This window comes from Pimephales promelas, chromosome 20 (genome assembly GCF_988280905.1).
Source record: "Pimephales promelas chromosome 20, fPimPro1.hap1.1, whole genome shotgun sequence".
Lineage (NCBI taxonomy): Eukaryota > Metazoa > Chordata > Actinopteri > Cypriniformes > Leuciscidae > Pimephales > Pimephales promelas.
This window is the reverse complement of record NC_142788.1, coordinates 14,593,472-14,655,211: the sequence shown is the minus strand read 5'-3', so window position 1 is coordinate 14,655,211 and position 61,740 is coordinate 14,593,472. Positions and strand designations below refer to the sequence as shown.

Genomic DNA, 61,740 nt, shown 5'->3' with positions numbered 1-61,740 from the left:
GGAGGAACACCATTTTAAGAGATATTAAATAAAACAAACATGACAGAGATGAGAGAATGCCATTGTCTTAATTAGACTGGTCACTCACGTATTAAAAAGAGTTTTTTAATGTTATTTATTTTGTTAAACTGTGACCTGATTTGGTTTTCTTGATGAAAGAAAAATGAAAGAAAACCTGGAACATATACGCCATACCGAGCAAACTGTTAGTGGTAAGTGCTCAATCAATCGCGCTGTTTCTCTGTGTTCAAGCGAGTGGTTGAGTGTGTGAAAATCACTGTCTCTCTGGCGCCTCCTGAAAAGCAGTTCAGGTACTGCAGTTCGCTTCAGTTCTGCGGAGCTGTTTCTCAATGTTTCTGCCTTTTCTTCAGTCGGAAAGGCAAAAGCAGATGCTCTTAGTCAACATAAAATCGAAAATAACTTTATTTAACTACTTTAATTAGTCAGTGCACAGTATTCCACAGCAAATAGTTTGTCTTGGTAAATGTAAAAAGTTGTTCTGCCTCTAAAACAACTTTCTAAAATGATGGCAAAATTAAATGCAGTTTTTTAATCCCCAATTTATGTCATTGTAATGAAAGCTCATAAATAATATAATAAGTTGTTAAAATAATAGCGAATAACGCATTTGTTTGTCGCCCACTTTGTCTGTTTTTCACACAATGTACATTTTAAGGAGAATCTTTCTTATGTGTCAGAACAAGAAAAAGTATTTTATAGTATTGTACAGAAACCTTTTAAAAAAAGAAGCCATTCGCTGCTGTAAAATCCATTTTAAAATGTTCTCGATTCCTCATTGATTTCACTGGTCCAGTACACTTCATTTATTCACGTTTAATGCTCAGTGTTGCATCTGCAATTGTACTTAAACTCATTTCTTTTACAGATGCCTTCAACAGCCTCTGAAGCCACTTGATATTAAAGGATAGTTCACCCAAAAATGAAATTTCGTTCATCACTTAGGCTACTCACCCTCATGCCGTTCCAAACCCATAGCACTTTCGTTCATCATCTGTTTAATGAAATCTGAGAGAGATTTCTGTCCCTCCATTGACGGCTGCACAACTACCACTTTGACGCTTTAAAAAGTTCATAAAGAGATGGGAAAACTAAAATAATACGAATTGAGGGGTTTAGACCACATTTTCTTAAGATACAATATTTATTTCTTAATATGTTAAACAGATTTAAATGAATTTAGACTTTTGTTCACATTTAAACTGATCAGTGAACATGAACAGAAGCTCAACCGAACGTGCTTGATGCAATGAAGCTTCTTAACACACGAGAATGAACCTCACTTCTCTCAACATCATAGCGAACATTCTCGAGCTTCCGTTTATGATAACTGATGTGTGAGTTGATGAATGTTTATATGTGAATAAAAGCCAAAATTAAATCTGTTCAGTGTATGAAGTAATGGCATCTCATCAAAATATTTGGACCACACTTCTCAATGCATATCGATTAGTTTTACAACGCGTCAGTTGCGTAGCTGTCAATAGAGAGACAGAAAGCTCTCGGATTCTTCATTTGTGTCCCGAAGATGAACGAGACTCTTAAGGGTTTGGAACGACATGAGGCTGAGTAAGGACAGACTTTAATTTTTGGGTGAACTAACCCTTTAAGAAAATAGCTATCGGAGAGTAACCGATTTGATGGATGTTAACACTGTGAGCTGTGATACCACTCCAAACGTATGCATCATTAAATATTTCATAATGTGAATATGAAACCAACCAGTACTGTGCGAGTGGGTCCACAATAATAGAGTTTTGTTATAGAGTTGGTCTTTTTATATCAGCACTGATCTGAAAATTTCCCCTGTTCTTTTGGTTTGAGCAAATAAGTCTTAATATGAGATCTTTCATTTCACATTGAAATGAGGTAATTCATCCACATCCGCCTGGTACTTTCAGGATTCAGATCTTTGTAAATATATACTTACAGAAAATAAATGTATATTGAATTAAGGACTCTAGTGGTGATATTTCAAGAGTCATGTGTAAATTTAGAGGAACTTATTGTACTGTAGTACCAAAAAAAAAAAAAAAATTAACTGATGCCTTTTATTTCTTCCATCAGTTGTGCATGAAGATGTACATTTTGGAATATGTGTGTAAAATATGTGTGTATATGGTTATAAATGAACATATATATATTATTATTATTGCTCTTATTGTCCGACATGATGTGACCAGTCTAACTTAAGCCAGAGAGAGTGAGTGTGTGTGTGTGTGTGTATGTGGTAAAAGTTAACTTAAGACAATAGGAGAAGAGATGTCAATGTCATTGCGGCCTTTGACAGCGAACACTCAATAACACAGGGATATTCAGTTACACAAAGCTCTTTAAAGACACGCTCAATGAGGGAAGCTTACTGGTGGACCTCTTAAAATTTCACATCACTTGCACTTTGCGTTCACACTGAAAGCGGTTTAGAGGTCACTTTGCTGTACTGTATCTAGCTGATCAAATGAGCACCACTGTTCGCTCCTGGTTGTCACTGTTCATTTTTGCATAATGTTAAACTGTCACTCACGTCAACTCAAATTGCCAAGTCACGTTGAAAGTTAATTCAGATTGCTTTGCAAATCGCTTTCAGTGTGAACACTTTGTAACCAATGCGATGCAACAGATTTAAACGTTACCATGGCTGATATTAAAATTCCATACTATATCAAAATAAAAAATATAATATAGTATAAAATTTATTTATGGATATTTGATCATTGGTGCCAAAGATAACATTTAATCAGTGATATTATTAGTATTTTTAAAGGTGAATCTACACTCAAAAAAGGGCATACTTTTAATATTTTGTAATTGAATTGCATTTAAAATTTTCATCCATTTGGATTAGACATTTTCTAAATAAAAAACTAAATAAAAAATAATGACTGTGATGCATATTTGTCAGTTATACATACAGTAAATGTAACAGGAATGGTTTCTGCACTCGAAAATAATTTCATAATTTATTTGAGCTGTTTGCATCCATTTCATTTAATTTAAATAATCTTTTTCAAAATGCATTTATTTAGATTGCTTGTAATCTGTATACGTTTGTTTATTGTGAAACCAATTACATTTATTCCATTAAAACTATGAACATTGTTATGGATAGCTGTGGAACAAGCAATATTAAATTAGTTCAAATGCATCAGATTGAAACAAACTGGATTTATTGACTATAAATGTGTAAACCTGGTCATTGTGTTTTTAAATCACATTCACTTTTATTACTATTACAGATGTATTACCTGTTTAATTTATGACTGAGAAATATGCATCACATCTAACAAGTTTGATAGTTTATGTTAAAACTGTGTTGACCGAATGGATGTACATTTTACGTGCAATTAATGCAAATTCAGGCCTAAATATTTTTTTGTCTGTACATGTAAAAATAGGAGAAGCGAACATCACAATATAAATATAAATTCTCTAATATCTGCCCATGACCAATATGGTTCCCATATTCCATGCGCAAAATGAATGCATCTCAACATGGAGTGTTTGAATCTGTTGTATCGCTCACTAGCAATTGTCCTCGTGTTCTTTTGAACAGACAGACTTTCACATACTTGTATTTGATTGGAGACAGAGACTGTGACCTAGAGCTGCTTATGTTTACATAAATTTCTTTAAGGTGCCAAAATTAACCTAGCCTTCTAACAGTCTCAAACTAGGACATTTGTGTGGAGGAGTGAGTCTGTCAATAACCGATGCGTTTGTTTCCATCATCTGCATTACGTCCTCAAGTGGTCACTTTGTTATAATATGTTTTGGTTTTGTTGTCACCTCACACGCTAGTCTTGGCATCTCATTGGGCCTTCCCTCACACTTTCTTACGTTCTCTCCGGTCACTCTGTGAGGTTTTCTCTTTGGCGTGTATTCTCACGAGATTTGCAGTGCCATGACATAAAGCAGTGGGGTCGGTCCCTGACTCATGGACTTCAATGGACACTTATTTATTGACATTATCATTATATTTTGTATTAAAATAAATCAAGTTTTAAAGAGTATGTTTATGGATTTCTGGACCAATTAGTTTGTTTCCCAAAGTCTGTGACCATTACTGTGTAACCTCCCCTCGCCCTTGGGAGGCGTAGTAGGACGCCCTCTTCAGGTTGTGGTTGGGGCAGAATTGAGGTCCCTTTTTATCCCAGGCCAGCTCATTGCCAGAGATGATTTAATCAAGAGCCCGTCTAATATTTCATAACTTTTGACTTGGTTGCAGATTTTTTTTAATGTTTTTTTTTTTTTTTTTTAAAGAGAGGATATGACTATACTGTTAATAATAAATATGTTTGTGTTATTAATTTACAGCTTGCCAAGAGATTTAATTTTACTGCAGCCTCCAGAAGGGCTTTTCAATCTGTACTGAACCCTTAACTGCTTAAAGTCACTATACAAATCTAAACTGATGATTTCTTTTTTTTTTTTTTTCAGAATATTGCAGTATTTATTATAAATCATTGATCAGTGCATATCATTTTTTTATTTTTTTTATTTACTTGTAATCTTTAATCAAAACAACTTCCTGTAATCTGTTCTCTGATGATGCGTTTACTGGTTTGAGGGTGGGACAACATGTTGCTCACATGACATCACAGCAATAGAAAACCACAATGATCCAATCAAAATCAAGTCCAAATTATACGTATATTCACTAACCTAGTCTATGGCAAGCCATTTTAGCTTTAATTGTATCCAACCTTACTTGTCATAATTGCATTTTTACCAGTAAGAATTCAATTAGAGAGCTTTACAATTTAATTCCTACTAGTAGCAATTACAATTATAGAGCTCTCTAATTAAATTCTTACTAATAACAATTATGATCAGAGAGCTCTCTAATTCGATTTTTACTAGTACGAATGTAATTGCAGAGCTCTTTAATTGAATTGCAGAGCTCTGCAAATGCATTCTTACTAGTAAGAATTCAATTAGAGAGCTCTCAAATCAGTTTTTTTATAGTAAGAATTACAATTAGAGAGCTTTTTAATGCAATTATTACTAGTAAAAACTGATTTAGAGAGCTCTCTAATTCAATTCTTACTAGTAAGAATGCAATTGCAGAGCTCTGCAATTCAATTAGAGAGCTCTTTAATGCAATTGCTACTAGTAAAAATTCAATTAGAGAGCTCTACAATTCAATTCTTACTAGTAACAATTATATTTGTAGAGCTCTCTCAGTTTTTACTTGTAAGAATGCAATTACAGAGCTCTTTAATTAAATTACAGAGCTCCGCAATTATACATCTTTAATTTTTTTTTTTACTAGTAAAAATTTAATTAGAGAGCTCTAATTCTTACTAATTCTTAGCTAACAATTCAATTAAGCTCTCTTATTAAAAATGAATGGAAGTCAATGGAGATATGACTAGTAAAAATTAATTTGTAGAACTCTCTAATTGCAATTGTTACTAAGAATTGAATTAGAGAGCTCTGTAATTGTAATTCTTACTAGTAATAATTGAATTAGAGAGCTCTCTAATTGTAATTCTTAGTAAGAATTTAATTGTAGAGCTCTCTAATTGTAATTGTTATGAATTGAATTGCAGAGCTCTCTATTGAATTGTTACTAGTAAAAATGCAATTACAACGAGTAAGGCTTGGTACAATTTAAGCTAGTGGCTTGCCATACTCAAGACTAGAGTAACCCAGGCTGCAGAATCACTTCTGCTTAATTTTAAACGTGAAACGACCATATAAAGTAATATGATCTACTGTATCCCTCTAAATAGTATACTTAACTTGACCCCCTTCTGCACATCTGGTTTTACTTTAAGGAGGTTGACTGGGATGTTTGTGATTTTTTTGTAGGCTATAGCATTAAGAGCTCTAGACTGTCTTCCTCGTGTTACTGTCAGTTAGTTACACGTCACACGTCTCATAATTGTGTTGACTTATCCTTTCAACTCTGTGACCGCATATCGAAACCAGTGTGAAATGCCAAGTATCCTTAAATGCTCGTGGATTTTCTCAGGCTTTATCGTTCTCGCTGCCATCGCTGACCATATGGAAATGTTATATTGCCAAAACAAACACGGATATCAGTCAAGCGGCTCTAACATACACACTCGCTTCTGCCGTGTAAGTGACCGCTGACTGAAACAGTTAATGTGCCTCTTGCACATATATCAGCACTGTTCAAACATCTGTGTCGGATAAAGTTTGCATGTATTTTAGTAGGGAAAAAATGGCTAAAAATGCGAGACGGAAATACCAACAGAGACATTTTTCCCTCCCCCTTCAAGCTCCACAAACATTCTTTCTGGAGTTGAACATGAGGCTTAGTTCACACTGCCTTTCCAACATGAATCTGCCGGTGATAGTGACCCGTCATCTGGACAGAGATGAGTAGCCTACTCTTCAGGAAACACTCATTAAAACAGATAGGCTAAGTTACATAAAAGGTGGTGTAACAGACCGTTTATAGACCGATACGTGAAACTCGCTCTGTAGCCTGTTTGAAGTTGACACGAAATATATTTTAAATATGTTTTGTTAATTCATAGTATTTAAATAAGGCTATTGTAAACAATCCATGTGTTTCTTTTCTTTTTTTAAATGCCCCTATGCTATTTTTAAAGGATCCTAGTTTTGTTTTTAGAGGTCTCCTAGGTTTACATGAATCAAAATCAAAAATCACTTATATTTTCTCATAAAATACATTGAAGCATCACCTCATATATATATATATATATATATATATATATATATATATATATATATATCTTAGTTGAAAAACGTATACCTTATACTTACTTAAACCTATAAACTGAAGTTTAGCTGCAGTGTGTAGATTTTAGCGGCATCTAGCGGTTTGGTTGCACTAAGGGCTCAGCCCACTGCTCACCCCTCCCTTTCCCTACAGTGGCTAAAACGGGACAAACATATCGTTGTCTGAGACAGCAGAGACTAGCCAGATTAACCCAAGTTTCTGTACCACGGTCCATAAACCACATCATGGATAAAGTTTACAAAGCCATAGTCAGGTGAGGATCAAGCTATTTAATATAATAATCAGTTGATTGTCTCTGTCTCACAAACGTAACCAGCACATTTCTCCCCACATAGCAAACCCATAATACATCGAGGGAGAAGAACCATGAACTATCCAACTATATATATTGGTTCTGGTTTTGAAAACTCTTCGCGCTCGACTTGAAATGCTTCGAAGATCGACTTGTCGACCGTGATCAACAGGTTGGTAATTCCTGTAACGTTACTGTTTTACAGTCAATAGTACTAATCAGCTGTCTCAATAACCAGCACATTTATCCTCACATAACAAAGCCATAACACAGCGAAGGAGAAGAACTAAGTTACATGAAACAGTCCAACTACATATTTTACACCACTGACAAGGCAAAAGTACATACTCATGGTGTCTATGGCTAGCTTCTAGCTTTTTGCGGCTTCTCTTTCAAGGTTTTAACGAAACGCACTCTGTAATGTTTGTTCATTGTCGGCTACGGTAAAAACGTTACGTCACAATATGTCGACCTTTATAGAAGGGGGTGCAAGCGGTTAATATGTAGATATAAGTCTCATTCTAAGGTAATAAAAAATAATGGTCCATTGAGGAAGGTCTTTATACACCACTGAACACATAGTCATGGATCTTATATTGCATTTCTGTCAATAGATCCTCATAAATATTACAAAATGCACCTTTAAAACTGATATAAAAATAAATAAAATGCATAGCAATGATAAAATGACAAAAACATATCACTTAAAAAAAATTAACAAGAAAACTAAAGGTATAAAAATAAAAGACTTTCCGTCTGAACAGCTTTATTAAAGCATTGCACATTACTCATTTTTGATGAGAACAAATATATATATATATATATATATATATATATATATATATATATATATATATATGTGTGTGTGTGTGTGTGTGTATTTAGAAAGGAGGATTGTAACATTAAGACTATGTTAAAATCCTCCTTTCTTCTTCACCTGAGGCCATAGATGGGCTATATTCATGGTTTACTACTCCCTTGAAAGGCCTGGAAACTTCCTCCAAACACTTTGCATTCTAAATAACCCAGCCATTCATTTGAAATCAGCAGATCTAAATGCTTGCTTAGTGACCCTTTAATTCCCTCATGACTGGTGGCTATTTTGTCCCTCGAACACCCCTCTGTGGAGACAGTTGCTCGGGAGATTCTCACCCAATTCTCCAGCCCATCACACATTCAAAGATTTGTTTCCTTAATGATCTGGCAGGTACTAACCCCATATGTGACGTTATTTTGGAAGACCTTCCATGATCCCTTCCATTTAAAACCAGGATCAATGACATCAAACACTGGATTAAAGCATCATATTCTTGTTAATACATCACATGGATGATGTCAGTGGAACACAGTTGTTGAGTGTTTGCTCTGAGTATTGTCTGACGGCTCCCTCTAGTGGAAAACATCAGAAGCACAATAAAAAGCAGCAGACTAATATATAATACCTTCAAATTCATGTTTTTCAAATGTCACCATTTGATTATCGTTTTCTCTCTGGAAAATATTTCATAGTGTCTTCTAGTGGATATTGAGCTCCAAAATGTGTCCCATGCAAGTGATACCACGATGTAAGTAGTTCAACAATACATCAACATCAAAACAATATCAAACAACATCATTGGTTCCAATCGGCATTGATTTCAAACCTGCTGTGATGTGTCCTAGCACCATATTTGACACCCCACCGTGCAAAAGATTGGGGTCAGTAAGGAGTTTAATATATTTAATACTTTTTAGCAAGAACGCATGAAATCAAAATGGATTTTTCGAATCATAATTAACCGAAATCTTTTCACAAAACTGGAATTTCAAATCAGTTTTCAACATGGATAATATGATATTACTGAAAAACACCAGAGTAATGGCTACTGAAAATTTAGCTTTGCCTACATTTTAAAAAAATTGTTTAAAGATATTTCAATCGTGACAACTCTCTGAATAGTTTTAGTATATGTTTAGTTATTTTTATGTTATGTTATATTATTTTTAGTATTTATTTATTTTTAGTTATTGAATATTGCAATGTTAATGTATTTGGTCTTGGTAGACTAGATCGCTGCTGCTTCAGAGCAAGTATTGATAAACAGACGCGCTGCTGTGAGTATGTAAGATATGTTGCTGCTGCATAAATAGACATACATCATACCGGTGGGTCTGGAAGGACGAAGTGAAGTAAAAAAAACAACAATCCACAAAATATTTCTAGTCAAATTTACTGGAGGCAAAACAGTCACATTCATATAATACATATGAACCTTTAATCATGTACCACTTTCTGTTTTTTCTCTTTGTCTGGCTGTCTACAAGAAGCAAACTACCACCTACATTAAGACTCAAATATTAACCGTAATCCTTTAAGACTCCCTAAACTCTGGAAAAGCAATCGACCTTTCAAAATTTGGTTAAATAAATCATCTGCTAAGTGCATAAACTGCATATACATATGAAAAGCACACATTCAAAAACAAATAAACAAACAAAAAAATCCGTAGGAATGGGTACAAATTCTTTCAGCAATTACTTGGCACTCAGAAAAAAAGGCACAAGCGCTATATCAAAAGGCAAAGCAAGAATGAACAAGCCAGCTGACTTACTGAGTCTAAGTTATCGGCAGTGCATGAAAGGCAATGACATTACACCAGTAAAAAATAAAATAAAATAAAAAATAATACAGAGCAGGTTTTTGAAGTTGCAACACTCATATATTACAAAGCTATGAAAATGAATGTATCAAAAAAAGACGTCAGATTTTTTTTTTCTGAAAAGAAAAAAAAAACAGTTCCTTTCACTATGAATTCAGGTCATCTCTTCATATGAAGAATCCTGCTCACTTTAGTCTTTAGCAAAACTATGAAAAGAGAAAACAGAAGACAATAAATACAGTATCCAAAACATGTTTCCCCTCGCCCCTGTAAATCAAGAACAATAACTAGTGGAATATATTGAATATCAAAACATTTACCTCCAAAACAAAATAGCAGAACTGCAAGATATTTAAATTATTCTCGTCGCTTGATAAACTTAAAGTTGAGCCACTGTAGTCACTCGGACTACTTTAACGATGTCTTTAATAACTTTTGTGCCGGCCAGATTCACTCCCTTAAAGGGATACTCCACTTTTTTTGGAAATAGGCTCATTTTACAACTCGCCCAGAGTTAAACAGTTGAGTTTTACCTTTTTCGAATCCATTCAGCCGATTTTCTGATATTAAGAAGATTATATCAGTAACCAGACAGTTTCTGGTCTCGTTGACCTCCATAGTAGGAAAAAATATATACTGGTAATCAATGAGACCAGAAACTGGTTACTGATATTCTTCTAAATATCAGAAAATTGGCTGAATGGATGGATTTGAAAACGGTAAAACTTAACTGTTTAACTCTGGGGGAGTTGTAAAATGAGCCAATTTCCGCCCAAAAAAGTGGAGTATCCCTTTAAGAAGCCTATGGAAGAGTGATCCAGCTCTCAGATTTAATCAAAAATATCTTTTTCCATGTCCCGAAGATGAACGAAAGTCTTACGGGGTTGGAACAACATGAGAAAGAGTAATTACTGACAGCACTTTCATTTTGGGGTGAGCTAACCCTTAAAGTTTATCAGTCGCATAAATGGATTTGACAGTTTTTAGGTCTTCAGTAACCCAGATTACTCTGAATACTGCAATGCGTGTAGGGCAATCTTACCTTCCACCGGTTTCCACACTCGTTGCACAGCACGAAGGTGGTCATGGGTTCATCTGCACTGCGTGTCTGGACCTGCGGGGAGAGACTTTGCGTTACATTCCTGCTCGTTTCACGCTTCAACGCAGCTTTAGCCCACTTGCAAACTTCCTTTCAGACTTGCAAACGGATCAAAGCACAGAAATGTGAAGCTTTATGCGTTTCAGAAACTTGATCCGCCCCCATTTTCTTTTTTAAAGCGTGGCTTAACCCTCTGTGTACAAATACTCGTGTAATCTACTGCGGTGTCACGCTCAGATTGTTTGCTGGGTTTTTTTTATAATGATGTATAAACGTTTCTGGTTATGAAACGGTCCTAAAAGCTTGTGAGAAGTTGTTCACAGCATACCTGAGTGTAAGTGCAGTTCTTGCCCCTGCATTTTCCACAGATGAACATGTCAGTCTCCGTGCCGCCCACTTTGGAGAGCTGATGCTCTCGAATGGACTCCTTGGTCAGCGCTTTCCTGATCTCTTTCAGCTCTGCGCTTGCCATCTCCTGTCAAACACGCAATTTACACAAAAACGCTTCACATCCTGCAGAGAAGCTTCACTTTACTAGACCTTAAATGGCAGATAGTCTTTTCTTTCCAATTGTCACTTATATTGGAGTGAGACCAATCGAACCAGAAAAAGAAATCTAGGGCAGGACTTGATGATGTCAATTGCCAAGCCAAAATCAGATCCAGACGTACCTCTGCTGTCATACTGGCGATGCGGTCAGGCGAGATGTTGCCACACAAGACGTTCCGGCGTAAGTCTGGGTTTTTCTGGTCCTTGAGGTTGGAAATGCGACTCCTCAGTCTGGTCTTGTACTTTATGTCAGTGGATTTAAACTCCTGGTAGATACGTGTGCCATGAAGTCCAGTCAAGGAAGCACTAAGTCGTTATTTTACTTTCTCCTTTCAAGGGGAAGCCTTGAAATTTGCATATTTATATATATATAATATATGCAGAGACTACAGCAAGTAAACCCATTCGTTGGTGGCTTTCAAAGAAAAGTGTTGAGCCATCAAAACACTGTTTCGGGGTAATAGGTCAAGGTTTGGCTGATTATCATGACCCCTGCTGGTAGATGGGTAGAACTACACAATTTGCAGGCAAAATGCATCTTTATCTATTCAGTTTTTGTGTATTCAAAATAAAAGTTTGCGGTCAGTGCGTTTTTCAAGGATATAATCTTCAATCTGCGCAGCCAGGTGTTCACAGTCTGCTCCGATTGTCTGGTGATCACCTGAGAAATATATACAAAGAATAACTTCCTTAAAATGTAAAACCAGTTTATGCTTAACATGCCCCTATTATGCCATTAATTGTTTCTAATTTTATTTTGGAGGTCTTCTACAGTCCAGTCTGCTGCGATTGGTCCACTGCTTGCAAGCATGTGTCAGAAAAGAAATACTTATTATCTGAATTTCAGCAGCTTCCTCGGCGCTTGATACAAATTGTTACGGTGGTGCTGTTTTTTCCATATTAATCCCAACACGAATCCTCATCCCTTACAGCGCTCAGTTACAACCACAGTGTTTGAGGACGTCATTCGCAGGCAGCCAATGAAGACCATAGGCTGGCATTATGCTAATTTGTTCAATTGTTATGTAGGTATGTAACAGGAAGTGAGACTGGAATTGCTGATGACTTGTTTCAACAGTTTAGAACTGATTATTTCTATTAGGAGACAACAACTCTATTCGACATGCACTTTGATCTTTAAAACTTTTCAAATCTTTCACGTTCACAAACAGCTATACAGCACTTGCTATGGTATTCTGCCATACAATATAGTTATCCACTTTACACGCTTAGAAAAGCGCAACGTTTTATTTTGTGTCACCGTCCTAGGTCGAGTTACTCTACTCGTGTAACTGTATTTAAATAGGGAAAACGTGGAGGTGTTTGGTCGCTTCTCTGCTTGGCCCATATTGAATGAACTGGGCTAAGCTAAGTGCCAGAGCGATTGAGTACACGCCTTGAGATGACAGAACTCATCTTAGTTAAGGGAATAACAGTTTAATATGAAAAAACGGTTGAGTATACCTTTAAGGTCAAAACCAATATTTATGACAAACGTGAACATGTTGTACTTGACTTTCACCAAAAAATATATTTTATATTAGAAATGTTTATTTCTAAATATTAAATAACTAAAACTCTATTCAAATACACTGTGTAGCTGAAATTTGACTGAATTGAGTAAAACCATTCCATCCAAATAGCGAGCGTAACTTAATTTCACAGTTAGAGTTCATGTAACTTTGTTTAATTAAGTGCAATGAACTTTCATTTATAATGGAGTAAAATGAACGTACAGTTGCTTAGCTTAATTTTGTTCATGGCTTACCATCAGTCTGTAGGGCCGCCACCAGCAGCTCTCGGCACTTAGTGCGCACGCTGTCTGTCGTGACGGGTGCAGGGGGAAAGGAGGTGAATTTTGGGGTCACTGGGGTGGTGGGAGTTTTTGGCGTCTCTTGTTTGCCACTAGTCAACGAGAGGAAACAATTCACTGTTTTGTAAAACGTTACTTTATTTGCCACAATTACTTTAATAGGCTTAAGAAGTTGCTATCTAAAGAATAAATGTTAAATTTTTCCTGCATTTTAGTAAATGAAAATTAAATAATAAAGTGCGATATGTACAGTCAAACCAAAATTTGTTCTGACACCTTCAACATTTCTCACATTATCAATTTTATTCTCTATAGTTTAGAAAAAGGTAATAATATATGACAAGAACTATGTCACAGTTTACTTTATTTTGCTATACTCACTTACATAAATGAACTAGTGTCCACTAGTTAAAAAAAAATGTAAAAAATTATATCTGATATCATAATAATTTTTGGTTTTACTGTATATACAGTGGGTACAGAAAGTATTCAGACCCCCTTAAATTGTTCACTCTTTGTTATATTGCAGCCATTTGCTAAAATCATTCAAGTTCATTTTTTTCCCTCATTATTATACACAGAGCACCCCATATTGACAGAAAAACACAGAACTGTTGACATTTTTGCACATTTATTTAAAAAGAAAAACTGAAAGGGCTCTGCCTGGGCCATTCAAGAACAGCCACGGAGTTGTTGTAAAGCCACTCCTTCGTTATTTTAGCGGTGTGCTTAGGGTCATTGTCTTGTTGGAAGGTGAACCTTCGGCCCAGTCTGAGGTCCAGAGCACTCTGGAAAAGGTTTTGAATCGTATTCATCACCATCTTGGACTCCTTCAGGGTTCTTCTTTCCCTCTCTCACCAAAGCTCTTCTCCCCCGATAGCTCAGTTTGGCCGGACGGCCAGCTCTAGTAAAGGTTCTGGTCGTCCCAAACGTCTTCCATTTAAGGATTATGGAGACCACTGTGCTCTTAGGAACCTTAAGTGCAGCAGAATTTTTTTTGTAACCTTGTCCAGATCTGTGCCTTGCCACAATTCTGTCTCTGAGCTCTTCAGGCAGTTCCTTTGACCTCATGATTCTCATTTGCTCTGACATGCACTGTGAGCTGTAAGGTCTTATATAGACAGGTGTGTGGCTTTCCTAATCAAGTCCAATCAGTATAATCAAACACAGCTGGACTCAAATGAAGGTGTAGAACCATCTCAAGGATGATCAGAAGAATGTGAGTGTCACAGCAAAGGGTCTGAATACTTAGGTCCATGTGATATTTCAGTTTTTCTTTTTTAATAAAGGCGGGCATACACTGTGCGATTTTCGTCCGATTTTGAGCCGAATTCTGACTCGTGCGACTCATTTTCGTGTCGGACCGATTTTCAGCTTTGTCGTGCGTCGTTTGTCGTGCAGTGTTCGTGCAGTGTACAGGGAGAAACGAGAGGCGATTAACCTCTCACGATCGACAATCGGATGGTCGGATGAATTTCTGGCATGTCAGAAATTTTGGTCGCTCCTCGTGACTATATCGCACAGTTGAAGCAAAGCTACGAACCGATTGCCCTAAACTCAGTGTTTTTTCCCTCACTGCACCTGCGCGAAAACAGAAGTTTAACCATTTCATGTGCAGCAAAAATAAAATTAAAATAAAAACGAGCTACAAATTACTGTTGCTTACTTCCAGTTCGTGTTGCAAAATGGATAATATTACCCACCGTCTTCAAGCCACCTGATATGCAACACCTCTTTTATTATTTTGTCAAACAATGTTTTTGAAATAAACCTGTTTTTAATTTTCATTGATGATTAATAATGGCAATGTTCGGACATATTATAGACTGTTAATAGTTATTTTATATATAATTCATTGTAATCGACCTAAATGTTTTAGACAATTTTTAATGAGGAGTAAGATTAATATTTTATTATCCTCACAGCACGTTGGTTATGTGCTGTGAAAATATTGCGTGGCAAATTAATTATAATAGCGGATCAATTTAATAGTAAAATTAGCCTATAGGCCTCCCCTAATAATGATAATATAATAATAATAATTAAATGCATAAATTGAAAATACTAAATCATCTTGATACTGATAGCAGATGCTTGTTTTGACAATATCTCTGGATACATACACGTAAATAGGCGCAATCCAGGGGGTTATCGCAGATATTACACGCATAGTGTGAGCAGTGAAGTCGCGGCTCGACGATCGGACCGTACAGTGTGAGCACATAAATCCTGAACTTTGGCTTTGCATCGCATGCGATTTACTCGTTCAGTGTGAGTAGGTACCTTGCTGAAATCGCACAGACATCGCACAGTGTATGCCCGCCTTAAATGTGCAAAAATGTCAACAATTCAGATTTTTCTGTCAATATGGGGTGCTGTGTGAACAATAATGAGGGAAAAAAATAAAACAAACTTAAATGATTTCAACAAATGGCTGCAAAATAACAAAGAGTGAAAAATTTAAGGGGGTCTGAATATTTTCCGTACCCACTGTATATCTGCAGTTCTGACTTTTTTCCTTGCAATTACAAGCTTATACCCAGCAATTTTGACGTAGCAATTTCCTCTTATTTTTTATTCAGAGGTGAAAACAAGCTTTCATAGAATTGTTCACAATAAGATCCATTAATATGCATTTACACAATAGATCCCACACACCTGGAGTCACTGGATCCAGGACAGTCTTTAGAAGACGAGGACTGGAGAGGAGATCCACCTTTTTTCTTTTCCTCTGATTTAGCCTCAGAACCATCTACATGAAAGAAGATTCACAATCCAGCTTTAACACTATACAAACTCATTGCATTCACTATCAACAAGTTCACTTGTAAAATCCTTAATATAATAAGAGCAAGAAAGCAAACAGACAGCAGCCTTGTGCCACCACTTTTTAAAATGGAAATCTTCAGTCTCCTCCTCAATCATTTTCATTCACTCTGAAAGAAGGGTAACGCTTGTCTAAAAGGTCTTGTCCGGGTGTGAATGGAGATGCAGTACCCAGCAGTTTCTTCCAGGTCTTGATGAGTGATTTGGCCAGTGTCTGCACCTCCTCTTCCGAGCTCTGCTTCCGCACTGCATTCACTGACATCCCGATCCGTGTCGACTGCAACGTAGGCCACATTGGAACAATAGGAAGATCATATTGGTTATAATAAATTTAACAGTGGACTATCACAACATCCAATTTGTGATATATTGTAACTTGATACATTTTGTAACAAATTACGATCCAGTAGCCCATTACTAAGCTTTGACTAACTGGTCACTCTTCTGCTCTAAAATGCTCAAAAGAGAGGGGATCGTAAGTAAATAAAAGATTGAGCAAGAGAGGGGATCGTAAGTAAATAAAAGATTGAGCAAATATCCGCGTGAGATTTTCAGTTTTTGACCAACATTGAGTATTAGGCATGATATCCTTCACAATTCTAATCACATTACATCAGGCATTGATCAGAAAAGACTAAAGACCCCGATAATTATTAACATTATAGTTCTAAAAAATATATATCATTCTAAATGAATAGCAGAGTAATAACAGAGGGATGAATATGTTGGAACCACTTTCAAAACTATTTGTTTTCAGCTGATGAACGATAAAAACTCTGACAGCCAATCATGCTTTTAAGAGCTTGAGCATTTGAAGCGACGTAAACTGCAGCGCGTGCAATAAACAGATCAATTTCGTCCACTGGTGTGGACGCTAATATAGTTATATCAGTCTCTTTACAGTTGTCATTCTTAACGTGAAGGGGCCTTAAACAAATGCGTTTTCCGCAGTGTATTAAGTTTTCATCCGCATGTAGCTGCTTAACTCCACTCATAGATACATACTGAACACAAGTAAACGAACCTTTATAACATGCGTATAAAGGAGAAAAATGTATCGAATACCACATTTGAAAAAGATATATAATAAGATATATATATAGTTTGCATTTTTTTTTTAAATCCTGTATTTATAATCAAAGTCAAATGAGTCAAAAAAAGACAGGATTGATTGATCACAATAGAAATGGAAGGTCGAGCACATTGCATCGTGGTATATACTATGCAATATCCTGTATACTGCACTTTTTGACAAATCTAATTTATCCAGATACTCTACTACATAGATTGCATACTACACACTGTGGAAATAGCACAATCAGTCATATAGCCAATAAGAACAAACGCATGGGATTCCATGACTGGAAGAGAAAGAGATTATGTAATCCAACACAGCACATGCTCTTGTCTCCAGTCCAGCTGAGATACCTGTAGGGTCTCTAAAGACATCTTCATGTTCTTCAGCTCCCGAAGCAGGTCAATAGCACCATCCTGAAGATAAAAACACATCGAGGTGAAAAGACAGTTACACAACAACTTCTAAAATGCATTCGTAAACACTGGCTTCTTCTACTATAGGTTGGATCATATAATAACACAGCCAGTCTGCACATAAATGAATGTTGTGTTTTGGGGACATAACTGGGACTGACTGGCGTTAAGTGTTGGATAAATGAGTCTTTTGTTTCCGCGGGAGAAATTTGGAGAACAACCAGCTGCCAGCTCATCACAGTATACACAAACGCTTCAAACATGAGAGGATAAACGCCAAATGTGTGATTGTGCATGAAGATTGACCAATACGAGCCCGGTGGTTGACTGAATGAGGATGAAACAGGTGATAATCACAGTAGATCTCGTGCTTGTTTATGAAGACAAACAGAAAAGAGCGCGTGGATGAAATCAATAACGTTAGTTCTTCCCTGTACGTTTTTTTTTCAGATGCTAGTTATAAAGAACTATGTCACACTTACAGTGTTTTTCTTGTGCACCATTTTGTCCAGCTTCTTGGCGATGCGCTCCACTTCTTGGTCCTTCGCCATGTTTACAGGTTTAGGGCCGTTTGATGGCGCCCGATGGACGTGTCTCCATTTATGTGTGAAAATGCGCCCGTCTCTCTGTGTGTGTGTGTGTGTCTCTTTTAGTGGCAGTATGAGAGGAATCCACTGCCTTTCTCTCGCTCTCGTCTGTTGTTTAGCGATGACTGATTCGCGAGCGAATTGTTCTTTTGAATCGAATCTTTTCAAACGAACTGTTCATAAAATCGCTTTGAACGACTCGTTTACGAATCAGACTGAATCAGTTAGAGTGAGTCAATTAACTTAACGTTACACACCGACACAGGAAACCAAGAACAGCGTCTTTTTCAGTCATGTTTAATTCGTAAATGAGCCAAGAGGAGAGGAGCGAAATTATAGCAAGGATATTTGAATGACAAATGAGGTGAAAGGTAGGTTATTTTAATGTTAAAATATTATGTAATTTAAATGTTTAAGGAGTTAACTATAAGGCGGGTTCATTTACATAATTGATGTGTTCTAGTTAAGTTTGTTGCAGTCATTATACATTCATCACAACACATTTGATATAAATTTGATAGACCGCTGATATACTGTTATACAGAGCATTATGGAAATGGCCGTCATTCTCAAAATGTTTAAAGAGTTAACTATATGGCGGGTTCATTTACATAATTGATGTGTTCTAGTTAAGTTTGTTGCAGTCATTACATTCATTACAACACATTTGATATCAATGTGATTGTTGATCTTTGATAGAATGTTATAGGCTACAGAGCATTATGGAAATGGAAATCATTCTCAAAAATTCAATGATTCAAAAATTACTGATTTTTTTTTTTTTTTTTTTTTTTTATAACCGGTTGTGTCAGTGTGCTGTTCGAAAGAACCGATTCGCGGAAATGAGATGAGACTGGCCGTGTCTCCTGTTGTGAACCATGGTTGTGAAGCAGGGCGTCATGGGAAGTGAAGTCTCTTCCAGCTCAGCAACAAGGTTGTGAATCAAACAGCTTTTTAAATACATACATTACATACATACATGCATACATACAACATGCATACATACATTTCTGAACAAACATTTTTAACAATTCTAATATTTTGTTTTGACATATTTTATAAACAACTTTGAAGTTACATTTTGGTAACAGAGTCAATAGTCAAACTTTTTTTTTTTTTTTCGTTTTTTACATATATATTTATTTTAATTTTATATAGCCTAAGTAGATAAATTGGGAATGTGACCATACCATGACAATAGTTTGTTTAACATTTAATTTTACGTATACTGAATTTCTTTTACTGACAGCTACAGTAAAATAGCATACAGTATCAAGCCAAGTCTCGACATCATGATAAGGAATGATAATAATAATAAAAAAAATGTGTTCACTCTATACTGCGAAATAAGAACATATTTTGGCCTACTACAGTGTGTTGCTTGAACAGGTTTTAATTTAGACTGGCTCAGTAGAGGGCGTCATTGTAGCAAAAGTGCTAAAGTATTTAGACCTCTAAACCACAATTTAAAATGCACGAATTTCATTTGAGTAAAATGCTAAACCAAGTGAAATTTATTTTAGCCATACATTGTCTTAACGTCAACTTTGAATTGTGTTTGGTAAAGAATACGACTTGTATTAAGCATTCAACATTGTAGAACGTCACCCATTCAGGTTTGGAATGTAAATTTAAGGAGAGAAGTGAGTTTCTGATTAGACACAATGTAGTTGTATCAAAAATTATTTTTTCATCAAATAAAGATAATATCGGAAGTGGGTTCGATTCAGAAGTTGCAGTGCTAAGTCAAGTCAGTGATTCACCTAAAGCAAGTCAAGTCGAATTCTTCTAAGGATCAAGTCAAGTTGCAATACCAACCAGAAACAAGAACCTTATTTATTTTTTCTTATTGTTATATTACAATTATTGTTATATTATATTATTGTTACTTAAAGAAAAATTATAAGAAAAATTGTGAAAACAGTTGAAGGTAAATTCACAAGTGTGATGCATTAATTTTATTTGTCATATATAGAAAATGTCATAGGTTTAACTTATTTATGAATTTATGAAATATCACCTACAGGGATTTCAGGGACGTGGTATTTGTTTAAAAATCGTATAAATGCCCCACACTCCTCAAAAGGCTCACCAGCATGGGGCAATAGGCACAACGTATTTACACAAATACTTTAGCTAAAATTATATATTTTAATTATTTAGTTAATACTAAAGTTAATACTAGATAATACAAAGTTAGTTCAAAACAATCACTTTTGCAAAGTTTGTATTTTCGGTTTATTTTGATAAACAAAATAATTAATTTGTGTTCAGTAAATAATGTCACCATAAATACCATACTGTCATTAAATATGTTAATTTTAAAAATACAGAAACAAAAAGTAAAAATTCTGTGAAATCCTGCAATAATTTAACATTGCTAGTTTTAAAGTAATAACAAATAAATTATTTTATTATATGAAATGATTAATAAAATATTATTCCCTACTTTTAATTATGAAATTAAAACTGCCAGTAGGTGGTGGCCATTCACTGTCTTAATAAATGAGTTACTGAAACATTCACTGATTCTTTTAAAACGGCTTCTGGAACAAATCAATTGACTGGGTCACAGAATCACTGAACCAATTAATTCAAAATCTCGGATTTGTTTAGTAACAAAACAACACGTGTTGCTTGCTTGCTGTGGAGACGCCTAACTCTTTTGCTGTGGCTTGTTTAGAACTTGTTGTTGGAGAATTTTTTTTTCCCTCACCCTCATGTCATTCCAAATTAAGATTTTTTTTTATGGAATGAGAGATTTCTGTCCCTTCATTCACAGCTCTGTAACTACGCTTCTAAAAGTTAAAGAGATCGTAAAAATAATCCATATCAATCAAGTGGTTTAGTCCAAATTTTCTAAAGAGACTTGATCTCTTTATATGATGAACAGATTGTGTTCACATCAAGCTCAACCACTTGCAAGAAAAAACCTCATTGATTCTTGCTGAAGCTCAAACATGCTGCTCATTGGTTGATGCCACATGTTTGAGCTTCTGTTTACCACAACTGATGTGTCTCTTCAGAAATTTTGGACTAAACCGCTCAATTCACATGGATTAGTTGTTTTATGACCTCTTTATCAACTTTTTGAAGCAGTAGCTGTCAATGGAGGGACAGAAAGCTCTCTCAGAAATCTCTGAAGAAAAAGATCTTCATCTGTGTTCCGAAGATGAACGAAAGTCTTACGGGTTTGGAACGACATCAGGGTGAGTAAATGATGACAGAAGTTTCATTTTTGGGTTAAATATCATTTAACTGTGCAACTCGAGTCAATTCATGTGACTCAAGCCCTCCACCTCTGGAAAATATTACATTCACATATTGTTCTGACTGTTGAGCAGCATCTGTTGGTTTTTAAAGCCGATCGATACAGATTTTAACATGTCACGTGACACGGAAGGCAATATATTGTGATAAGCTGAATCAGAGTGTTACTGCCCCACTGTTAGGTGCACATACCGGGGTTAAAACCTCCATATATGAGTGAAGGTGACAGCATGGCATGTTCTCCAGCTGAGGAAACCCCACCTCAGCAATGAGGGAATGTGTTCAGAGGGGGGTGGGGGGGGGAAGTCCCCGAAACAGCCAGCTCAGGCCTCAGTCACTCGGGCAGGAAACCCGGTCTTCATCACCCTGCTGAGGTCATCTCTGATTATAACTGAACCGGGATAAGGCAGCTCGATCGGCTCGCTAGAGCATGCCCTGTTCCTGCCATACATTCCCTTTTTAGAGGGTTACAGGCGGTGCCATTCTTACTTTGGACTTTTGTGTGGTTTAGAAATGTGCTGATTGATTGAGATGTGTGTTTATTTCACTCGGCTTATCAGTGTGAGGCTGTTGCCGACCATTAATCTGTCATTACGAGACATGGGGTCAAACTAATCTTAAATAGAGAAATTACAGATTGTCATATTAAAAAAGAAAAAATTAAGAACACTTCTTCATAATATTTCACAACAGTTTTGACTTAAGGACATTAATGATCAGCACCTTTTAACCCTAGAATGCGTGAACAAAAGAAAACTTATGAATGCATGAAGGTGGTCAAAATTGCCATGTATTGGGAAAAGATAAATAAATAAATAGGTGTCATATTAATTAAATAATTAAAACAATTTATTATACACAAATGTTTTAATAAATGGGTTTTTTTAAAGTACGAAGAATATGTTTTAGATATGTATATATATTTTTTGTCTTGATAATTTTTCATACAAATATTTCATAAACACCTTTGACTGTTTATTTTTTGTAATAGTCATTTAATTGATTTTTTTTTAAGTTTAATTTAAAAACTCTCATTTAAAAAAAAATAAAAATAACCGCTACATAAATAAGTCATACAACAAAAGCTGGCTTAAGTTCACAGTTTACATGTTACATAATTGTTTTATTAATGTTGCTATATAACTGTATAGATAGTATTCATTATCTATTAGGCATAAAGTAGGCATATTCTTATGGTTATAACAACCAAACCAAGGTTATGATGATAACATTTAGATATTTTAGGTATCAAATAACATTGATATGGTTTTGTTTTTCTAAGCATATGCATATAAGGAACAAAAGATCTCATAAGGATATGGATACTACCTGTGCCTATACTTTATAATAAACAATCATGTTATCTTCCAAATATGATTAAATAGTTATATAGGATTATTAATAAAGCATATGTAGTACGATTAATATAGCCAATGTGTTTCCGTACTGCCATTGAACTGCTATGTATATAATGTACTGTGTTTAAAAGCTTCTCTTAAGAATCCCTGTTCAGTTTAATAGTTTCAAGCATGCAACATTTGTTTAGCTCTGCTTAAAGCACACAGGAGAACAGAGCTGTGTGTGTGTTTGAGTTGGAGAAAGAGAACGCGAGAGAGTGACATCTCATGCAGGCAATATCATGTGTGCTGAGTTTAAACAGATCACTCTGTCAATAAGCACTTTCAAATTGAAATCAGATGCTGACCACTTCTAGCCCCAAACTTACATCCTCTTTACAGTCACAGAGGAAATGTAACATTGAGGGAGTGCGACCTGTCCAGTGCAGTCGAAAAGCCCATGTATAATTGCAAACAGTTTTAGTAAGAAACCCAGGGCTTGGAATATCATCATATGTGCTGTGCCGTTACTGTAAGCGCATTGGTATGTGTTTATTACGGGCGAATGATGCATGACCGTTCTGGTACCGGCAGACATAGACAAATATCTTGGGCACAAACAAAAGCAAATGGCGAATGTTAGATGCATCATTTCTGTTTGACCTAATGAAAGCTAATTGTGCTTATGTAGCTCACTGCTGTGTTTCTCCTTCTCCTCATAGCCTTTTTTGTGCTGTTGTTGCTGAACCGTGTTCTCGTATTACCTTTGTAACAAATGTAATTTTCACTGGCCGTCCTCAATATGATAACAAACTCCAGTCGATGCCATATTTAATGTCTAGAGTAATTTTTCATGGTGTTTTTCACTCTCAGGCAGTGAGATACCGTAAAACATGTGAGCCTGGTCGAAGCGAATGATGAGTTACATAAAAACTCCGGGAGAAGGGGACTGAACATCATCCAAGATCTTATTAGAGACAAAGAAGCATTCTCCTCTTCTCTGTCAAGGGTCCTCTCCGTCTGAAAGGAAAGTGCATGTTCTTGATTTTTAACACATGTATCAGAACACATAAAACAGTGTCTGTAGGACTGCAGGAACGGCCCCAGGCTTGCTCTTGATGTGCTGGGAAAGAGATTTTAGGCCAGCGGTGATCTGCAGAGCCCACATCTTACAGTGAACGAGAGCCTCTAAAGCCTAGTTCACACTACATGATTTTAAAATGTTGGGCTGAACTGTGCAGTTCACATTACATGACTTGCTCTCAGTGAAATCATGAGTGTTCAAGTTGTTTAGCTGTTCACACCACACAACACAACGTGATTGATCCACAACAGGAGGTAACTCACTACACGAGTTAACAACGCACTGCATAGAGATACAACCACGATCGGATGATAAGAGCATATCATTTGTGACTCAATGAGAGCTGTTTCAGTACTATAATACGGTCTAAATCCTGAAAATAATCAACCAAATAACGAGTTGACAACAACACGATTCTATCTGGTCTAGAAACAATGTTTTGTCACGAAAAACCACGCAATAAAACGAACCAGAAATGACGCGAAACTGCAGAGAAGAACACAACACGCGAATATGGACGTGCGAATATGGACGTCAGACAGAAACTAGTGCTGCACACTGTTTGCTCGACGATCTGCTCTGAGAAAAAAAAATGCAAAAAAGAAAAAGTAAGATTTACCTGGTGTCCTCAACCCATGCGTTGCTATGATTGGCTGTACTCATGACATCACTGAGATTGAGTCGCGCGACTGCGCGAGATATCTAGCATGCTAGATATTTTTCTGAGCTCGGTGACCTGTCTGCGAGCTGTCTGCGAGCTGTCTTTGATGCGTTGTTGGCTCTTTCACACTAACTGATTGGCGAGCGTTAATCGTCCGCTAATCGCCCGCGATTTGCACGCGATAACACCCTGACTTGTCGGCGACTCAACGATTTGCAAGTCGGGCTTAAATCGGGCTTAAAATCACGTAGTGTGAACTAGGCTTAAACAAACATTGGTGGTGTTTGCTTTCTGGACAGCCATGGTTAACATTGACATTAATTACACTCCTTGAAAGAAACAAATCTTTTCATAATGTAATAATACATTAAATAAATAAAGTATATTAAATATATATATATATATATATATATATATATAGAGAGAGAGAGAGAGAGAGAGATGTAAGCTGAAGAGGACCTGGAAATTGCGGCAAGATGGTCCATGACCAGGGCAGAGCAGGCAGCACAGACGACCAGGCCGGCTGTGCAGGCAACCAGGGTAACCAGGGAAACCTGGGAAGGAACGCAGTGGAGCTGGGAACGCTGGGAAGGCAGTTCAGGTGGACAGGGTGGACCAGCCAATTCTGGTGGCCAGGGTGGACCAGGCAGTTCAGCTGGCCAGGGAGGACCAAACCCTTCAGGTTGTCAGGGCAAAGATGACCCATGGCGGCACGGGCTCCATGGTCACATCCAGGGACCTACTGCCTCCCCCCAAAATCTTCTCGGGGGCAGCTATGGTGTTATGAGCTGGAACAGATCCTGGCTCAGGAACAGACACCGGCTCAGGAACAGAGGCAACCATCTTGTCCAAAGACACTGGCTCAGCGGCAGAAATCTTGTCCGGAGACACTGGCTCTGCGGCAGCAGACGGGACGTGAACAGTTTCTGGCTCAGCAGTGTGACGTGAACAGTCTCTGGCTCGGCAGACGTGATGTGAACAGTCTCTGGCTCGGCAGACGGGACACGAACAGTCTCTGGATTGGCAGACGGGACATGAACAGTCTCTGGATTGGCAGACGGGACATGAACAGTCTCTGGATTGGCAGACGGGACATGAACAGTCTCTGGATTGGCAGACGGGACATGAACAGTCTCTGGATTGGCAGACGGGACATGAACAGTCTCTGGATTGGCAGACGGGACACGAACAGTCTCTGGATTGGCAGACGGGACACGAACAGTCTCTGGATTGGCAGACGGGACATGAACAGTCTCTGGATTGGCAGACGGGGCATGAACAGTCTCTGGATTGGCAGACGGGACATGAACAGTCTCTGGTTTGGCAGACGGGACATGAACAGTCTCTGGATTGGCAGACGGGACATGAACAGTCTCTGGATTGGCAGACGGGACATGAACAGTCTCTGGATTGGCAGACGGGGCATGAACAGTCTCTGGATTGGCAGACGGGACATGAACAGTCTCTGGATTGGCAGACGGGACATGAACAGTCTCTGGTTTGGCAGACGGGACATGAACAGTCTCTGGATTGGCAGACGGGACATGAACAGTCTCTGGATTGGCAGACGGGACATGAACAGTCTCTGGTTTGGCAGACGGGACATGAACAGTCTCTGGATTGGCAGACGTGACAGGAACAGTCTCTGGATTGTCAGACGTGACGGGAACAGTCTCTGGCTCGGCAGACGTGATGGGAACAGAGTCTGACTCGGCAGACTGGACGTGAACAGTCTCTGGCTTGGCTGACGGGACGTAAAGTGACTCAGGCTTGGCAGGCATGATGTGAAGAGAGAGAAACTCGGGTTCGCCAGATGCGGCAGCAACCATCCTGGGAATAAGGATCAGGTGTAGCTGTCTACTTGGCTGGAGATTCCTCTTTAATGCTGCTGGATTCATCTTTGATCGGTAATTCTTTTATGCTGAGGCAGGAATGAAGTGGAAAGAGAATCTGAATGCAAGTACTACTTAAATATTAATGATAGTACAAAAGGGTAATACATCGAAACTCAGGACAGGAACATGGAACATGGAACCGTAATAAGCTACAAGCAACAGCATACAAAACTTTGCAGTGCGTGAACATGGTATAAATAGACAAAGACTAACAGAGTAATGAGACACAGGTGAATGCAATCAGTGATGATGAGTCCGGGCCGTGAGTTATGGGAAATGTAGATTGTGAGGGAGTGATAATAGTCTGGTCTGGAGTTCCCTCTAGTGGCTCTCAAGGGCACTCCAGCTGGTGACCGTTACAACTGCACTGAGGTATATGTTCGAGCTTGAACGTTTTTGGTTCCAATTGACTTCCATAATATAGACAAGGACTAAAACCACTGAAACATTATTCAAAATATCGTTTGTCTTTCAAAGAAGGAAAGTGGAATAGCTTTGGAACACATGGGAGAATTTCCATTTTGGGTGAACTAAACATTTAGACGGTTGGAGTTGCTTTTATCATAAAATTGTGAAAAGGACAGAACTGTGCTGCTTAAGCAAAAAAACAAACAGAACCAGATTTTAACCAGACTGTTGTTTGTTAATGTCCATACTGTGTTGCGAGTGGTCCATTCTTATTATCTCAAGTAAAAAGTGCCCACCCCCGAGTAAAGTTTAATACTAAGAGTTAGGGGTTTGTTCAGATCATTACCCCTAGATGTGGGCAATAGTTATCGTGAAGCTTCTCTTAGTAAACACTGATTGGGATGCCTAATGACATCACCATTTTCCTTTTGGACTCACGACAGTCATTTCGCCTTCTACAGGAAGTACAATAATGTGGCCACACAATAAGCCATTAAACACATCACCCACTCACACACATCAGCAATCACAATTGCCCTGGCACACTAACCTTCTGTTTTCCTGCCCCCATCCAACCAGATATGTATATATAAAGAATCTCCACACATTTTTCGCCATTCTTGACTTTTCATAAGTACATTGTACCAAACAATTATTTTAGCAATCCAGTGACAAAACCATCCTCATCCTCTAAGCTCCTTTCTATGTCTCCCATTCCCCTTCCAGTCTTCTTTTTTTGCCCCGAGACCCATTAAAGCAAAAACGCTTGACAGCAACTTCTCGTGTCTGTCTCAAAACGCCATCCTCAGCTCACCCACCCATTTCAGCAGCAAAATGAAGATGTCTACCACCCAGCCTCATCTGATCCCCCCTCCTCTCTGCCCAGCCTTGACTCTCTGCATCAGGGGAACGTCAGCTTCCCCTTGGCCTGTCTCAGCAGGGTTTCTGTGCTGCTGTGCTGCAGGGCGCTGTGTGGGAAGCCCTCAGCCCTCTCACTCTCACACGCACCTCACGGCTCTTCCTATTCAACACTTCCTCCTGCTGCCGGCCTGCCATCGCGCTCACACATGGCTTTTTTGTTTTGTTCTGTTCATCTCTCCCTCTCTCCTTCTCTCTCCTCTGGGATCGGCAGAAGAATGGGGGACAGTAAACCTGAGGTGTGCGCATTTCCTCTGCTGAGGCGCTGGTGAAATTAGGACTCCAGTTGTGTCAGCATCCCTGCCTGCTGCCTGTCACTCTTGCTGTTTCCCGTCCTTCATCATCTTCCTCCTTTAAAGGGATAGTTCACTCAAAAGTGTGTTAGCATGTCTTTCAAAAACTCAAAGAACCCTCTTGCGTCTGTGGAACAAAAAAATAATACATTTTGAAAAACGTGCTGGTCTTTCTTTTACATGCACATTTTAATAATTGTGAACTGAAAGTTTCAAGCTTCAAAAAGGACTTGCATTGAATGTTCAAAATTTAATTAACAGTAATTATATCAATCTGCATACTTTATTATTTGTTGATTCTTGCTTGCAACCTGTCTTGGGGATTACGCATTACAAGTAATCTTAGTTATACTCTACATAAACAGATTACTTTTTTCAAGTAACTAGTAACACACTACTTTTTCAGTTACTTTTTTCAAATAAGTAACGCAAATTACTTTGTTTTCCCATATATTGACTGGCTGCTCGCCTGTCATGTTGAGAAAAATCAGAAGTGAGCTGCAGAGATGTGTGTGCTGAAACAGATTCAGATGAAAACAAAATGAAATCTGCAATAATTAAATATGTTAAATAATGCAAATACTGGATACTTTATACATGATATTACAGAAAGTGTATGTTTATTGTCATATTTTTATAAAATTAGACATTTTATAGAATTATAAAATGTTAAAAAAAATAGAAATAAAAAACAAATTTATACATATAACAAAATATTTATACATATTAATCTTCAAAGTGTAGTGCAACATTTCAAAATGGCTGATAATTCTTATTAATAATAATATAATTTATAAAAAAAAATCTAAATATAAATAAAATGTTAGCTTTTATTGTGTATTGCATTCAGTTTCAATGCAAAAAAGTTATTAGCATTAATGAACATAATTAACTATTAACACTCTCATGAGGATTTGATCTCGTTTTCTATTATTTTATAACTGTTTTATAACTGTTGTTGTGATTGTTTACAAGAACACACAGTACTATTGATTGTAAGCTGCATAATTCATTATATACACAGGCTTCATATAAAAACAAAAGTGTTACCAAATTCTTCTAAAAGCCCAGTTCATATTCTGTATCAATTGTGTATTTGGTGCCATGACACGTTCAGCTCTTTAAAAGGTCACAGGGAAGATAAACCCGTAATCCATCTTTTTATAAATTGTTTTCATATTGCTTATGATCCACTTCCAGCCCCATGCTGTTTTATTTTTATTTAACTGAAGGCACTAATTCTTTGCATTCATCTCCACCCACTGCTGATCATCACCATAGAGATTCATCCATCAGCCTTTCTGGATCCACCAGTGAACAGATCTGCTCGCAGGGATCTCGGCGTATGGGAACTCTCAGCACTGTGTGAAATATTTAGGATGATGTATCTCGTGAGCTCACTGAACTTTGATTCAGTCAAGCACTGGGAGAGTTGTGTGTGTAGCGGACAGATGCGTCAGTGAGCGGGGGACTTGTGGCCGTTATATTCTTCAGCATGCCTGCACACATTGTTTCAGGTCTTGTGGCATGTCACTATGGTATTGTTTTTGAATGCCCTCCTAGTGTGCGCATGTGTGTGTGTGTGTGTGTGTGTGTGCACGTGTGTGCACGGCTGGATGGCAGCCATGCTCGTAATTGGTTCTGAGTATATGCTTAAGTGCATATTTGTGTGTTTATGTTTTGCTGTGTCAAGGCCAGACGTACCAGGTTCTATGTAAATGGGTTTGTATGAATTCTGATGGTGCAGGCAGGATGACGCAAAAAAAGTCCAGTCATGTCCAGTGTTTTGTTTGTTTTCATTTTAAAGCAATTTTTATTTTAACAAGTATAGCAGTTGCGTTTTAACTTGCACGGCATTGGGGTATAAAGAAATATTTGTTTGAACATTTTTTATTTATTTATTTTTTATTTATTTACATTTTTTTACATCTTTTAAGAAAATGCAATGTAAGTTCTTACATACAAGCTTCCATACAAACTTGGTAGTTTGTTTATGCCATTATATTGGTGCTCTTTAACATCTCTTTTATCACTTTTTGGTTTAAAATAAACAATTATATATATATTTTATTATTATTTTTATTTTTTAAATGCAAATTAAATAAATACAACTCTCAAATATAACTCTCAAAATCCACAAAAAATAAATAACTAAATAAGACGTGACACTTCTGCAAAGCAGCTGCTGTTGTAAAATAAAATAAATAAATAAAATAATTGTAAAGTAAAAATCTGCACTTATTGTCCAGGAAAACAAATGTTATCCCCTTCCACCCTTTCTCTTTCCATCCCTCTTTCTCTCTCACACACATTCACAGCCATACCAGTGTCAGCACAATTCCCAGAAACACCCCCATTCCTCCACCACCCTGTCAAGCCCTAGAGCGCCTCGCTCTCCAGAAAACAAGCATGCCAGGCGCCAGGTCCGCACACACACACACACGCACAGAGGCCATGCCCATGGTCAAATGGCCTCTCTGAACATGCCACATGCTCATATACAGCCTCTGTCTCTTCTCTTGTCTGTGGTGACCATGTGCGTTTTGTTTGTGAGTGTAACAGTAGTTCTACTACGCGAGTGTGTTTTCCCCTACTGCGCTGGACTGCTGACTCAGCAGCGCGTGGTGTCTCTGTGCTTTCATGGACTCACAGGCCTGTGTGTATGTGTGTGTGTGTGTGTGTGGCCTCTTTGCACTTTATTTGCCCTGTGGTCTCGCTTTCAAACAAACCACCCATTGCCCGGCACAGCAAAGTCCTTAAACGTGACCGGTAGTTTTATGTGCGTGATGGTACCCTATCTATATTTAAAGCCTAATTTCATGAGCGTGTGTCAGTGTGTTAACACTGCTCCATGACAGCATGAGTGTTATTTGTGCCAGTTAAAGTCTATATTTAAAACTAATTGTTGGGGAGACGCTTTGTTTACCCCCCTCTGGAGCCATGTGGCTTGTCCGTTACCAAACCAAATTTATTTGCCCCAAGTATAAACACACACTTGCTTAAAATATGTTCATATATCGTATGTCGACACATTTAGAAAATTACTTAACGTTAAGCAATCCTACAGTTGTGTAAGCTCTTTAGAATCGGAACAACTGCTCAAATTATTATTGATTCTTTTAAATCAGTTCTGTTCAAAGAATTTCAAATGTTCTGTATCATCAAATGTGTCAGTTTTAGTTTTTAATAAGGTTTGATTGGTTGTCACACAAAGCATTCGAGTGATCTACGTTTCGGAATGAATGACTTGTGGATCAGCTGAACTGTTCTGAATCATCAAAGTTGTCAGTTTGAGATTTGAATCAAATTGTTTGTGAATAACAACTTTAACATTAGTCTGTTTGTCACATGATTTGGAATGAATGACTCTTTTGAATTAGTTCTATTAAAAGAATCAGTTGAATTGTTCATCAAAGTTGTAGTTTGAGTTCTGAATCAAACATGTCTCTTTTGAATCAGTTCTGTTTAAATAATTGACTGTTTAACTTTTGAATCATTTTGAATCATTTTGGTCTGTTTATCTTCAGCAGACTTTACATATTGTGCATGAATTATATGGTCAAATATTATGATGATTTTATGTTGATTATTTGATCATTTAGGAGCTTAACAGCCTCGGGCCTCATTCTTATTCAAAAATGAAGGGCCAGAAAATTCTTCCAAAATTCACTTTTGTGCTCCATCGGAGAAGGTTTGAAACAACACAAGGGTGAGTAAATGATGACTGAATATTCAGTGCTGTGTGAGTTATTCCTTTAATGCACAGACAACAAACATTATCTCATAAGACGAAGGAGTTCGCAGGGAACCAATCCTCAGCAACATTCATCACTCATATCCACACACTCCCGAGTCAAGCTGAGAAATCCCCTCCCTCACGTATTTAACATTTTCCAAATAGCTGTGCAAACCACAGAATAGTTCCCCTCGTTTTGTGGCAAACATAAACATTGGAGACTCTCTCCCCTCGAAGATGGCCGCCCCATCACACAAACAGTTTCCAGCGGCCAACTGCAACTCATACTTTCTCATTTTCGGGGACTGACAATTATATATCATGGACACCACATCGTCTAACAAAGTATTATCTAGAAGTCTCAGAGTCTAGTATGTCTCACTTCAGTATGTAATATCATTAAGTCTAGAAACTTAAATCAAAGCTCACCCTTCCCAAAGATAAACAGCACTCAAAATAACACCAACAGAAAAACCCACAGTCGTCTGAGTGAAAACTGACCCACGATGCAAAATCCTATAGCAGCTCTGACTATCGCATCTCCAAAGACAAAGGAAGGAAGATGTTTCACACATGATCAATGTACAAAATGTATAACTGTTTTTTTTTTTTTTAACTAGTACTGCTTGTACATTTTGTTTACAGTATTGCAGATTTTTTACTTTCAATAATTACACGTTATAAAGTATTGTGTCACTCTGACCAAAAGTAGCTTATTGCGTTTTTTACACTCTATGGTTTAGAGGTTTGAGTTTTTGCAGAACTACGCCCCCTCTGGTGACAAGCGAAACTGCAACCAGAGGTGTAATTACAGTAATGAGGGTTAGGGTTAGGGTTAGGGCAGGGTATATTAATTAACAACATAATTTACTGTTACTATGGTAAGTACATGTAACATATGTGACAGGGACACTGTCAAATAAAGTGTGACCCCCAATTTAATATGTAACATGCTCACTGTAAAGTGTTACCAAAAATCTGGACTCATAAGAGAAGTCAAGAACAGTGGCAAAGTAAACCTCTGTTCCCTTCTCTGCTGTGTATTTGGGTGAGCCCTCCTTTGACCTGCAGGTCATGCCTGACCACGCAAACTCTTTTGCTGATAGAAGGTCAGCTGACGTCCTGTCGTGCTCCGTTTTTGTTGCAATCTGTGATCGCGGCGCTCAGGAGTTTGGGCCAAGTCCCTGCGTGTCCAGCCCTGATAGCATTGACCTAAGAAATCACCACATCTGATTTACGCTCCCACAGTGGAATTACAAAAGCAGGCTGGTTATCTGCACACCAGCTCGTCTTATTGAATTAAACAAGCCTCCCTCGTTTTTTTTGCCCTCCCGAGCATATAGATGGAAAAGAGAGATTGGTTCCGGAAATATACAAGAGTCTGAGTGTAAGAGTTTACAGCATGAACTGAGAAATGAAAGACAGAAAAACACAGCAGACAAAACATTCCCAGATCTGTTTGTTGTGTAGCGCAGGAATACGTGAAACTTTGCAAGATTCCTCCCAAAGCCGTGTCTTATCGTGAGGCTGCATCATAAATCGTGCCACCCTCGGCTTATATCAAAAAATCAATGTATTGTTCTTATTTCAGCCAATACTTAACCAGCAGACTGAGATAAAACACTAAAAAATATCAGGAGAATTAACCTTTCAGGGTTGAGCGCCAGTTCATTAAACGCTTGAACTCTAGATTTGCCAGACTTGTTTTAATAGTAATAGTAATAATTGCTTTGAAATAATGATTGATAGGTTTAATGTTGAAGTGTCACGAGGCGAACAGCTCTCAAGTGTTTAAAGGCGTGGTTCACATTCTTAGTGTATATATAACAGTATTATGATACTAATTGCAAGTTTGTGGTTAACAAGATGTGGTTAACATAAAAACCCTCAAACCTCTGATTTCAAGACAAGGCGGAATGTGTGAAATAGTGGCATATCGCAATAGGACTCTCCAAAAAAATTTCGGGAAAAAATGTTTTGACAGGAAACCCTAAAAAAAACTGTGAACAAAAAAAAGAGAAATATTATTTGACATAACACAATAGCATTATGTTACACCTACAAAAGTATTTTTTTAAAGGGATAGTTCACTTTGAAATAAATTTTTGATATATTTTAGCTTACCTCAAGGGCATCCAAGATGTAGGTGTCTTTGTTTCCACAGTAGTTTCAATTTTGATATTTTTAGGTCAAACGTTGTTGTCTGTCAGTCATATGGTTTAGGGGGTCCATCTCAAAGAACATGCACAGAGAAGTCAAAAATAAACGATTTAACGACTCGTAAATGTAAGTACACATTGATGGCCTAAGACACTAAACGAGCGGTTTGTGTGAGAAAACGAACCGTATTTATATTGTTTTTACCTCTTGTTAACAGCCGTCGAACTGATCTGAATCAGATGTCCAACTGAACCGAACTGAACCGTCTCCAGACGTTACGCCGGAAGTGATCTCTCGCGCGTCTACGTCACGCATTGTTTACAAGATTTCGGAAGTTTCACCTTTCACTAAACATATTTAGATATACAGGAAATCGCAATGGAAGACGATTTCGATATATCTAAATATGTTTAAATTTCAAAGTGAACTATCCCTTTGAGATCAGGTAGAAATAGGTATGGTAACAAATGCATGGTGCCATGTTTTACAGTTTTTTGCTTTTTTTTACATATTTAAATTCATTACTTATTTTTTTAACATCAAATATTAGACACAAATATACTACATAATTCCCTAAAATAACAATAATAATACATTAAAAGTAAGTAAATAAGATGGGACCCTAAAAATGACAGACTGCTCAATCATACCTGTTTTTTTCTTGTCATGGTTGCGATGTGTCCCATCACAGGTATCAGAACCGCATCTCCTCGCAGGAGATCTTTGTTTGTGTGTGCGACGGAGGGATTTCTGCTGCTGTTGTGTCTCCTTTACACATCTTAAAAGCTCTTCACGAGTTCCCAGCTGGTCAAAATACCATAAGTGTTGGCTACGCACAACCTACGAGCGCATTTAGCCCAGCACGCAAGATTGTTAAGTTTCTAAATATGTGTCATAAAAGCCCACCAATCAGGGGTGCGTTTCCCGAAAGAATCGTTAGCCAACTATGGTCGCAAGTTCTGTCGTTATCAGCATAGTTCAACGAGTCTGTTTTGCCCAAAACAATCGTTCCAACGAACATTCGCAAACAGCATCGCAAAGTTGTGTGGTTAGAGGGATCGTTTCTATATTGCATGACATTTTGACATAATGAATCCTTATCTTGAGCAAAATAAGCAAGCTGATATTCAGTACAACCGGTGCCTTTTATTTAGAATACATACAAATGTAATTTACGTCTTTTAGTTTTTCAAAAGATTTGAAGTAACGTGTTTGAAGAGTGCGCATGTGCGCATGTGCTCTACTATGTAAGAACGAGCCAAATATTGAGTCTGGTAATAAAGCAAAATAACTGAGAACAATTAGAAATAGTCCTCAGATGACATGTCTGTAATTTATATAAAACAAATCTAGCGTTAATTGGATCTCAAACAGTTTCATTAAAAGTAGTTATTACTCCACCATGTGCGAAACCAACGTGGTTGAACGATACTTGGCGACAGTGGGTTTCGGAAAACAGTCGTGACTAGCTAGTTGATTTCTCCAACGATGCATCGTATTATGGTATGTGAACGCTAAGCAGACCACCACCACTAATTTTTTATTTTAATATTTTTTTTGGTCCAGACCAAGCGAACCAAGGGAACCGAACTGCGCCCTTAGACTCATTTATCACAGCAGTTTTTAGTTTTCCTCTTGTGTTTTCCTTTTGCGTTCTTTGGTCCACCAGGTTGGCCTGATAGTAGCTGTAGGCTAAATTCACCCTTATAACAAAATGGCTCTTATAGTTTGTCATTTAGCCCGCTTTGAACCCACAGTTCAAGGTTTTAATCACACTCACACATCTATGGTTTTGCCTCCCAAAGCCGTTTTCATCCCCTCTGTCTCTGTGACACAGCCACATCGCTGAATACACTGCACTTCCGTCTGCCTGTTCCCGCACCGCAACTGCACTGTCAGCGAGTGGATATTCTTAGACACAAACCCGGGCGCTAATCAGCCTCACTAGCCTAGCATTGTTTATCATGTGTGAGATGACTTTGATTCCTCATTCTGTTCCTTTAGAAAAAAAAAAAGATTTATTTAAATAAATAGCTCTGACTTCCTTTGTCCCAAGCCAAGTCGCTATCATAACATGACCGGTCAGAGGGCCAGAGGAAGGTAACAGGGAGATGGAGCGCGGCTGCAGGGTGCAGATAGAAGAGGTGTACCCTGGGAAAGTGACCTACGCTCCGGCACACCTCAAAACTCTGTAAGACACTCATATATGATTATTAAACATAAGGGAAAGAGAGAGAGACACTGACAGGCAATGCTTAATTTAGTCACTTCCTAACCGAGGGCTCCAGCAGTTTTGTCCTCAGATTATTCGGATGGGATCATCAGACAGGAATGTGGAAGACAGACTGAGAGAGAGGGAGAGAAATATGATGTGATGTCTGTCTGTCGCAACATTAAAAATAGTCCAACTTTGGAAATAAAATTGACATTCATAAAGACCTCATTCAATCAAATTTTTGTAGTGTTTATTGAGGCCATCTGAACTTGAATATTCCCAAAAGCTGAAAAAAGTCACTTTAGAGGGCATTTTGCACAACACTGATTTTTCTCCAATCAGATGCTCTATAGAATAAGAATGCTCCGCCCCTAAAGCTACCTGCAAACAGACTTGGAAAAAATAAATTCATGTACCTGATTTTTGAGGTCTGTGAGATTTTTTTTTTTTTTTTTTAAGATTTTGAAGTCTCTTATGGCAACCAAGGCTGCATTTTATTTGATAAAAATACAGTAATATTGTGAAATATGTGTAATATATATATATATATATATATATATATATATATATATATATATGATTTGGTGCTAAAGCAAAAAATCGGATGGGCTGTTTCATATTTTTGTGGAAACCGTGACACTTTTTAAGGATTCTTTGATTGACGAGAAAGTCCAAAATAATTTATTTGTACGTCGGATTACATAATTAAAATGGATTGTGTAAAATGGATTCATGCTGGCTTAAAAATATGCCTTTATTTTTTGCCGGTTCTCAATCTTCCGGTAATGATAATAAACAGTCTAGATTTGCAAGACATATACTTACAAAATATTAACCAGTTTTCATCAATATTATAATGCTAAATCTCAGCTAAATCAATAAATGTAAGTCATAAAGTAGAGTGGCACGAACAAGCGTTAATGCAAATCTGCATGTGTGTGGATGTGTTATTGTATGGATATCAATTGTTTCAGTGTGTATGAGAATATTGTTCACATGGGGGATTCCCAAACATAGCTGCTTCCATCCAGGAGCACTAACTTCCTTTCATCAAGTGGTAGAAAATAATGCTTGAATATTTCATAAAACCTTAGCCACCACACACACACACACACACACACACACTCATAAATATACTCATTTGGACCTACTTCAACGTATTCATCATTAATCAAAGCACACACTCATTAACAGAGTCTTTGTTCATCAAAATGCCTGTATTTGTGTGTGTGTGGCATTGTGTCTGTGTTTGTCCTCCCCCTGCAGTAAATAGAGAAATAAAAGATGAGAGAGTGTTGTGAAGTTCTCCTCCTCTAGCCGCTCAGTCTGGAGTCTTGGCCAAATTTCCGCTGTGGTGTAGGTGTGGTGCCCGTCTCTCTCGTTCTTTCACATAGACACAGAGACAGCGGCAGACAGCGTTGATGTGGGAGTGCTGTCGCTCTCGGCGGGCAGGAGTCCAGCGTTCTGCCACGCCAAACCGGGCACCTCCAGAAGTGGACCCCAGGGGTCGGGCAGGTCAAAGGTCAGCTGTCCTTTCTTTTCCCCAGCATTCCCTCTCTTTCTCTCCCGCGGTATCTCTCGATCTTATCAGGTCCCGTCACGACGGCCCGCAGGAACATCCCTGACTTCCTGTTTCTGGAGGTGGTGGGGCGGCAGGAGGTGGACTGGAGGAACGGTGGGATGGCCGCACACACATTTACTGTGAGAATGTCCAGGGGGGAATGGTGGAGCAGACAGCCAGGCGAAGACCACTGTCACGTAGCCAACTTTCACCATCTAAGAGAGGGAGAGACCTTCCCGTCCAAACGGCCCACGCAACATTTGCCGGTAAGTCACTGACGCAGCACAAGCATGTATCACTAACATGCTATATCAAAGTTATATCACAAACATGCTACTGTATATCACAGTTATATCACAAACATGCTATGCCAGATCTAATGAGCACTTTGTCTTTTAAAGCTGTTAAACCTTTTTTTTTTTTTTTTTTTTAATTTGTGCAGGTTTTCCAGCTGCCTTTTTAGTGAGTTCACATACCAAAGAAATACAATAGGCAGTGTGATACAGTTGATTTTAACAAGACCAATTGGTGTTTTAAGCACAACACTAAATTCCAATTAACCATGTAAAATTACCATAACATATTTTTCAATCATAATAAAATAAAAAAATCAGTGTGTTTGAAAAAAAAAACGTCTAAAGAAAAAATATATAATATTTTGTGATAAAAATAAACCTACATCATGTTTCAGACTTTCCCTTTTTTTTTCCAAAAAAAAACAAAAAAAAAAAATTATGGAGCTCCTAAAATAGATAAATAAATAGAATTTTCAATTCATGCCAGTTTTAAAATTTCGTAAATGAAATGTGCCCACTGCTTGAATTTTCTATTTCTTAATATAATTTAATTATACTTTTGATTTTCAAAAGTATAATTCAAAATGATATGATCATGTTTAATCTGTTATTTCATTTGAAACTTATAAACAAGAGCAGAGTCCTCTGTTTACTTCCCGTTAACCATCTTTATATATATATATATATATATATATATATATATATGAAGAGTTCAGATGCAAAAGCCTCTACGTGCCATTTGAAATCAAGCTTGTATATTTAAGTTCAGTGATTTCACTTAAATGGCAATGATAATTAACTATTAATTGTTATTTAAGTGAAATTACTGAACTTAATTATACACGTTTGATAAAAATCATCATTAAAGAAGAAAATTTCAAATGGCATTTAGAGGCTTTTGCATCTGAACTCTTCATATATATATATATATATATATATATATATATATATATATCAAATAGATAAGCAGCTCAGACAAATCCAATTATTCTCAGAAATCTAATGCCAAAACTGTCAATTACCACCAAGTAACCTAAAAAGTGTGTTTCATGTTATAACATCTAAATAAATAAAATGTTTGTATTATTTAAAATGACTTAAGTGGCCGTTCACACAGAACATGTTTTTGCATTCCACTCACTCTTAGAAGAAAAGGTTCTATATGGAACCTTAAAAGGTTCTATCTATGTATTTGGAACCCCTAAAAGGTTCTATATAGAACCCTTTTTAAGGGTTCAATAATAAGAACACTTTAGGGTTATTTAAAGGTTCAATTTACCTTTTGGGTTCATTCATTATCATTTGTTTTGTCCTTTCTGAATTAAATATTTCATAATATTGACAAACATCAAGACTCTAAAATGTATTTATGAATGCATGTGAATGATCACAAAATTCAAGATATGGGGGTTAGAAAAATGATATATTTATATCATTTTATGAAGTTAATCAATATCACATGAAGAGTGCCATTCCAGTTTTTCTCCTCCAAAAATCAGCATGATTAAAATTTTATATGATGTTACAACAGTTTAATAAACAATCATTTAATTACAACTACAAAATGTTGCAGAATAATGTAATATATGAATAATTAATAGCCTATAAAGAACCTTTGTGCCAAAAGGGTTCTTTCTTCTCATTATAGAACCTTTTTTAGCATAAAGGTTCTTTGGACTTGAGTAAAGAACCCTATGCTTCATATTTGAAGCCTTTTTTCTAAAAGCTTTTCCTTTGTTTTTCTATGTAAACATGCGCTAGACTGAAGTGTTTGAGCTCAACTTAAAGAAAATCCTACTTTTAATCATTCCTTTGCTCCGCATCTAATGTTTTTTTAAATCATGTTCTCTGTTAATGGCTCCTTCCTTCACCTGACTGCATTAATGCACAAAAATGACAGTCATTTTAAGCTCAGATCAAGTAGAAAAAAACTCTAAAGGTAACTGCACATTTCCCTTCTTACACCCATCAACCTCTGTGCATAATAGCTCTCTCATCTTCCCAAAGGCAAATGCCAGGGCCATTATATTTCAGAAAATGATGACAAGTCCTCATAGATAAAACAATAAAAAGCCTCTTGTGGCCTTTTTTGGCCTGTTCCTGAGCTGCCTACTGTACTAATGGAGCTGAATCCACTTCACATACACAAAACTCCATTTCCCTCTCACTGCGATTCTGTGCGGCCTGAACTCTCATGCCTCACCTTGCATTTATTCATAGAGTCGAGAATATTGATGAAGTGCTCAATGGGGGGAGAAATTGGCTGAATGCAGCCGTCTAAGACTGGATGAATTGCATAGGTGTGGAGACAAGAAACCAAAAGACTAATTTGTGGTTTTCACATGGACGTTTGTGAACGTTTAAATGTGGTTACTCCACATTCTTATAAGATAAATCAACACATGCACTTGTGTAACATATAGTTTTAAACACACACACATCGGTTTAACTACGTTAAAGGTGAAGGTCTTTAACTTTCACATCCTCTGGAGTTTGATGAGGTTAAGTGATTGTGTTCAACTGTTGTTGACCGTGACCCTTCTCAAAGAAGAGAGGCAGGCCAAACCCATCTCATTAAGAGGTCAGCCTTCCCGACCCAACCAACTTTCAGTGTTTCTTCTATTTTTATAATATCAGGAGTGATGGAGATTGGTCTGCTCTCTTTCACATCATCACACGGCAAACATAATTATTTTTATGTTCTCATTTTTACAGTGTAAGTTCATTGTAATCGCAGCTGTTTTTTTCACTAACAGCTCTGCAATAAATGTCACACTCGACCAGAGCACAACAGTGATATCAGCTCATTAGACTATGACAATAATGTTTAGATCAGCAATAAAAAATACTTTCATGTTTGCAGGGAATATATATTCCTCAGTATATATTTTTTTCCTCAGTGTATATTTTTTAAATCGTATATATAATTAACTGGACTATATTGGGTTACACCAATCTAAGTCATTTTTAAGGGTCACATATGGAAGAACAAATTTTTCTAGGGTAAAAACTATTGTGGGTTGACCACAAATATTTAGCTGTGAAAACTGTCTATAAATCACTTCAAGTACACAGTAGTTATTTCATGCTACCAAGAAACCAGAGATCAGGTTTTGCTTTACATTCAGGGCAAAGGTTGAATGCATCTAAAACGGTTACTAATCCAACATTAGCATGTGTGCGTGTGTTTGTGTATTTTCGTGTTAACTGGCATATCTTTACATTCACGCTCATTGTTCCAAGTTGTTAACACTCAAGTGCACAGCTTTCTTTGCGGTCCCAGCCCCCCCCAGTACAAACAGGGTTTGTGTGTGTGCGCAAGTGTGTTATGATTTAGTGTATGTGCCCTATATGAGTGTGTGTACAGCAGGCCTAAAACAATGGCCCTCTCAGATTACATCTCTCTGTCTGTAGAGGCTGTAAAGGGGGGCAGGAGAACTCCCACTGGCTAACCGTCCCGCCTCTTCTGTCCGGGACAACGCTCTGATTGGCTCAGGCCACGTATATATTTACAGCATGGGTTCACCAAAACTCACTACAACTTTCAAACTCAGCACAAGAACTATATACCGTCTGGAGGGCAGGAGTGACAAAACACTAACATCTGTGGGGATTTTATACTTCTGAAACATCCAAACCAAAGCCTTTTCTAACTTTTCGAAGCGCTTGTTTTACCATTCGTTTTATTTGTGTTAGTGGTCAGTCTGTATTTAAAGTAACTTAAAGTAGCATAAAGTTGCCCTGGTGTTTCTTCTATCCAAAGACAACAGCTTGCTTTAACCGTGGTGGTCTTGCTGGAATGAATATATCTGAGTCTAGTTGCTGTCAAGAGGCCAGTTCTCAGCCCAGCCAGGTTGTGGAGCGTGGGACATGGGGTGCGTCCTCCAGCACTCTGGGCCCTGACCGAGGACATGGTTTTGACCGCAGCCGGACCACAGAGCTGGCGCCGGTGCCCGGCTCTGGAACGCGGACGGGGTCCCGGATCGGAGGGTCCGCTGCAGAGGTCAGGACGGGAAGCCCGGACTCAACCCGCCCTGGAGCTCTGACCTTGGGCCCCGGTGAGGGCAAATCAGGGGGGGAGTCGAGGATCAGGAGGCCGATGAATGCCTTCATGGTGTGGGCAAAAGATGAGCGCAAACGTCTGGCCGTCCAGAACCCGGACCTGCATAACGCCGTGCTCAGTAAGATGCTGGGTAAGACATTCGCTGTGCATCATGGGGGTTATACTGGGGTCATAGTACTTCGGCAGGGTGCGATGTCACAGACAGAGCATATTTGAAAACGGGGTGTTTCAAAGTCAGGATAAAACTAAAAATAAAATAATAATAATTGTCCGAGTTGCCTAATACAAGTAATTACAACAAGTAATCAACAAGTAATACATTTATATAAAATAAATACTTGATTTTAAGGTGTTCTTGTTATGTTGTGATTACACATTGAAGTAATGAGTAATATTAACAACATGTATTTACTCTAGGGTTAGGGTTTGGTTTAGGGTTAGTTGCATTATAATTTTGCATGATTTACTGTTATTACTACAGTAAGTACATGTAACATATATAATACAATGTTACCTGCTAGGTTAACATGAGGTTAATAGTTGAATCATTTTTGGTATTGGTCTTAAAATAGTTCAAATTGCAAGTAAACATGACCAAAGGTCATAGTGAATAATTTAAACATGATCATTTTTGTATGTATTGTTAAAATTATACTCGTATTGCACGTCTCAATTTGCATCGTGATACTTCCACAATCAAGCTGTTTCGTTGTTTAATCTAACTACAAGCTAGATGGTATAATCATGCAACATACTTGCATTCAGTTTATTACTATAAAACTGAACTGAGAATGCAGCTCAGATTATAAATGAGAAAACAAGAAGAAGTCATTTAAAAAGTTTGGGAATCTTGCACAATATTTGTATTTGGCTGTTTCTCTGGGAGACGTTTTGATGTCCTTATTTTTTTTAAAATGTAACAGGGCTGCGGCAGACACACAAGCTGCCGATTGTCTGCATCCATTGACCCATTAATAATTCAAATACTACAACCCAGCACCAGTTACATGTAATGATTCGCTCATGTCACACACGCTTGTCAGCTTATGTTACGTACGTCTATTTTGGCCAAAAACAAAAGTAATCATTGTGACAGCTATTTTTAAAAGTTGTGCGTGATTATATTTGTATATTGATTCCAGAGAGCTTAAATAAATACTTTTTATAAATAACCAAATGACTCAATAACCTGGGACTTGTTTTTTTCTGCATTAAATTTGAACAATTCAGATAAAAATTTAGATAGATGTTAAAAATGACATTTATGAACCCGTGAAATCAAAAAGTAGCATGACTCCTGAAGCACTAACACTGATTGGGGGATGTTTTTAGGTCAGTCCTGGAAGGCTCTGAGCACACTAGACAAGCGCCCGTTTGTGGAGGAAGCTGAACGGCTCCGCTTGCAACACCTCCAGGATCACCCCAACTACAAATACCGTCCTCGCCGCAAGAAACAGCCCAAGAAGATGAAACGAGTGGAACCGGGTCTGCTCCTCCAAGGCCTGGCCCACGGAGGTCCGGGACCCGGAGACGCCTACTCGCCGCACCGCCACGCCCATCACCTCCTGCCTCCTCTGGGACACTTCCGAGACCTCCACCACTCTGGAGCTCCAGAGCTGGAGAGTTACGGCCTGCCGACGCCAGAGATGTCCCCTCTAGACGTGTTGGAGGAGGGAGGCGGAGATTCGGTGTTTTTCCCCCCTCACATGCAGGAAGATGTGGGTCTGACTTCATGGATAAACTACCACCAGCATCCAAACCATCAGACTGGCCACCACCCTCACCACAACTCCCATAACCTCCAGCATTCCCACCCACACCTCAACCAGAAGTCTCCGCTGGCCTGCCTCCCACTGCAGGAGAAATGCCTGGTGGTCGAGTCCACGAACCCTAACGGTCTCTACCCCAACATGAGCCTCCCCGAATCCTCCAAGGCTCCTCACACTCCCACACCTACAGGCTATTACGGTCAGATATACGGGAGCAGTCAGCCCCAGCCGGCCTTCACCTCTCATTTGGGCCAGCTGTCACCTCCGCCCGAGACCTCGGCTGTGGCTCAAGTCGCTCCGCCCTCTCTGGACGCTGTGGACCAGCTGGGACCCTCGGCTGAATTCTGGGGCGAAGTGGACAGGATTGAGTTTGACCAATACCTTAGCGCGAGCAGGACTCGATTGAGCAGGAACGCCCCTTGCGAGGAGAGCAGTGCTTTGATATCAGCCCTGTCCGACGCCAGCAGCGCCGTCTACTACAGCGCGTGCATTACGGGATAAAACTGCGAACGCCACGCGGACCTGAAGTCTGGTGCACATACGAGTCTCAGATACCTTCTTCAGGGAATCATCTTGAACCGTTTCACTGGAGTTTACTGAACTCTATACATGTCAAGGATGGTTCTCACAATATAGACTTCACTAAATTGCATTTCACAGTATGACTAGTCATTTCTGGTCTTGATAACCTGTACTTTCTGAGACTGTGGTCGAATTTAACCGATAATTTTGCTGACTCCATCCAGCTACTGTATGCTTACGGTCTCAAATGAGGGTACTGGGACGTGGAAGTCAAGAATGTGAATATTTTTTTGCTATATATACATATGTCTTTCTATTTGCTTTTTATATTATTTCTATTTTTATAGACATTTTATATAAGGTTGAATGAAAATACGTTTTGCACTGGGTATGTGAAAACCACTCAAGACTCTTTTATACTGCACTTAAGATCTTTCAAATACACTTTTCCATGACATCTGAAGCATTTCGATCTATTGGCGACTAATTTATCGTGCATTCCTCCCTTTTGTGTGGCTGAATGTGTTTGAATTGGGACATGTGGACATGAAATTTTGTAATCCTCTTAGCACTTGAGGAGCACGCTGAGTTGGTAATAACTCTCCCCCTTTTGGTAATAATTATCTTCAAATAAAAAGAGTTTGCAATAAAAAAAATGTCTCAGAGCTATTAAATCAAAGCAATTCAATTGAAAACACACAATTGTATATAGTATTTAACTAACACACTTTCCCAAACCACAAAGTGCATGTGCTTTCTAGACATTTTGTTCTTTTTTTAAAACAGTTTTTGATTAAAGAAATTGTATTACACATTTAAAATGTATTAATGCATTTTTTTTTTTTTTTTTTTTGCTAAATAAAGTTGTCACTAAATGTTGGGTGCTTGTCAAAATCATTACGCACGCATTAGGTGCATATTTTCCTGATTTATGTAAAATGGTGATGTGGCTGCAATTGTTGTTGCCTTTTGAGAGAAACAGAGAGCGTGCAGGGCCGCAATGTTTAAGTTGTAATCCAGTCTCGTCTCTCTGATTCCCTCCTCCAAGATTTTTGATCAGCCACAAAATGAGTTTGGCTCTTTAAGCTATTTTTTCCCCTAAAACCACGGACAAAAAGAAAACATTTTCGACTGAGGAGAACAAAACTGAAACTGTCTTCTCTTATGTCTTCATACTAAAAAAAAGGCAGCTCTGAGATTAATGAAATGCTCCCTGACGTTGATACATTCAATACTCGAGAACAAAAAGATTGATATAAGAGTGTTTTTCAAGAGGGAAATGACTCTTTCCAAAGCATTTACATTTCAGTCAGGATGCCTCTTTACATCAAATGATACATTCCATGTCTTATTTTCCCCCACATCATGCTGACTATATTCGGATATCTGTTGAATATGACACAGAATATCTTGCCAAGACGTTAAGTGGTCTCAGTTAGGTCCAGGTCAGCTGTCGTGCGGTAAAGTTTCATCCCGCCAATTAATTAGCCATAAAATTAGCAGGAATGTCAAAACAGAGGAAGATCCTGGGGAAACTGGGGATGTTGGGATAGCAGGAATCTGTGTGTTGGAGAATATCTCCCTGCATATGTAGCAGGGGGAAGGATGTTAAAGGGAAGAGGAGCTTTTTTTTCACCCCTGACCGGCTCCCTAAATGGAAAGAACAACACTGACCGATCATGCAGGTCCAGTAATTCTGAAGTCCGATGTGCAGGTCAGCAAAACGACATGTATTTTGAGCTGCGCTCTAGTTTGTGTGTGACAGCAGACCAGAAAAATGCTACTCTTGTGGTCGTCAATGGAATTGCAACTTATCTTTCAAAGTTTATGGTTATTGGCCATCTGTGGCTTTGTGAAGGCAATGCCCCCACGGTGATTTTTTATTTGTCTAAAAACAATTCACATCAAACTGATTGTAAAGCTTTTGAAAGGATAAATAGGCAAAACTCAACTCTGCAGGCTTCAGCAATCTCAAGTTTAAAACAATGTTTCAACTTAAGCTAACAGACCTCTTGGTATCTCATAATCAGTGAACTGACCAGTGTTTGTTTTCTAAGATTTGGGGCCTAAAAATAAAGACGTTCAAAGCGTTCTCAATGCCTTTGAACATTTTTTGCTATGTTTTTGCTTACACTGTTTCAACACCTGCATAGTTCTGATAGCAGAAAATAGGATGCTGTCATGGAGTGTTGATTGTGGTTACAACATCCAAATTAGGTTCTGTTTCGATTCAACCTTAAAACTTGATATCAAAATTATTTTATGTAAAATATTAGTTTTTTTAGATTAATCTAATTTATTAAAGAATTATAGGGCTCCCTTCATTAATTCATTCAACAAAAATCACATATCTGCTGTGCTGAAATATTTCAACAGATATAGGTTCAACAGGAGATGAGGTATTAGCAATTGTAAGTCGCAATTTGGAATAAATGTAAAATATGATTTTAAATATTTAGTAAATAGACTGATATAAAACCAACCCGATCTCACGGGAATTCGTACGAATTTTACGAGGTGACTAAATCGTAACAATTCGTACGACCTCCCTCGTACGAATTAGTACGATTTTGCTAAATCGTACATATTTTACGAATTAGCCAATTCGTATAAATTCATACGAATGACCTACCCCTAAACATAACCGTCACGTGGGTTTAGACAAATCGTACAAATTCGTACGAGTGAGGTCGTATGAATTAGTACGAATTAGCCACTTTTGAATCACTCGTACGAATTCGTACGAATTGGTCGTGAGATAGGGTAGTATAAAACTCACAAATCTAAAATATACACTCTAAAAAATACTGGGTTGTTTTAACCCAATTTTGGGTCAAACAAACTCAAACATTTGGTTAAAAATGTTATTTAAAAATGTAACCCAATGGCTGGGTTTGTCCATATTTGACCCAAATCTGGTTACCCAGCATTTTTTTAGAGTGATATATCACATTAACAGTTCCCCATCTTTCAAATATGACTGTAAAATAACACTGACTAGTCAGCTTTACAGAGATTAAACCACAAATGGATGCACATAAAGCTTATACCCAACTATATTTTGAATTATTGTTGCATATGTTTATTTTTTGTCACACTTACTGTGACTGAGTCAGTCTGGAGCTTTACTATACTAATAAGAATATAAAGGCTTTTTGAGGAGAGACACGGAAAAGAAAAAAGATTTTTGCTGCTTGTTCAAATTGCTTAATTGCTATACATTTTGTCCAAACTTAATTTGATTGTGTTCAATCTGCTTAAATATATGTAAAATTTAGGTTTACTTCCGTTCCGTTCGTGTTGGATTGAAACTAGGCAGTGCTTGTTAGTTCATTATGCTTTGCATATATTTAAATATAAATATAAATGTTGAAATGAAGTGTTATTTTATGTGTTTTTGAGAAAATGAGAAAAGGGGAAGACTTGATTGCGTAGTTGTGTTTAATGTTCAATTGCATTGAAATTATTAGAACCATTAAGAAGAGTGGGGCATTTGGTTAGGCTGAAGGCTGATTCAGCAGTTATGCACACGGTAAATGTATCTGGCTGATGAAGCTTAAGATGCTGAAAAGTGCTACTGGTTGTAAATAGTTGGCTATATAATCTAAAAATGTATTTAGTGTGACACTAAAATAAACTATATTGCGTTGGATGAATGGATATTTGAATTAGAGTAGGCCTACCTGAATTATATCAGTTGGTCTAAAACATTGCAAACTAGTTGCACTGACACCATTAAATTAAGCTGTGCCCAAACTAGAAAATATGTTGAATTAACCTTAATAAATTAAGTTGACCCAATGCAAATACATTAAATTGGAATAACATAATTATATGCTGAAATAAAGCAAGTTAATCATTTGGAAATCCATTCCATTATTTTTTTATTTTTTTATGTACATTCATTCATTATTTTTTTGAGTGCATGCTATTTTTTCTTCTTCTCTTTTATATATTTTTAAGTGATTAGATGTATAGTTTTGGCTTGGTATAAATGATAAAACATGTTTTCATACACATAATGCCGTAGTAGACTAAGAGGGACCTGAATCCACTTTTTTTCTCTATTAAATTACCTCAGAGCATGCAGACGTCATAATGTGTGTCATCTGTTCGGAGGCATATGTCTGATTTTTGGGAAAGCAATGGTGTGAGACAGTTCGAGGAGCCAATTATTCCAAATCATTTTAATGACAGACTTTGGCTCCGGCATTTCAGAATGACTAAAACAGCATTTTATACTGTGTGCAATGAGATGAGATGAGGTTGTTTAGTCCACTTATCACATGATCTGTCTTCTTATCGGATAATTATACAATTATCCACCTTATCTCATACGTTTTTTAGGTTAGACTTTATTTCGATAGTCCACTATAAACATTCCAACCCGATCTCAAGGCAATTCGTATGAATTTTACGAGGTGGCTAATTCGTACGAATTCATACGTCCTCAAACGTACGAATTCGTGAGAGAAAAAAAATCGCACACATGTCACGAGTTGCCCAATTCCTATAAATTCGTATACCCTGACCCCGCCCACAAACCTACTCATCACTGGTTTAGACAAAGCATATACGAATTCATACGAGTGAGGTCAAACAAATTTGTACGAATTAGCCACCTTTTACTCACTCGTAACTCTGCAACTACATGTCAAGTAACTATCATTAATTTGTAACTACATGCCAACAAACTCTCAAAGTATTAGACTCTTGACATGTAGTAGAAAAGTTACTCAATGTCGGTCGGGGGAATCAAAATAAAGTGTTAGCAGATAAATAAGCAGTAGAATGTCTGAAAAGTTATTGTTTTTATGCACATGCCCATTTCTATCCAGCATTTTCTAAATGCAATATCCCAAAATGCTCATAATATTGCATAACAATAAGAGTAAGTTGTGCACTAGTAATACCACTCACATTTTCCTCGTGTTATGCAAAAATCAGGTTGCACAATATTTAGACTGATATTTCATGTATAATTCGTGTTTGTTTTATGCGTTTGCACATGTGTCAGTAAGAAGGCGAAAGATCTTGACCTGTAAGTGCTTTATTATTGCAGCTGAAGAGTACATGTGTGTGTGTTGTTTTTTTCTTCGCACACTTGCTTCAGCTTTTCCATCAAGCCAAACAACGGACTCTCCCCAAAACCCCGTCCAGCAAACCTACCGCATGATGTCATCTGTATATTTTCTGTTTCTTTCCTCCGTTCTTCTTCTTATCAGGAAGTGTGGCCCCTTACTATACCCTTACTCTTCCCCTCTTGGACAGGAAGTAGCTCTGCCTTCCCTTCCTGTGTAAGCAGCAGGACGTGGCGCATATGTGTGCACGAACAAACACGCGTGTACCCGTAAATGCGTAAAGGAACCACGTACAGCATCTATTACGGGACACACTGACCCTGTTTACACCTGGTAGATGCATGATGTAATATGCATTTTATACATATACAGTTAAAACAAACAATTTTTCAGACACCAGACATATAATACCCGAACATTCTTCATAAAATAAAAATTTTATTCAGATACTTTGACCTGACCATTGCATTTTCATTAATTGCTAATGCAACCTTTTTACACGGACTGAATTTTGAAAATTGAAAATTATGCATTGCTGGTAATTGGTTGACCTAAATTGGTATTATATAATTAAATACTTGAAATTGACGGTGCAACTTGATCCCTGTGTGTAGGTGGCTTTTTTAATACAATATTATTCCAGAGACAGCGCTAGAAAACACAAAAGTGCTGGTCACTGGTTCCTGACTTCCTGTGTCCAATCTTTATTGTTAAACTGGAGCATAAGTCTCCTCTGACTTTTTCTTTCCTGAACTGTCGGCATAATTTACGAGCGTGGCTGTGCACAGGCCTGGTGGTTTGGTGGCCTTGGGTTTGTGTGACCAGTGGGTTGTGGGTTCAAATCCAGGACAGGACGGTAACTGTGATCCAACCAAATGGACACATGCCATTCCACTCTGAGCTTCAAACACAGGTTGTGATATAACACTTAGAGCAACCTGCTAAGACCTCTATGCATTGGCTATATGGGTGGTTGTATAGATTTGAGCCTATCTGACGCTTTGACACATTTGTATTTTTTAGTTCCACCTCCATTGCATGTGAAATATGTGCAATAAACAGGACGTTATTACACTTTTTACTGTTGTAGTTCTACAATTTATTGCAATTAAATGAAGACTGTATACTGAGAGTTTACAGTAGGTCCAGGGAATTACTGTAGTAGCGCTATGTTGTAGAATTACAATAATTATCTGTCTGCATTACAGTAATCCTGACTATGTACACAGTGTTTAGGTTCTCAGCAAGTTCCCAGCATTTTTTTTTTCATTTGCTGATTTAATTTGCACTCCACTTGTAAGTAAGTAAAGTTTATTTATAGAGCGCTTTTCACAGATAAAATCACAGAGTAGAGGCAGTAATGAACTTCCCCAGAAAATTTACTTATTTGTTCAATATTGCAACATGTATGTGACCCTGGAATACAATATGGGTCAAATTGGGATTTATATATCACCTGAAAGCTGAATCGATAATTCTGACCCATACAATGTATTGTTGGCTATTGCCACAACCTTTGCTACTTGTGACTGTTTTTGTGATCCAGATCCAAATCACAATTAAACTTTTTTTTTCTCATGCAACACAGTGCTACCGATTGTGTTCTGTAATGCTATTAGACAAACTGGAGAAAATTAACTGATAGTAAAAAATAATAATGGTGTAATGCCATAATGGTGATTTTAAAAGAAACATACTGTATATTTATACATTTTCTCAATGTCACATGATACAGTTATTTTTAAAAAAAATGGTATGACTGTAAGTGAACTAACTTGCATTTATATCAGTTTTAAATTCTGAATTCTGAATAAATGTTTGACAATTGTTTGCAGTGTGCTCTATTGTTAAAGGCACAATATGTAGGTTTTTTCACCACAAGATGTCGCTGTTTCCAGCAATAACAAAGGTGTAGGTTGATGATGCAGTGATGAGCTGAATTATGAGACTTGCTGTCAAGCTGATGGATCTAATAATGTTTATGGATGAGTGCAAACATTCATGTTGTTGAACATTACAGTGGTATGAAGCAGGTCATGATTACTAAAGAGACAGATATCACACGCGAGTCCCGTGGATATAAAGGAATAAGGACATTTAATTCTACTGAACTACCCGCAAGCGCTGGATTACTCACACAGTTCAGTTTATTACATGAATTAAACTTGTGAGGTAATGCAGCACTGCTTCACTTGATCTAACGTTACACTATCACACTAAACGGCACTGAAATGTGTGTTGAAAGTTATAATGTTACACTATGTGTTAGTTTTTTGCTATACGAAACTAGCAGTAAGCTTGTCATTAGAATAACATACTGACCATATTCTAGCATTTCATCATGTTGAGCTAAAGTTATATAACATTGATTTGTTTTATGTACATTTACTCGCCTGTCTAATAAAGCTGTAAAGTCGTGACTCGTGAAGCTCTATCAAGGAGTTAGTCGCAGATGTGGAGCTCTCGGCATCTCAAAAACGCCACGCTGATATTGATGCTCATTTTAGTTCTCCTTATGTGTCCCAAGGTCTACTTGCAATGGTCTACGTATGTTTTAACAGCCCATTCTCACTCCATTTGGCATGCATTTGGACATGCTTCAATATCTGACGCTTTAGGCGCCCTTTAGCGTCAGTTAGATGACGCCCTAGGATCGCGTGTACCCTACCCCCACCCCACACCTAAACCTAACCGCGTCCTCTAACAGACGCTTTCCTTTAGCGTCAGTTAGATGACGCCCTAGGATCGCGTGTACCCTACCCCCACCCCACACCTAAACCTAACCGCGTCCTCTAACAGACGCTTTCCTTTAGCGTCAGTTAGATGACGCCGTAGGATCGCGTCATGTAAGTGACGCTAAAGGGCGCCTAAAACGTCAAATATTGAAGCATGGTCAAAGGTGACGCCTTGGGGTGAGAATGCGTTGGTTTTAAAGAAACAAGAACTGCGTGCCGCTAAACGTTACGTACTACGCAGTTGTCCACGTTGTCACCACGGTTACGTCATAGCTATGACAGTATGAACGGAAACCGTCATTGACAGCCAAAAAAGTTTTTTTGGAACGGCCACTTATTTAAAATCATAATTTCTCAGAAATAAAAAATCTTTGGAGACGTTTGGGATATTGTAAGTACACAACTGCAGGAAATATATCACACGTGGATAGTTTATTGCAAAATCCATACGTACTGTACCTTTAAAGTATAGCAGTCGATTGTGTTATTTCAAGACGAGCAGCACTTGTGAGGGGCCATTTTCTCCATGGTTTTCAGCAGTTTCCATGACAGTGCCATAATTGACAGTGCAGCGTCTGTGAGACGGGCTGCTGACCCGGAGTGACGCCTTGCTAAAGATCGGGGAGCGAGCCAGCAGACTAAAACAGCCCTCATAAACGCTTCATTCTTTTTTGGGGGTTGTTTTGGGTGTTTTTGATGTTTTTCTGTTTCGAGGTTATTTTTTCCTTTCACACAATTCCCCTTCTCAGGTTTCCATTTTCTCTTTTACAAACATATCATTGTGAGTCTCCGTCTCTGCAGAGTCAAACAGGACTTGGCCCTGAGAGTGAGTGTGTGTGAGTGTATGTGTGCTCTCACCCACACACTCATCACATACTACTAAAGGGCTAGTCACTGCCCTGGCCCGGAGGTTGTGAGGGCAATGTCTCCACTTGGTCTTTGACAGGGTAATTTTAATTGTTGACTCTCTCAGACACACTCACACACACAGTAAACTCACATCCCTTTCCCAGGACTCTTAACCCGCTGGTGCCATGCGGCCGTTGTGTAACATCCACCCAGGCTCTGTATGTTATTTTATTCCTTTCTCATCCTGCCTGTTATTTGCCATCCATATAATTATAAAAAACAACTCTATGCTCTTGATGAGTGATGTTTTTCAGGTCTCTGTGATGTAAAGACACTACCACTTACTCACTGATTTATCCTCACTGTGTTAAATGGCTGTTTCCGTAGCAATGTGACAGGGCTCTGCAAACTGAGGACAAAACTCTTTTTTGTTTGCATTAAGTGGTTTTCCCTGGGAGAGAAGAAGACAGTGAGACCGCAAGTGTGGGGAGTGGCCAAGAGCCAAAATCTGGGGGGAGGGTGGGGGGTAAATGAGGGTAGACAACAGAAAAGAAAGAAAGAAAGAAAGAAAGAAAGAAAGAAAGAAAGAAAGAAAGAAAGAAAGAAAGCAGAGACCGACATGAACAATCAAAGATATTAGAATGACATTTCGAATGAAAACAAAACAGACAAACAAATCCAAACAGTCAAAGAAATAAACAGAAAAAGAAGTAGCTCTGAATATCTGCACACTTAGCTTCAAGCTGCATGACACTATAAAACGTTCCTTCTTGTTGCTTTCCAAATCTATTTTCTGATTTTATTTTCACATGAAAGTTTGTCAGCATATTCCACTTATTTATTCTTAATTTACCCCCAAAAATGTCTGGAAAGTTCCACCCAAAAATGAATAAGACAGAAAAACAAGATGAGGAAAGATGTTGCTTATGTGTCGCTTGTGAGTCTCTGAAGCGAACCACCCACTCCAGCTCTATTCGGCACATCAAAAAGAGCTTAAGTTTCTGATGGAAAGCCAAACATTTCCTAGTCCTTTTTTATGGTCTCTCTCCTCTTCTGCAGCGTTCTCTCTCTCTCTCTCTCTCGCTCTGTGACCAGCATGGGAGGAAGCATGAAGCTACACTGCAGTGATCCTGTTCCCAAGATGTTGCAATTTACAGAGACATTTACATATTCAGTTGGATGTTCAACTTCCTATACTGCACTCTAAACAACCCTGGGTTGTTTTAACCCAAATTTGGGTCAAATATGGACAAAGCCAAATGTTGGGTTAAAAATTTTTAAAATGTGTAAATTTGAAAATTTACAATTTACTTCAACTTTCACTTTCAACTGTAATTTTTTTTAATAACATTTTTAACCCAACATTTGGGTTTGTCCATATTTGACCCAAATTTGGGTTGAAAGAACCCAATATTTTTTAGAGTGTGTTATCAGAATGTTCTTTAAAACCGCTTCCTGTTTATGTGATATTGTTTAAATATCAAAAATATAAGTCACTGAGTTGTAAATACAAATAAAGGTGAAATTATTCTGCTTTGAAATATGCACATTGTCACCTGTACAAATGTGTGTGTGCTCATTCGTATAGCAGATGACTCTGTTTCCTCTCCTTTGTTATTCCAGTTTCTTCCTGTTTCACACACTTGTGTTTCTCACTCAAAAACAGATTTAAAGAGAGGAAGTGAGATCAAAATATTTGTAAACGGGTAATCTGATAAACACTTGATAGACATTAGAAGGGGCCAATATATCGTCAGTGCCTTTTGAAGACATACGGCAGACGTGTGATGTTAAGAAAAGCCATTCGCTGCTGTTTTACCGTTAGCACTCAGCACAACATTTCCTATTTCTCAGTCTGTTCCACTTTTCCCCCCAGTTGGAGGATGTTTTTTCCTTTTCCTGGTCACGTATTACTCAACATCACTGCTACCTCAAGGAGGTATTTCCCATTACGATGTTAACTCAAATGTTCATCATTAGCATTGAACAGTGCGGGTCCAAATTCACAGTATTCGTACTCGGATGACCTACTTATGAAGTGCGGATCTGATGGACACTTTATTATCCCATGAGGCCACGGGAGAGGTGAATGGCAGTGCAGAGACGCAACTGATGCCGTAAGTCACATGACAATGACAACGTCAAGGTGAATATAGTCCGAATTACATTCACATTCATACTAGAATGCACTTATTGAATGTTAGTAAATAGCTACCTAAAATTTCTGCCGAATATAATGCGGCAGAAAACCGTAAAACCGTAAAATAAAGGATTTAAAAAGTAAAAGTTTAAAAGCGCTACACTCTGATGCTCAAAGTTTTTACCCGTATAGGGTCAGATGTGTAGTGTGCGTGACATAAACACAAGGTTATCGCATGAAACTCTAGATGGCACAGGCTTCTTAACTCAATCTGTTTGCAGTCACATCATTCTCTATATAGGGCACAGCTGATTGGTTCCTGCTAGATCAGTAGCCAATGAGGTCTCTGCTCAACCTTCACATACTCTGTTAGCATTTGCGGTTTACAGCCTTCCGAAACCCTCCACCTTCCCCAGCTCCACCTGTATACTGCAGATCTGCGATGAGTAATTAATGTACGCCATATTGCACAGCAGCAGTGTGTCTTACTTGCTCACAGAAGTGTCTCATGTATGTATTGGCAGTGGTAAGTCCTGTGCTTGCTTGCTCTGCAGCATTGTCATATCCATTTCCATGCCAAACACCCAGAGAGTTGTCATGACAGAAATGTAATCATCATAGTAGACTATGTAGTGCATACTCAGTACACTCAACTTGGTTCGAATCCACTGTGAGACACCAATGTGTCCCTTAGCAAGAAATTTAACCCCTAGTTGCTCCAGAGGCGTGCGACCTCTGACATATATAGCAATTGTAAGTCATTTTGGATAAAAGTGTCAGCTAAATGAATAAATGTAAATGTAAATGTAGACGCCTGCTATTAAACGGTCCTGTGCGTATCTATGTAAATGCTCGGTGAAGAGCATCAAAGATGTCATTGTTGATTATTGTGGCCAATAACGGATATATATGTTGAGCGCTTCAACATAAAGGCCAATCAGAGGTGTTTAAGAATCCATTCAACAGCGCACAAAATACTAGAGGGAGATGCTGGTGTCGTCACGTTTTTTTAAATTTAAGTACAGACTTGGTACCGAAGTCTGTACTTTGACAACTCTAGTACCTTTAATTTTGTTTTATTTTTTTATTTTTTGCAATAATTAGTTTGTCCATATGGTGGCAACACTGCACACTAAGCAAAACATTGATGATGCAAAACACAATTTCAAACCAAACAGCTTTCTGTTGGTCAATGGGGCAGATTCATGTGACCACCTTGGACATGAGTGAAATTTGTGTGTAATGTGTGGCAAACTGTGTGTGGTAACTACAAGCAATACTCCTGGAGTCCTGAATGTATGGATTGCTTTTGAAATGACTGTATTTCACCAAGCAAGAGCAAATATGACCGCACCTTAAGTGTTTGTGTCAAAACTGATGCAAACTTTGAAAGCAGCCCATGTTCCTTGTGAGCCCGATGATGACTGCCTTTCCTTATATATCTCTACACTAAATATAGGCCTACATTTGGCATTTGATAGGTGTAGGTGTCATTTACTGTACCTGGTATACTGTGTTCTATATTGAGTTGCAGTTGTGAAATGCGATGTTAGTGGGTGAACATAAGGGAATATTCTGGTATAGTGTTATGCGTACAGTTGCTGTGCTGGATCTCTTGGTGTTTACTGACCTGAAGAAAAAGCCTTGACAACACACCATCTATGAATGATTCAGACGTCAATAAAACCCTGTAGACCCATCGCTATTATTCTCACATACCTCCCGGTGGAGTATGTGTGTGTGTGTGTGTGTGTGTGAGGTTACCGAAGTTCTTTTGTTGGTCCTCAGAGACAGCTACGAGTTTGTATGAAAAACAGGAAACAGTGCTCATGGTGATGCAAAGAAACAGAAGCTTAGGAAGACAGAGAGAGAGAGAGACAAACAGCTGAGGGAGAAAAAGGAGTGTGTAGAGTTCAAATCACTGTTTGTGTGGGATCACATACTGTCATTAAAGTCATATCAAAAAACATCCAGACCATAACTAAAAGGGGACATATCATATAAAATCCACTTTTTTAGCCCTTAATGCATTTTGTTGTATATTTGGAGTGTTTATAAGTACAGAAAAGATGAAATTATTCTCCTCAGGTGCTTCATTTATATCTTTATATTCTGTTTTGGTCATATTTTTCAACCTGTTCAGATTTTTCTGTTTTCTATGACGTTTTTTGAACTATAACGTCACCGTATTTTCAGCGGAACTGCCAAATAAGGACATTGACTATTGGTCCAACACTTCGAGCAATCCGCCATTGTTATTTCTCGCTCTGATTTTGTAGTCCAAGCTCAATAATGCAGAAGTTACGAGAGGGCAAGTCAAAATGTTCGGTTGTTGGATGTACATTAGTGACCTGAAGCACTTCAAGGATTCCCACTTCAACAACCTCCGCCAGTATAAAGAAGGGTTTGCCGATTGACTTCGTCTGAATGAGAGGTAAATTCCTTCTATCTTTGGAGACGACGAACAGAGCATTTCGATAAGCTGTAAATATCGTTAATAAAAATAAAGTACTTTACTTTCTTAAAACGCATGGTGGTCATGGTTTAGCAGTACCTTTGTCTTTCTTTGTTTTTGTTTTGAAGTAACGTTACACGTCTGCAGTTTTATTGTTCCTGAGTTTCATCAATGGTCATTTAGCTGCGTTGTTTTCTGATGCTTTTCTAAACGTATCATATTGTCAATGCAGATTTTTTTTTTTTGTGGTAAGATTAGACCGTAGTCATTTATCTTGTCAGTGTGCTTGTTTTAACAAGAGAAATAGTCGACTTTCACCAATAACACAAAACAGTTAACTCACATACCTATATATCCATATGAAGACGTTGTTCTGCAGGTTCGTCGTCGTCTTTATCAACTCGCTCGCCCTGGCTCGAATATGTAAGGCTTGATGGACAAGTCTTCTGTTGTTGACATTTTATTAACGTGTGAATAAAAAATGTTCTTTGAAGGTATCGTATATAATCGTATATATCTCTAAACAAACTACAATAATGGCCGAACGTGGGGAGTTGAACTGACCGTGAACTCATCGACCTGGAGACCTGGGCGGGGTATGACGCATCTCCTTTTTATTTAAAGGGGCCGCTTTGAAACGGGTCGCTCAAAGACGCACATCAGAAAAGGGGTAGAAAAGAGGCTTGTGGAGCTATAATAATGAGGAATTCAGACCCAAGCATTGCAGTTATGTTTTATATAGACCACAACGGTATGATTTATATGTAAAAATGAATGATTTAAAAGCATGATATGTACCCTTAAATAAATGAATCAACTCAGACATATAAATTCATGTTTATTTATTTATTTATTTATAGAATATGTTTGGCTATTCTTTGATTCGTGTGCATTTAATATCAACCCGGTCTCATCCCAAATCGTCATATAACTGACGTTTTGGGACGTCTTTTGACCATACGTCAATATTCGCCTTTTTAGGGCCCCCTTAAACGTCGGTAGATGAGGTTATGGGATCCTAACTCTACCCCATACCTAAACTTAACCCTAAACCTAACCCGTCACCTAACTGACGTTAAAGGTAAAGCGTCAGTTGTATGACGGCCCGGGATCGCCATCTACCGACGTTTAAGGGGGCCCTAAAAAGGCGGATATTGACGTATGGTCAAAATACGTCCCAAAACGTCAGTTATATGACGATTTGGGATGAGACTGTGTTATTAATATAAATTAAATAAATAACATTAACAGATATAACAAAACCGATAAATAAAAATGAAGTCAGAAGATGTTTTCCAGGTCTCATATTCCTGGCTGGCAGACACTGATTTCAGTGGTTGTGAGCGTGCAGGGCTTGTTTGGAGACACCGACGGCCATGGGTAATGTGGACAGTGAGGTCAGGAAGGTTTGGTCTCTGTGGTGATTGAATCTGTTTCTGATGGCCGACTATGAAGTGAGGACAGCCACATCAGCCCAGTGGAACGTCCTCCAGTGGTGCACCAGAACCTCTTTATATCTGTTCATCTGACTCTACCTTTCTCTCTTCCTCCCTCTGAAGGAAGCTCTGTGGCGTGGCGTGTTGCAAGTGGGAGCCCGCAAGAGCAGCAGTGCTGACCTGTTGACCACAAACCAGGCCGTCCCGGAGCTCTGCGCTATCTCATTCACACTGATTATACCTCACACTGCCATTAGAACAGCTGCCGGACGACTGGCCGCTTGGACAGATACTTGTTTGTGTGTGTTCTGTATATTGATTCCACATACACACTGTAGCTGACAGTACACTTAATGTGCTTAATCCAAAAAATAGTACTGTAAAAAAAAAAAAAACCGGTAAACTACTGGTAGCTGTGGTTGCCAGCATCATATCGTAACTATACTATGTGTTACTGTTTTTGTGTTAGAGCCGTTAAATTAAAGTTTTATACTGTAGTTGACAATACGGTATTTAGCTGTTCATTTCAAAAATAGTAACACACCGTATTTTTATGGTATGATGCTGGCAACCACAGCTATTTACCGTTTTTTTACAGGATTATTTTTTTTACAATGTAAAAAAAAAATATTTTCAGGATTTGTTATCACAACATATTTTCTTTTGTCAAATCAACTTTATAATAATTTGTTTAGTTGAGATAACTTATTATTTTGAGTTTCTGGTGATTAAATGAATCTCCTTCATTGTTTTAACTCACTTTTTCCAGTTAAATCAACTTAAAATTTTAAGGCGACCCAGGTTACTTACTTTTTTAAGTTAAACCAACAATCTTTTTTTTACAGTGTAGTAATCACAACATTTTTTTCTTTTGTCAAATCAACTTAAATAATTTATTTAGTTCAGATAACATATAATTTTGAGTTTCTGATGATTAAATCATTCTCCTTCATTGTATTAACTCACTTTTTCCAGTTCAATGAACTTAAAATTTTAAGGCAACCAGGTTACTTACTTTTTTAAGTTAAACCAACAATATTTTTTACAGTGTACCAGGACCAGATTAACCTATTATTGTGACATATAGGCAAAATACATTTTTGGCCCTTTCTGCACAAATTCATATGAATCGCTGTAAGACGGAAGGTTCCTGCAAGTGAATATTACAGGGAAGGTGTTGATTTTATGATTTTAGCTTGAAACTTGTTGCTTCCTGTATTAAACGGAAATTTATTCATACAGCAGGTGTTTTAGTCTTTTTATCTCTTTTTCACACACACAATCCTTTGTCTAAACAGACACACACAAGCCTTTCCTGAGGGTCTGCTGACAGGATGTTCTCCCTAGACCCAGCAACAAACTTTATGGTAAACACACACACACACACACACACACACACACACACACACACACACACACACACACACACACACACACACACACACACACACACACACACACACACACACATACTAAAGGGCCATATGCATCTGGGGTGGCCTGCACAATCTTAAAACTGTTCACAGCTGCTTGTTGTTTTACCATACAATTATTGATGCTTATTGATTTACATCTTTCCAGCCCAGTCTTACACCTGTTAGACACATCTTATTTGATCTCACGATGCCTTCGTGTGCTGTTTCACAATGGAGCACATCTATATTTGATATTATGTCTAGACAGTGTTATCACAGCTCCTCATCTCAACAGAAAGGAAGAGGTGTGCAGAGACTATACTCATTACTTTTGTGTACATGTGTGAGAGAGGATTACTTGAGACTGTAATGCAAGCATGGATTTGTTGCGTCTGCATAAACAATCATGTGTAGAAACCGCTAAAAATAACAGGGCAACAGGGCAAATTTGACTTTTTTTAGGATTGTATGATGAATAGAAAGTTTGACAGTTAGAAATTATAGTTAGAAGTTATAGAAATTATTTTGTAACAATGTATACTGTCACTTTTGATCAATTTATGCTAGATAAAAGTATTTTTATCTGACCCTGACAACGGCAGTGTATCGTGTTTTAAAGGATTATGTTGGTTATGTTGTATTTTTTACTGGAAAACAAAATACAGAAAATTATTTTTGAAGTAAGTGAAAAGTGAGGACAGGCAAGGCTGGATGAAGATGTCTTTAAAAAGAGGACCGTGATGCACTGCTGTCCCCAGCAGAGGGAGTTCTGGGCCATATGGTGACTGCGAGTGTGGCATATGGACAGAGTGGACGTTTCATCACCAATAGATTCAGTATAGTTGGACGTATCACACAACTTCTACACATTCTTCTTTTTTTCTCTTTTTCATTTTCATTTTCACACTCTCAGTTATTTATTTAGTTTTTCATCGTAAACCTACAACTGCTATTTCGATTCTTTTCTGACCTGAAGTGATGGAGAGAAATATCTTACCCTTTTGGCAGTATGCCACTCTGTCTCATTTGTCCTCTCTGTCTCTTTCTCTCAGTTGTTGTGTTATGTTGTGTTGGACTGGACAGGCAGCTGCAGCAGAGCTGATAAGAGCTCCTGACCTTGGCAGATGGAGTGACTCCTAGAGAGAGCTAATCATAGAACTTCCTCCTCCAGAGAGAGAGAGAGAGAGAGAGAGAGAGAGAGAGAGAGAGAGAGAGAGAGAGAGAGAGAGAGAGAGAGAGAGAGAGTGTGTGTGTGTGTGTGTGTGTGTGAGAGAGAGAGAGAGAGAGAGAGAGAGAGAGAGAGAGAGAGAGAGAGAGAGAGAGAGAGAGAGAGAGACACAGAGAGACAGAGAGAAAGAAGAGGAAGCATGTGTACATTCTAATATCAACCA

General features: G+C 38.0%; 2 protein-coding genes across 4 annotated transcripts; one reads left to right on the top strand and one right to left on the bottom strand.

Moving 5' to 3' along the window:
- Positions 1-9,240: 9,240 nt before the first annotated feature.
- tcea2 (transcription elongation factor A (SII), 2) lies at positions 9,241-18,188 on the bottom strand. The gene is made up of 10 exons (XM_039652173.2): positions 17,946-18,188; positions 17,401-17,463; positions 16,144-16,249; positions 15,805-15,898; positions 13,102-13,238; positions 11,938-11,994; positions 11,456-11,610; positions 11,113-11,259; positions 10,728-10,799; positions 9,241-9,891 (listed from the first exon to the last, which is right to left on the bottom strand). Exons 1-10 carry the CDS (start codon positions 18,012-18,014, stop codon positions 9,883-9,885), a joined length of 909 nt encoding a protein of 302 aa, XP_039508107.1. The 5' UTR covers positions 18,015-18,188; the 3' UTR covers positions 9,241-9,882.
- A 662-nt stretch (positions 18,189-18,850) lies between these two features.
- On the top strand, positions 18,851-44,663 carry sox18 (SRY-box transcription factor 18). Of its 3 annotated transcripts, XM_039652172.2 has the most exons (6): positions 18,851-18,984; positions 31,519-31,625; positions 37,294-37,549; positions 37,641-37,854; positions 41,648-42,077; positions 43,280-44,663. In XM_039652172.2, the coding sequence occupies exons 3-6, from the start codon at positions 37,449-37,451 to the stop codon at positions 44,215-44,217; spliced, it is 1,683 nt and encodes a 560-aa protein (XP_039508106.2). In that variant the 5' UTR covers positions 18,851-18,984; positions 31,519-31,625; positions 37,294-37,448; the 3' UTR covers positions 44,218-44,663. The 3 variants fall into 3 exon arrangements, with proteins under 3 accessions (XP_039508106.2, XP_088980383.1, XP_088980384.1); XM_089124257.1 differs by lacking the exons at positions 18,851-18,984; positions 31,519-31,625 and having other exon boundaries at positions 36,634-37,549; positions 37,619-37,854; XM_089124258.1 differs by lacking the exons at positions 18,851-18,984; positions 31,519-31,625 and having other exon boundaries at positions 36,634-37,549; positions 37,619-37,854; positions 41,299-42,077.
- Positions 44,664-61,740: the final 17,077 nt, after the last annotated feature.

What these genes read in the sequence shown, in the direction of transcription:
- tcea2 (XM_039652173.2), bottom strand. Translation starts at nt 18,014, where the DNA reads ATGGCGAAGGACCAAGAAGTGGAGCGCATCGCCAAGAAGCTGGACAAA. An exon ending in GGCTGCGCAGATTGAAGATT is followed by an intron (nt 11,611 to 11,937) that starts ATATCCTTGAAA and finishes TTCATGGCACAC; the next exon opens with GTATCTACCAGGAGTTTAAA. An exon ending in TCGCCAGTATGACAGCAGAG is followed by an intron (nt 11,260 to 11,455) that starts GTACGTCTGGAT and finishes CGTGTTTGACAG; the next exon opens with GAGATGGCAAGCGCAGAGCT.
- sox18 (XM_039652172.2), top strand. Translation starts at nt 37,449, where the DNA reads ATGTGGGAGTGCTGTCGCTCTCGGCGGGCAGGAGTCCAGCGTTCTGCC. An exon ending in AGGGGTCGGGCAGGTCAAAG is followed by an intron (nt 37,550 to 37,640) that starts GTCAGCTGTCCT and finishes GACGGCCCGCAG; the next exon opens with GAACATCCCTGACTTCCTGT. An exon ending in GGCCCACGCAACATTTGCCG is followed by an intron (nt 37,855 to 41,647) that starts GTAAGTCACTGA and finishes TTCTATCCAAAG; the next exon opens with ACAACAGCTTGCTTTAACCG.